General features: G+C 57.6%; 7 protein-coding genes across 17 annotated transcripts; 2 read left to right on the forward strand and 5 right to left on the reverse strand.

Moving 5' to 3' along the window:
* Positions 1-214: 214 nt before the first annotated feature.
* VANGL2 (VANGL planar cell polarity protein 2) lies at positions 215-15,610 on the forward strand. Of its 2 annotated transcripts, XM_075040878.1 has the most exons (10): positions 2,188-3,059; positions 5,490-5,599; positions 7,006-7,201; positions 8,961-9,228; positions 9,325-9,445; positions 11,097-11,704; positions 12,126-12,262; positions 12,451-12,586; positions 12,944-13,175; positions 13,484-15,610. In XM_075040878.1, exons 4-10 carry the CDS (start codon positions 9,158-9,160, stop codon positions 13,742-13,744), a joined length of 1,566 nt encoding a protein of 521 aa, XP_074896979.1. In that variant the 5' UTR covers positions 2,188-3,059; positions 5,490-5,599; positions 7,006-7,201; positions 8,961-9,157; the 3' UTR covers positions 13,745-15,610. The 2 variants fall into 2 exon arrangements, with proteins under 2 accessions (XP_074896977.1, XP_074896979.1); XM_075040876.1 differs by lacking the exons at positions 2,188-3,059; positions 5,490-5,599 and adding an exon at positions 215-351.
* Positions 15,611-17,343: 1,733 nt separating this feature from the next.
* LOC142036381 (uncharacterized) lies at positions 17,344-20,402 on the reverse strand. 2 transcript variants are annotated; one of them, XM_075039509.1, is made up of 7 exons: positions 20,301-20,402; positions 19,140-19,346; positions 18,884-18,985; positions 18,305-18,343; positions 18,138-18,199; positions 17,882-17,965; positions 17,344-17,743 (listed from the first exon to the last, which is right to left on the reverse strand). In XM_075039509.1, the coding sequence occupies exons 1-7, from the start codon at positions 20,359-20,361 to the stop codon at positions 17,684-17,686; spliced, it is 615 nt and encodes a 204-aa protein (XP_074895610.1). In that variant the 5' UTR covers positions 20,362-20,402; the 3' UTR covers positions 17,344-17,683. The 2 variants fall into 2 exon arrangements, with proteins under 2 accessions (XP_074895610.1, XP_074895611.1); XM_075039510.1 differs by lacking the exon at positions 18,884-18,985.
* Positions 20,403-23,675: 3,273 nt separating this feature from the next.
* Positions 23,676-26,535, reverse strand: LOC142037016 (SLAM family member 5-like; the record flags this gene model as incomplete). The annotated part of the gene is made up of 5 exons (XM_075040881.1): positions 23,676-24,097; positions 24,507-24,551; positions 24,746-24,844; positions 25,714-26,007; positions 26,100-26,535. Coding segments are annotated over 5 exons (1,224 nt in total), but the record flags the coding sequence as incomplete, so codon positions are not given.
* A 2,377-nt stretch (positions 26,536-28,912) lies between these two features.
* On the reverse strand, positions 28,913-37,837 carry LOC142037015 (signaling lymphocytic activation molecule-like). Of its 2 annotated transcripts, none has more exons than XM_075040879.1 (7): positions 37,742-37,837; positions 34,509-34,835; positions 33,872-34,153; positions 32,712-32,822; positions 31,969-32,054; positions 31,183-31,353; positions 28,913-31,057 (listed from the first exon to the last, which is right to left on the reverse strand). In XM_075040879.1, the coding sequence occupies exons 1-7, from the start codon at positions 37,791-37,793 to the stop codon at positions 31,001-31,003; spliced, it is 1,086 nt and encodes a 361-aa protein (XP_074896980.1). In that variant the 5' UTR covers positions 37,794-37,837; the 3' UTR covers positions 28,913-31,000. The 2 variants fall into 2 exon arrangements, with proteins under 2 accessions (XP_074896980.1, XP_074896981.1); XM_075040880.1 differs by having other exon boundaries at positions 29,366-31,057; positions 31,183-31,350; positions 37,742-37,836.
* A 2,664-nt stretch (positions 37,838-40,501) lies between these two features.
* LOC142036382 (CD48 antigen-like) lies at positions 40,502-43,034 on the reverse strand. Of its 7 annotated transcripts, none has more exons than XM_075039513.1 (4): positions 42,770-43,034; positions 41,922-42,236; positions 41,578-41,841; positions 40,502-41,290 (listed from the first exon to the last, which is right to left on the reverse strand). In XM_075039513.1, exons 1-4 carry the CDS (start codon positions 43,002-43,004, stop codon positions 41,196-41,198), a joined length of 909 nt encoding a protein of 302 aa, XP_074895614.1. In that variant the 5' UTR covers positions 43,005-43,034; the 3' UTR covers positions 40,502-41,195. The 7 variants fall into 7 exon arrangements, with proteins under 7 accessions (XP_074895614.1, XP_074895616.1, XP_074895613.1 ...); XM_075039515.1 differs by having other exon boundaries at positions 40,502-41,151; positions 41,922-42,239; XM_075039512.1 differs by having other exon boundaries at positions 41,922-42,239.
* Positions 43,035-45,133: 2,099 nt separating this feature from the next.
* LOC142036383 (natural killer cell receptor 2B4-like) lies at positions 45,134-50,684 on the reverse strand. The gene is made up of 9 exons (XM_075039519.1): positions 50,525-50,684; positions 47,940-48,260; positions 47,587-47,868; positions 46,888-47,010; positions 46,313-46,377; positions 46,120-46,185; positions 45,896-45,961; positions 45,702-45,758; positions 45,134-45,599 (listed from the first exon to the last, which is right to left on the reverse strand). Exons 1-9 carry the CDS (start codon positions 50,607-50,609, stop codon positions 45,522-45,524), a joined length of 1,143 nt encoding a protein of 380 aa, XP_074895620.1. The 5' UTR covers positions 50,610-50,684; the 3' UTR covers positions 45,134-45,521.
* Positions 50,685-50,808: 124 nt separating this feature from the next.
* LOC142036384 (natural killer cell receptor 2B4-like) lies at positions 50,809-53,462 on the forward strand. Of its 2 annotated transcripts, none has more exons than XM_075039522.1 (5): positions 50,809-50,826; positions 51,274-51,333; positions 52,177-52,497; positions 52,570-52,851; positions 53,167-53,462. In XM_075039522.1, exons 2-5 carry the CDS (start codon positions 51,276-51,278, stop codon positions 53,313-53,315), a joined length of 810 nt encoding a protein of 269 aa, XP_074895623.1. In that variant the 5' UTR covers positions 50,809-50,826; positions 51,274-51,275; the 3' UTR covers positions 53,316-53,462. The 2 variants fall into 2 exon arrangements, with proteins under 2 accessions (XP_074895623.1, XP_074895621.1); XM_075039520.1 differs by lacking the exon at positions 50,809-50,826 and adding an exon at positions 51,983-52,078 and having other exon boundaries at positions 50,922-51,333.
* The last annotated feature ends 5,691 nt before the right edge of the window (positions 53,463-59,153 follow it).

The following is a 59,153-nucleotide window of genomic DNA, read 5'->3' on the forward strand; positions in this document are numbered from 1 at the left end:
TCCCCCCCCCCCCCCCCCCCAAGACAATGGCCCCGGAGGGGCGCCGGGAGCGCGGAACGGAGACAATGGGCGGGAGCGGGGGGAGCGGCCGGGAACAGCGGCGGCGCGGGCGGGAGCTGCCGGTCCGGGGTGCGGCGGACCGGGGCCGGGGCCGGGGCCGGGGCCGTGACCGGGGCCGGGCAGACGGCGTAGCGGAGTTGGGGGCGGGGGGGAGCCCGCTCCGCTGGGATTCGGGATTTCCTCCGCCTCCTCCTCCTCCTCTTCCTCCTCCTTCGCCGCCGCAGCAGCAGCAGCAGCCCCGGGATTTCGGTGCGGGGAGGGGGGGACGCGCACAAAGGTGCGGCGGCGATGGTAAGTGCGTGAAGGGGGGGGGGAACGGGGGGAAATGGGGTGCGGGGCAGCTCCGCTGCAGCGCGGGGGGGGGGGGCGGGTGGAACGGGGCCGAGTGAGCCGCGCTGCGGGGACCGGGGCCGGGGCCGGGGCCGGGCTCGGGCTCGACGCGTCCCTCCAGGAAGGGCCTGGGAAGCCGGGGACTTTCCTGGGCCGGCAGCCAGGCGGGGAGCGGCTGCTCGGCGAGCCCCGCTCCCGGGGGTGCCCCGCAGCGTGGCAGGGGGAGATGCGGGGCTGCCAGGGGTTTGGTTTTTTTTTTTTCTTCCTTCCCCCCCCCCCCCCAGCCCTTGAAGCAGGGGCCGGGGTGGGGAGGTGCTGAGGATGCACCCCGGGGATGGGCCCTGCTCCCAGGGTGCTGCTTATTCCCTTTTTGCAGGGCTCCGCCGGCCCTGGGAAACCTCCCCGGTGGGCGATGCAGCGGGGGCTGCGTCCCCCCCAGTTGCACGCAGCCTGGCACCGGTGCTTGTGGCTTTCCATTCTGCAGCGGGCATGCTTATACTGGAGTTTACTGACCAAGCTGCCCTGCTGCGGTCAACCACCCCTTGGCCTCCGAGCCCTTTGTGCCCAGCATGGCAGGCTTCCTCCCCGCCTGCAATCCCTGCGAGCAATAGTTGACCGCAGCAGCAGCTGGGGGACAAGGGTGGGCACCTACGGGGTGTCCACCCCGCTACCTGCCCTGCGCCAAGGCTGGGTGACTGCTCTGAGGACAGGGAAGCGAAAACGGCCGATGTTCCTGCCAGATCTGTGGGACCTGTGAGGCAGGGTCTGCCCGCTTCACCTGTCCCTGCCAGCACGCTCACCTGCTTCTGGGAGAGACCCGGCCGGATTCTGATCCGGTTTATCTTGGTCCCGTCCTGGCGCAGCACCCTGAGCCAACAGGGAGTTCCCTCCATGCTACGCCGGGTGCGAGCTCAGACATCGGCCCTGCTGCTGTGTCTGGGGTGAGAGGCTTTATTTCCTTGGGAGAGGGCGTAGAGTCTGTTTCCCCCCCAGGCCTTGGTATAATAACCGAGGTGGAGGTTAAAAAAAAAAAAGAAGAATTAAATATTATCTTCGCGGAGCCTCTGGGGATGGCTGTTGCTTAATCACAGCAATTCGGGATTGTGTTGGGACTGAGCTGGGCTCCGAGGCAGCCTGAGTCAGATGCGATCTCTGTGCAGCCGGGGCTTCTCCTGTGTATTTACACTGTCTTTGTGCTGGGGGGGGGCGTAGCTCAGGATGAGACCGGCTGATTTAATTAACAGATGACTTCATTGGAGCCAGCGATGGCTCCTTGACCAGCTGTTGGACCGGGGGGTGGTTGTTTTAGGGTTGCAGGTTGCCAGGTCCCATGGGCAGCCCCCATCCTGAAGGCACGGCACCGAGGATGGGCATGGGGCTGGGGGCACTGACTGTCCATCCCCGTGCTCCTTCTGGGCTCCCTTGAGCCATTTGAATGATTAGATGTGGTTTCTCATTTTCATCAGCTCGCAGACAATGGGGCCAGGGGGAAGGCAAGGAGCCCATCTCCCCTGTATCGGTCAGGACTGAATCAACCCCAGGTTTTTAGTCCGAGTTAATTTTATATTTTGGCTCTGTTTTCTGAGGGCCGGAGTGGCTGGCAGATGCTTTATGGCTTTATTGTCCAGCCGGGATGCTTGGGAGAGGGCCTCGGAGAAAACCACGGGGTTTCGCTGCCCTTCCCTGGCTAGCCCCATGCAAGTGCCAGCAATGAAGCAGTGAGTGCTCGGACCTGTGGGCATTGTGGCACCGGGGCTGCCAGGGCAGCAGGACTAGCTGCCAAAATCCCCCACGCAAAGGATTTTTTTGCCTTGTACCCTCCAAAGGCATTTGCTGCCTTGGGCTGAGCGCGGCCCCACCTTGAGCACTGTGGTCAGTGGGTGAATGCGGTCACCTTGCTCCTTGCCTGGACCCAGACGGATCCCATCTCTACGCTGTTTTTCCAGGCTCCGAGACGCAGATAATACTGTCGTCTGCCCACTGCAGCCTGGCAGGATTTAGTAGGGTTAAGTATTAGGCACCCAGAGCCTATGGAACAGAGCTATAATCGATCTAAAAGCGCAGTTGTTTATGCTGCAGGTGTCCCTTTGGGGTAGGAACTGGCCTTTTGGGTTGTAGCCTTGGGGACAGAGTTTCCGACAACGCTTTTGGAGAACGCGCTGAAATGAAAGTAACAGCCCGAACCATGAGCGCAGATCCCTCCACCTCCTCAGCTTGCCCTGTCCAAGCATCCTGCGGCACCGCTCGGATGCTCATGCCCACCGGAGAAGCAGCCTGGGACTCTGGCATTTGCATCCTCCAGTGCCCCAGGGTGACTGTAGGTTTGTCACTTCATGCCAGCATCCCACCCGGAGGTGCCACTGGCATGGCTGGAGGGGTGGTGGAACAGGAGGGGACCGGGAGATGTGATTTGGGCAGCAGGAGGAAGATCTGGAAGCCGCAGCACCTTGCCGCAGGACTGGCCATGTCCTGGGCATAACGATGCCATCCCACCTCCACTTGGACCTGGCACTGGAAACCATGAGGATAAAGCAGCCGCTCATCTTCCTGGGGAGCCCCGAGTGCTCCCCATGAGCTCGGGCTGAGGCAGACAGGGGCTGCGAGGACGCAGGGTGCAGGCTGAGCCCCTCCGCCAGGCGCCGAGCCCTGGGAAGGGAGAGATGGAGCAGGTAAGCAGCCAGTGGGCGTCTGGAAGCGCAGCTGGGTGTAGGGCTGCAGTTAGGATCCCTTGGTGCCGGCAGGGCAGGTTTTGCAATGCAAATACCTTTCTTTTTGCATCGAGCCCCGTTCTCACGCAAATCCCTGGGTTTTGTACATTTTTTTATTTCCTCTGGTTCTAGATCTTGGTGCGGTCATTTTTACCTGCGCGGAGGCAGGTAGTGCATCTCCACCGCCCGATGCGGCTGCCACCTCCATTGCTCCCAGACACGCAACGGGATTGAAATGCTGGGTGAAAGGCTGGGCTTTGTCCCATAGTCGCACAGTGGGACTTCCCCGCTGGAGGAAACTTGGTGGGGACCAAGCGCTTGAGGGACTGGACGTTCCTGTGGATATTGTAACAATCCCGAGTGATAGTAATTAAAGCTGGCAGTTTGGAAGGGATATTAAACCTTCTGCATCCAAGCTGACGCTGAGCAATTTGAGAGCAGAATGAGACCCCATGGGGGAGTTGGATTAAGCCACTCGGGCTTCCCATGGGCCTTTCCCGCGTCCCTCTGAAGCGCCCGGTTGTGCCAACGGACCAAAGAGCTGGAAGTTTGCAGATTCCTCCCAGCAGCGGCATCTCCCAGGGCTGGGGCTGGAGTGGCAGCAGCAGCGGGGGGCCCGGGGCGGCCGCTTTCCCAGCCTGACACAGGGGGACTCGGCTGCGGAAAGGAGCGGAGCAGCCTCCGGGTTGAGGGATGTGCCATGAGCTCATTGTGAAGCCTCAGCTCCGCCAGGCGAGAGGAGCTGTGGGGCTGGATACAACCCGGGGAGAAGGGAAGGAAAATTGTTGGTGTTTGTGCTTCTGGAAGGGGGTGCAGTCAGGGGGAGGGCAGCAAATTGCCTTGGCGGCCTCTCCCCGGCTCCTCGGTAGGTGATGCACAGCCAGTGCTTGGGGCTTGAATAGACATGGTGGTAGGGGATCTGCTTTGACTCCCCAGCTCCTGCCTGGGGAGCCCATCTCTCCCTCCCATCCAAGCAGAAGCACCCCTGGGGTTTTTCCCTCGCCGCGCACCCACCTTCTGCTCTTTCTGGGTCACCCATGGATGCCCAGCTCTTGGTGCCGGCAGCCTATTTGGTGCCGGCAGCCTATTTGGTGCATATGTGAAATATGGCCACCGCTCCATTCCCCCCTCCACCGCCTCCCGCTTCCCCGGCAGCGCGGGGCTCGAGGGGCCGGTGGCTGGTGGGGGAGCGTGGTGGTTGCCAGCCAGGGAAGGCATCTATTGTGTGGAGGCAGCAAGGCGTGTTTGCGTAGCCAAGCAAGCAAATGTGCCGGGCACTTGGCTCGGCAGACCCATGTGCTGGGGCCGGGATGTGCCTCCCATTCCCAGACTGGTTTCGGAGGTGTGCCAGCAGCATACCCACCGTGGGCATCGCTACTCCAGGGGTTCCACGAGCCAACCTCCCTGGTGTCGGTGTGGTGAGGGAAGACAGCCCAAAAATTATGGTGTGAGGCAGGCCTGAGGCTTGTATTAGGTTTTCTGCCTGTCCATAAACAGCTATGGACTCCGGCTTGCTGTGTGCCTCAGTTTCCCCATCTCTGTCATGGGCAGAGCCATGCTTCCAGCCCTCCCAGGTTTATTGGGAGGATAAACAGCAGTGGAGTCATGTGCCGGGAATCCAGGACCCCAGGGTCCACCTGGCTCGCTCTGTGACTCAGTTTCCCAGTCACCGCAATGCTTGTTGGGTCAAGCAGGAAAACACCTGCCCAGATGTGGCTGATGGTTCCTTCTGCTCCTGCTTGGCCCCAGCAGTGGGAAGCTAGTGATCATTGGTGTGCAAAGGGCTGCGTTCACACCCCTCTCATAGCCACATTAGAGCATCCTGACTTAATGCTGGTATTATTTAATTGATCTGGATTTGCAGATGCTGGAAAAAGAGCACTGCTGGCAAAAATTGGTGAGCTCTGGCGTGGGAGCAGGTGGATGCTCGCCGATCCACTCCAGTGCGAAGGCAACCAGTTTGGTCCCAACCCTCTTGGCCAGGACAGAAGTTGTTCAGCCGCCGATTTCTCCCTCTGCCCTTCGCTCAAAGTGGGTTTTGCTCCAGCAAATGTCATGCCTGGCTCTCGCGAGGTCTTGGCGCTGAATAAAGCTGGGAGAGAGCCACGCGGTGTGGGTTTGTGCTACCTGGTCCGAGGGGCATGCTGCCTCACCAGGGATGGGAGGAGAGGATTTCCCTCTTAGGATTTGCCCTGCAGCTGTTTGAAATAGGAAAGCTTTTTCATCTAGAAATGCTTGGATCTATGTTTTTTTGAGCATTTGAATGCAAAAGATAGTTTGTGTTTGAGGTTCATGCACTCAAAGGCAGGAGAGACAGCGGCAGCGGCTTTTCTGACTGCCCCGAAGCCCCAGCCGAGCTCTCTCTGCTTTGAACCCTGTGATGTGCTCCAGCATCATCCCGAGAAGCCATCCAGTCTGGACTTGAAGATGTCAAGAGATGGCAAATCCTCTCCTCCCCTGGGGAGTTTGTTCTGATGGTTAATCACCTGGCTATTAAAAATGTGAGTTTTCGTCCTTGTTTGCATGTGTCTGGCTCTCGCTCCCAGCCCTTGGCGGTCGCTCTGTGTCTCCACGGCCTCAGTAAGGCGAAGCCACTTATCCTCCTGGAGACGAGGCATCCATTTCCAGCCTCTCCACCTGAGCACCTTGTGCTGCTGAACCGGCTTTCCCCACTCTGCCAGGCAAACCATCCAAAAAAAAAAAAAAAAAAAAAAAAATCCCTCTCTTCCCCACTGGAGTGGCCAAGTTGCTCCGCTGGCACTGGAGCGGCTGCGGGACAGGAGGACAAGGAGCTCCCGGCTCCAGTGACCTGCAGGATGGCTGCTTGATTTACAAATTAACCTTGCAAAACCATTGGGTTGGAGGTTATTCCACCCACCAGCCTTTGCTGGGGAGAATGTTCAGCTGTTTTGGTACAGGCAAGACAGAGGGTCCTCGTCGGCCAGAGCTGAGCCCTGGTCCGGATGTGGAGGTCGCCCGTGGTTCATCTGTGGATCGTGCCAGAGCAAACCGTCCCGTGCCACTGCTCTGCTCTGGGAAAGCACCCCAAAACCTGCCCGTAACCTCTGCCCCTTCACCAGCTTGTGATTGAAGGGCTGGGCTCGCTGCAGCCCTCTGCAGCCATTCCCGTGGCTTGTTGCTCGCTCCCCTTGGAAATGCGTGCCTTGTTCTCCCTCTGAATGGATCGACCTTCATCTCCCAGCTCTGGTTTTGCTTTTGGGAACTGGATGGCCCCGGGGTCCCCACACCACCGGTGCAGCCGTAGAGACCCCCTGACCCAGGGGTGGACTTGAAGTGTGGCTGCTGACCACGGGATTGTGGTGGCCGAGGAGCATTAAATCCACAGGCTGGTGCCTTGAATGACTGAGATGCATTGGAAAACCCCATCTTGATTTTGGCTGATAAATCGGCTTCACCTCTCCAGGAGTGCCTGGCTCTGGCTGGAGTGGGGAGGCATGGGAGCAGTGCTCAGCCTGGCTTGGGACACTTCAGGGAGGGTCGCATCCAGCAGCAGACAGCCGCGTGGTGCCGGCGTATGCACCGGGGTGCCCGTGTGGCATGGAGGTGATGCCTGGGCAGGTTTTGGGCTGTAGTGGTGTCTGGGGGGTTTTCCAGCCCACCCTCATTTTCCTCCCCTGCCCATCGGGTGCTCACCGGGGGTCAAGGTGAAGCAAGGACCTCTCATGGGGCGGATGCCCCCGGAGGGAACCGGAGTGGGTGACCTGCAGGACAAGGAATTTGGCTGACGGTGCCCAGTGTGGCGCGCTGCGGCTGTCCCCCAAACACGTGGCTGGGTGGCTGCCACGGCACACGCGTGGTCCCGGTCCCCGGGGAGGGGATGCCGCGAAGCAGCCCTGTGCGGCAGGGATGCCTGGCTCCTGATTTCCTTCTTTCTTGCTTCCCCCAGCTTGACAGCGGACCCCCAGCACGGCCACCTGTCCTGTGAGCGGTCCCCCCCATGCGCAGCCCCCCTCCGGTGCCCGCCAGCTGGATGCCGTCCCCGCCGGAGGCTGAAGATGCCCCAAGTGCCTCGGTGACCACCGGGACGGGGGACAGCACCCGCCTGCAGCCGCCTCGCCTCAACTTCCCACACCGCCCTGCCGGTGAGTCCCTGGGGGTCTGTCCCCTGCCCCAGTATCAACCTCCTAATGGTGTTAATGGGACCAGACTGGGGACAAGCCAGTCCTCAGCCCCCCTGCGCCGAGGCCCCGGCATTGTTCCCAGCAGAAACCCGATCCCTGCCTGCAAACAAAGCCCAGAAGAGGGGGGGCTGGCAGGGGCTGGGGGGGTGCACAGGGGGGTCCTTTCTCTCCCAGTCCCTTCCCCTTCCCCCATCGCTCGCTGGGGATGCCGGGACGAGTTCCCGGTCCTGTTGCCATCTCCTAGACAACCGGCGTGGGGGGGGCTTTTGTTTCCATAGTGATAAATGTGTGAGCATCCAGCATCTGGGACAAAAGGATCACCACCCCTCCCTCCCTTTTTGCCTCCTCGACCCCATCTCCCCCTCTTTGAGGCCTTGGAAAAGAGGCCAAAAGACATTTGGGTTTTATTTGGTCGAAATGGCATTTCCGTGGTAACCCAGCATGGGCTTACCCCCAAACACAGCTGCCGTGACCCCCCCCAGCATGCGGTACTGCCTGGGAAGCGGGGTTTGGGGCTCTGGGGGATGCCTAATGCCCGCAGCCCCCCAGCACCCTTAGGGTGAGGGCAGGAGGATTTGGCAGGACCCCTCTGATGGGCTCCGGCATCCCCTGACATGGGTCAGGCAGCCCAGTGTCTGCGATGGTTCCCATCTGTGTCCGGGTCCCCTCCCCGGTGGGATCACAGACCCAGGCAAGCCAGCACCGAACCTGCTTCAGGGCTGTAAGCGTCTTGGGAGTCCCCAAAACCAGCCAGGTGACCCAGACTGGCACCCTGGGAGACCACTGACAGAGACCCCGGCTCCTACCAGCATCCTGTGAGCCTTTGCCCGAGGTCCTGGTGCCCGGCTGGGATCTCAACAAGGTGTTCTTCTTCCCAACCCAGCAAAGATCCGACACCATAAGTAGGTGTAGGTGGGAATCATGTGCGTGTGTATATATTTATATATGTGTGCATCTACAAATGGCTGTAATGGGAGTTTGGGGTTGGCTAATAACGACATGGCAGCCGTGAGTCAGCGCACGGGGCGATGGTATCTGCTCCAAGCCAGCCTTGCGATGGTGGACCGGTCTTTGGATGCTGTCGGGGTGGCCCAGGCCAGTGGTCCCATCCTCAGAGCCACCGCGGTGGCATCTGGCAGTCTGGGAGCCCCCCGATTCCCCCGGTCCCAGCAATCCTGAGCTCTCCCTGGCTCAGGCTGCTGCTGCAAGGGGAGCTGGAGCCGGTGCAAAGGGATGCTCCTCAAGAAACCGGGACTCCCGCGCCTATCTCCTGGGTGTAAGATCCCAGCTCCACACTGGGAAACGTGTCCAGGCAGAGCCCCGCACTGCAAGATGGGCCTGAAACATTGCCTGCACCCAATTATTCATTCCTTTTTTTTTTTTTTTTTTTTTTGGCCCCCACCCTAGGCACTCAAAGTAACTATCGTGGTATTAATTAAAGTGTAAATCACCCAAAACAGAAGCTAATCATGCAGTATCATTAATAAAGGGGAAGGTGACCATCCTGGACCCAGCTTGGGCATGGGATAAAATAGAAAATGCCCCAAAGTGATCCAAATTCCCTTTCTCTGCTGAAGTCTCGTCCCCATTTGCCACCAGGGCTGGAGCTGCAGTGGTGCAGGGACGGTGGGCGAGGGGATCCTCACCGGTGGCCAGGACCCCCAGGGTATTGCTAGGATGCTGGTGTGCCACCGCTGACCCTTCCCCTTCGCCTCCGCAGGCGGGCAAGCTGTTTTCTCCTGAGACGAGCCCAACCAAGTGATCAAAATAGAGTCCCTCAAGGTGACGGTCGACTTCTTGAAGGTGCCCCTGGGCCTGAAGAAGCCCCCTCTGAAGGAGGCCCTGGCCACTGTCCCAGGGCCGGGGAGACCCAAGCCCCTCGGCGTGGAGCGGCACAAGCCACGGCACTCTGACACCATGGACAATGAGTCACAATACTCGGGATATTCCTACAAGTCCGGGCATTCCCGCAGCTCCCGCAAGCACAGGTGAGGGGTCAGTGCCTGCCTGGGGAGGGATCCCCTGGCCCCAATGGGCGCTGCCACCCAGGTGCACCCACCCCACTCCCTTTTTTTGCCTTCCAGGGATCGGCGGGACCGGCATCGCTCGAAAAGCCGGGACGGGAGCCGCGGGGACAAGTCGGTGACCATCCAAGCACCAGGCGAGCCCTTGTTGGACAATGAGTCGACCCGGGGGGATGAGAGGGTGAGTTGGGCAGGGGGAGGAATAGGGTTGGCATCTCTGCCCCATCGTGGGGATGCTGCTGAGGGTGGGAGCCGCTGGCGGGGCACGGGGGCTCCCGGCATGCCTGGTGCTCCCCAGCAGAGCGGTTGAGCCGGTTGGGCTGGCCCTTGGCTGGCGGACGGGCTTCTGTGAGTGCTGTAGCAGCGCCAGCAGGGAGGGCAGACAGGCGGCATGGGTGCAAATGAAAGGGGACCGGCTGTTGCGGCACCCTGGGGAAGCAGCTGGGTTGGGCACAGGCTGCCCAAGGGTGGAAAACACCCTGGAGATCCACTCCCTGGGGATCCACTCCCTAGGGATTAGCTTCAGCTCCTCGCTCGGCGAGATCCTCCTGCAGGCGATGCTGGCTCGGCCATGCCAAGGCATAATAATCCCAGCCCGGCTCCCAGCAGGATCACACCGGCGAGCGGGTTGGTGCAGAGGAGGGTCCCACGCTGCATCCCCCAACTGGACACCCCAGTCCCCTGGTCCCATGGGGGTCCCACGCCACAAGCGGCAGTGGGGGCAGAGCTGCTGTGCCCCCCACACTGGGTGCCGGCACTCCTCCGGCTGCCGCAGAGCCTGGTCCCTGGCTTTAATCATCTCACAGCCACCTACGCAGGCGGCTCCAGCTCTTTTCATCTTCCCCCACCAAGAAGTCAGTGCCGGCAGAGGCCGGGGTTTGCGGTGGCCGGGATGCCGGCGGCTGAGCCTGCCCAGTCCAGCTGTGGCCAGAGCAAGCCGATGGCAGCGTGGGTTCACCTGGGGATGGGCTGGGACATGGACTGGTCCTCCCAGACCCTCCTCTGCTTCCCATCCCTCTGGAAAGCCCCAGGCTGTGGCTTTATTTTGTTGTTTGGAATGAAATTGCTGGCTTTCCTGCAGAAATTCGGGGGGGGGGGGGAATAAGATACGATAAAACCCCAAGTTTCGGGGATGCCAAAGTGCAGTAAAACAGAATGCGCGAGTCTGAGTGAGAGGACAGACAGATGGACAGACCCGTGGCTGCGCCAAGGTGGTGTTTTCAGCACCTGCAGCGCAACACCTTCTCCCTCCACTAAAACCCCATGTTTTATCTGGGAAAGAATCAAATGGGGACAGGTCATTTCTGCACCCCTCTGGCTGGAGGAGGGGTCTTTTTGGAGGCAATGGGAATCCCGTCCGGTGCAGTGAGCTGCCAGATTGCCAGACACTTTGTCCTGCCTGGTGCAGTGCTGGAGGAGGCAGCACCCACCCGCTCGGCAGCAGCGAGGGTGTGTTGGGATAGCAGCTGGGCATGTTCCTTCTGGCCCCGCTAATGAGGGGGTTTGCCTGGAAGCAGGATGCTTCCCACTACCAAAGCTGCTCTCGCCAGTACCGGAGAGGTGAAGCACGGCACAGAGCTGCCGACGGGGGTTTCCTAGAAGGTCCCAGCCAAATGGCTGCATTCCCCTACCCCAGGCTGAGGTTTCCACTGTCTAAATGGGGGTGATGGCACCAGGCAGCGCACCGGGCTTTGAGGTTTGGTGGATGGGAGATGCTGGAGTTGGGTTGGGGTGGGGGTCCAGTGCAGCTGGCAGCCCCCTGGGGTGCTGGGGACAGGGAAGGGGGGACACGGAGCCATCCCCTGCATAACCCTCCCATCCACCCTTCCCAGGATGACAACTGGGGCGAGACCACCACGGTGGTGACGGGGACGTCGGAGCACAGCATCTCGCACGATGACATCACCCGCATCACCAAGGACATGGAGGACAGCGCCCACCTGGACTGCTCCCGGCACCTGGGCGTCTCGCTGGCCGGGGCGCTGGCACTGCTTGCCTTCCTCACACCCCTCGCCTTCATGCTCCTACCCCAGCTGCTGTGGCGGGAGGAGCTGGAGCCCTGTGGGACACCCTGCGAGGGGCTCTTCATCTCCGTGGCCTTCAAACTCCTCATCCTCCTGCTGGGCAGCTGGGCTCTCTTCTTCCGTCGCCCCAAAGCCTTCTTCCCTCGCATCTTCGTCTTCCGAGCGTTGCTCATGGTGCTTGTCTTCCTCCTCGTCGTCTCCTACTGGCTTTTCTACGGTGTACGGATCCTGGACTCGCGGGACCGCAACTACCAGGGGGTGGTGCAGTACGCCGTCTCGCTGGTGGATGCCTTGCTCTTCGTGCACTACCTGGCCGTGGTGCTGCTGGAGCTGCGCCAGCTCCAGCCCCAGTTCACCCTCAAAGCCGTCCGCTCTGCTGACGGAGCCAGTCGTTTCTACAACGTTGGCCATCTCAGGTATGGGGGTGCCGGAGGGGGTTGCTGCCACAGTGGGTTACCCTCTTTGTGTGTGTGCATGAGGTGTGCGTGTCCGCTGATTGCTCCTGGGTGTTTGTGCAGTCCCGTGTGTGCATTCCCATGCACCTGTACATGTGTGCACGTGCATTGGTGCATGTGCAGGTGCACAAGTGTACTCACGAGTGGTTGTGCTCACGCCGCTGCCCTCCACGGCACCCCAGCATCAACCGGCTGGAGGAGCTGCAAGCATGCCCCGGAGCGGATACAGCCCCGCTCCATCCACGGGATGAGATGTCCCCACAGTGCCACACGCTGTCCGTCCCTCCCTCCTTGTCCTGCCCCGGCTGTGTGTGCCTCCCACCCTCGGCATGGTGCTAACTGGCTCTCTGTGCCCCCCATGCCTGGCTGTGTCTCCCTGCAGCATCCAGCGAGCAGCCGTGTGGATCCTGGAGAACTATTACCACGATTTCCCGGTCTACAATCCTGCCCTCCTCAACCTGCCAAAATCCGTCCTGTCCAAGAAAATGTCCGGGTTTAAAGTCTATTCCCTCGGCGAGGGTGAGCTCCCCTTCCCCTGGCTTCTCCTCTCGTTTTCTCTCCTCCTTCCCTTTCCCATCCCTGTGTTTTCCTCTCTGGAGGCTCCTCTTGGCTCCAGAGAGCCTGGAGTGGGATCGCTGCAGCCTGACTGTGGGGCAGGGGGAGTGTGGGGCACCAACCCCTCTCTAACTTCACCCTTTTCCCTGCAGAAAACACAACGAACAACTCCACGGGCCAGTCCCGGGCTGTCATTGCGGCAGCTGCCCGGAGGCGTGACAACAGCCACAACGAGTATTACTATGAGGAGGCAGAGCACGAGCGCAGGGTGCGGAAACGCCGAGCCAGGTACGGGGCCAGTGGTGGGGACCGGGCTGCATGCCGCATTGGGTACCCCACTGCTGTGTGTCCCATGGGGTCCCCATCCCAGGACCCCCCGTGAGGACCTGGGCAGTGCTGGCAGGAGGGAGTGGGTGCTCCTGGGGTCACCTCCAGCCCCCCAAGACGAGGTTTCCCTGCTCTTAGGGAAGCGAATCCCAAGCCCAGCTATTGTGCGGCACAGCCAGATCTCCCCCAAAACTGTTTTGGGGTAGAAGCTGGGTTCCTGCCAGCAGCAAGTGGCTCCCCCCGCAACCCCAGGGGATCTCCTGCCCGTGGCCGGACTCTGCCCTCTTGCAGCCACATCCATGGCTTTCCTCCCAACAGGCTGGTGGTGGCGGTGGAAGAAGCCTTTACCCACATCAAGCGGTTGCAGGAGGAAGACCAGAAGAACCCACGGGAGATCATGGACCCACGGGAGGCGGCTCAGGCCATCTTTGCCTCCATGGCCCGGGCCATGCAGAAGTACCTGCGCACCACGAAGCAGCAGCCCTACCACACCATGGAGAGCATCCTGCAGCACCTTGAGTTCTGCATCACCCATGACATGACGCCCAAGGTGCGTGGAGGAGGGGCATGGCGAGGTGGGATGGGTCCACGGGTTTGCCCAAAGGCTTGGTCCAGATCATGAGGACTTGGGGGGGGGGTCCCCCACCTTTTGAGAGCATCCCCCTGGGAGGACAAGGGATTGGGGGATACAGCCAGAAAAGTGGGTGTAACCCCAAGGGAGCAACACACAGTGATGGGAACCAGCTCCGCGGGGATGTTTTTCCTGCAGGACCTGCTGAGCAGCTTGAGGCTGCAAAAAAAAAATAATAGGCTGAGCCATGGGAAGGTGACGTTCACATGTCTTTTCCCTCCTCCAAGGCATTCCTTGAGCGGTACCTGATGGCCGGGCCCACCATCCAGTACCACAAGGACCGCTGGCTGGCCAAGCAGTGGACGCTGGTCAGTGAGGAGCCGGTGACGAATGGCCTGAAAGATGGGGTGGTCTTTGTGCTGAAGCGCCAAGACTTCAGCCTCGTGGTGAGCACCAAGAAGATCCCTTTCTTCAAGCTCTCAGAGGAGTTCGTGGACCCCAAGTCACACAAGTTCGTCATGAGGCTGCAGTCGGAGACCTCCGTGTGAGCTGAAGAGGGATGGAGAGGGGTCGGGGGTGACACCCTCTCCGCACCCCTCTGTCTCATCCTCGCCATCTCCAACGGGGCTCAGGGAGGCCACGGCTCGAGGGCAGAACTGCGGCGGGCACTAGGAAGCAGCACCCATGCCCGACTCCATCACCTACCTGTGAGCACTCGCCCTCAGCCTCGGCTTGGCCCCCGTTGGGGTGGGCTGAGCCCCTTCCTCTTCCTCCTCCTCCTCCCTCCCGAAACCCAGGTCCTTGTAGCAATCCCCCAGAAGGCGCAGCTGGCGGAGGACAGTGGCACAGCCAGGAAGGAGACAGTGTTTCGGTGCCATAACTCAAGGGCTAATTCTACATGTTCTTCACCAGCGTCTTCAAGAACCATCAGGTCCCCAGGTCCTTCTGCGCTTGCGCGTTTTCTACCTGGCAACTGTCCTGGCTCTGGCCTTAAACTACTGCCCGGCATCTGGGGCTGGTTTTTAATCCTAGAGATTTGTGGGGGGAGTATTTTGCAAACACCTCCGCGATCCGTGGCTGCTATGAAAACCTCCCCCGGCATCCAAGACACCAGAGTGGCGATGCTCCTGGCTGTAGGAATGTCCTCCTCGCCTCTCTGCTGATGGTTTCTGTGCTCAGCTCTTAACAAAAGCAAGTGAAAATCTGGTTTTTAAGAGAAGCAGAAGTTTTTTATATGGTTTCCCTGCTCCCGAGGTGACCCATGTCCCTGGTCCCAACAGCATCTCCATGGGGCTTCCCCACGCCAGTTGGAGCTGTGGCCATGGGTTGCAGGCCCAGCAGCTTGAAATGTCTCTCAGGGTCCAATCCTGGCCCCGGAGCCAGCGGGGTGAATGAAACGAGGGGTTCCTGATGAGGGTGATGAAGGCTCGTGGCTCAGTGAGGTCCTTCACGTCCCATGGTGGCAGGTGGCCTGTGGTGGTCCCACAAGCAGGGGCTGGGGCTGGCTCGCCATCAGGGACACAAAACCTTTTGCCTTCCCTTGGTTTTGTTAAGGTCGCAAATACCTCATGGATTTTTTTTTTTTTTTTTCCCCCCCTCTGGATCCCATCATTCGGCCATGCCATCCCGGGTCGGGGGGCTTGTGTGGTCCCGGCGGGGTGGTTGTGGCTGGTTTGGTCATGGGAGCTGCCAAATTTCATCCCAGGGAGGCGTGAGGTTGGATTTGATTTTGGTTTATTTTCTCCTAAGCACTAAAAGGGGTGTGATTTCAGGGCGGGGGCAATGATGCCGCTTGGGCTGTGGCACGCTGGCCACATGTGCCACCCCAGAGGGGCTGGAGGCTTCCCCAGTAAGTACCAGTAGCAAAATTAAGATGCTGGAGGGGTTCCATGGGGTCTGTCTCCATCCAGGCACCGCACTGCTCGGGGCTGGCTTTCCCGATTTCCAGGAAATCGCCATGTTTGGGGAGATTCTAACCCCTCCCTGCTGCTCCCCTCGTCTTCCAGCTTCTTGAGGCTGAAGGACCTGGGTTTCACCCCCCTGGTCCTCCCAGCTCCATCAGTGCGGCCGCTGCTGGGAGCCTGTTTTGGGGTGTTTTACTGGAAAAGAGACTTCAGTGAGCGCGAGCAGATGGGTCGGCCGGGGAGGGGGGATTTTCCACTTGGAGTTTAAGAAGAATAAACCCTTTTTCATTTGTTTTTGGTTTTGGTTTGGTTTTTCTTTTTCCACAGAGCCGAGACCTTGTGCATGCGTGTAGAAAATTGTAAAATGTAAAATTGTTTTTTAATATATAAAAAGCTTGTTTTTACAGTTTGCAGTGGATCAAAGCATTACGGCAGTGGTAGGAAGTTTTGTTGGTTGTTTTGGGGTTTGTTTTTTTCATAGAGCAACTAAAATTGTACAAATTTTTTTTTTATAAAATAAACCCATTTTGACTTTTTTTTTTTTCCTCCTTCATCTTCCTGCACCCAGTGCTTTGGGGTGAGGCAGCAGTTTTAGGTCCCAGCTCTGCTCCTGCCCGGTCTGGGCAGCTCAGAGATGCTGCAGTGGCAGGATGTGGCCTCAAGGGAGCACTCGGAGAGAAACACGTCCTGCCCTTGGAGGATCCTCGGTGCAGGACAAGGGCTTGGGGTTGGTGGGGGGCCATGGATTTAGGGTCTATAGGGCCAAGGGGGTGGGGTTTGAGGGGCCAAAGGTTTGAGTTTTATGGGGTCAAGGAGTTGGGGTTGATGGGGTCCAAGGGTTTAGAGTTTTGAGGGGTCCGAGGATTTGGGGCCTGTGGGGCCAAGAGTTTAGGCTTTATGGAGCCAAGGGTTTGGGATCTGTGAGGTCAGGGGGTTGGCGTCTATGGGGCCAAGGATTTGGAATTTATGGGGCAAACAGCTTGGAGTCTAATGGGGCCAAGGGTTCGTGAGTTGTGGGGCCAAGGATTTAGAGTTTGAGGGGTCCAAGGATTTGGCGTTTGTAGGGCCAAGGATTTGGGCTTTATGGAGCCAAGGGTTTGGGATCTGTGAGGTCAGGGCATTGGGGTTTATAGGGCCAAGGATTTGGGCTTTATGGAGCCAAGGGTTTGGGATCTGTGAGGTCAGGGCGTTGGGGTTTATAGGGCCAAGGATTTGGAATTTATGGGGGCCAAGGGGTTTGGGGGACCAAGGGATTTGGGGTTTATGGGGGTGAAGGGCTTGGGATGAGCAGAGGGGAGCAGGGGCTGCTGCTCTACCTCCCCCGAGTGCAGATGGGAGAAATGCCCAAACCCTCCCTGGCGCAGGGAGGGAGGGGGGGGGCAAGACCCAACCCCTTTGCTGGGGGGAACGAGTCCCCCCCATGCACAGCTCCCTGGGGCAGGGGCTGCTCCCAGCCTGCAGAGCCTCCACCTGCCCCGGGGCTGCTGCCTCCTGCAATCCCCTCACTGTGACAATCGAGGTGGCGGATGTTTGGGCTCCTGCGCACCCTCTCCAGCACCCACCTGCACACATCCCCCCCAGCCGCCCCTGGGCCCCTGCACCCCTGCTTGTGGGGGGGTCCCTCATGCAGCAATGGCACCACTGATTCACTGGGACCCAGCGTCAGCGTTTCCTTTGGCTTTCACACCTTTGCTCCCCTCATCTCAGCCCTGGGCCGCCCCCACACACACGCTGTGCCCCGCTCCCTGCAGGAGGATGTTTGCTGTGGGTGGGGGGAGCAGAGCGAGGGGAAACTGAGGCAGGTCAGTGCAACTGCAGCACTGTGCCCAGCACAAGGGACACAAGCCGGGGGGGGGGGGGTGCTACCCCCCCTGCCAGGCTGTGCTGGGGCTCATGGACCCCCCCAGCTCTTCATTTCCCTGGGGACATTCTTGCTTCTCCAAGGGTATGTTACCCACAGGGGCATTGGGGCTCCATGGGGTGTTTATTTCCCGCCCTATCTTTGCCCTGTGATGAGTTCAACAGTCATCTGACAAGCTGCTGGCCCCAGGGTGGGGAGGGCGGGTTATTTCAGTCCTGTGTGGTTTTTTTTCCTTTCCGTGACTAACGGAGGCAACACAAAAAAACTCCTTCCCCCAGCCATCTCGGAGGGGGCTGGCTGCCAGCCGCCTCTGATCTGTTCCCAGACATGGGGGAAAAAGTGACGGCTGGGCTGGGCAGGGGGGGCTGCCTGTCCCAGCAGAGAAAGTCCAGGGGTTTTGGGGTGAAATCCTGCTTTATTGGCTCGGCCATGCCCGGCACAGACACCCGGAGCCTCTGTCCTTGCACGTGGGGCACAGCAATAACGGCACACACACGGCCACATCCCACGTGGTTCCCTGTCCCACGCGGGTCCCGGTTCCCACCAGGATTTGGGCACATGCTCGAGCATCCGTAGGAAGGGCTGAGGAGGCACATGATGCTTGTAGCACCCCGGTCACCGCGTGGCCTCCGGCTGGGAACATCATCCTGGCTTAGTCCCCTCGGGGGTGGCCTCGTGATCCCTGGGGGTGTCTGGAAGCCACTGGGATCCCCTGGGTGCCCTCAGACAGCACCAGGCTCCCCGGAGCAGCAGGGACCACCAGCGACTGTGGGTGTATCAGGCTGGGAAAGAAGCAAAATCAGGTGCTGGGGGGGCTACAAACCCTCCCCAGGGACCTGCGTGGGCTGGAGGGACTGGGACTCAGCTAGCAGCACACCCCCCTGCCAGGCACTGGGGTTCAGTGCATTGGGGTGAAATACCTGGGGTGGTGGTGGCGGTGGGGGATCCGGCTCACAGAAGGTGGTTTCAGTGTGCTCTGGGGGTTTCTCTGGCCCCTTCTCCTCCTGCAAGAGAGGCAGTGGCTGCTTGAGGAGCTTCACCACGTCAGTTGCGGTGGATGGGGAAACTGATGCACGGGCTGGGGCTTGCCCAAAGCCATGCAGGGGCTGGAAAACAGCTCTCAGCCCTCCCAGCTCACGTGTTGCCAGCAAGAAGATCCCCATCAGCTGGGCTCACCTGGGAAGTAGGGATTATTGGGGTGGTGTCCTGGATAGGGAGATGGTCCAGGGCTCCCAAATCTGCAATGCAACGAGCTTGGACGTGAATCACAGCACTGAGACCAGGTCAGCGATGGTATAACAAGATGCCCCGGCCTCACGGGGCTCAGGCTGACCACGTCTTACCTGAAGAGTCACTAGCGGGGGTGGCTTGGTCCTGGGTCCCTGCGGGCCAGGGCAGACACAGGCGTTAAAACAGTGAGGCCGAACGGGCTTTGCAAAAAGCTGAGCAAGACCCTCCTGGGAAGAGGGCAGCAGTGGGGGATGAGCTGGTGAGCTTTGGGTTTTGATTTCCAGGAGGAAAAAACCCTTGAGCTTCAAGTTTGTGTTAAAGCAGGGAAGGAGAAGCTGTGGGGAGAGATGGCGGAGCTGGCACAGAGAGATGCAAAATCGGGCAGAAAAGGGAATTATGGGTTAAACTTCTGGACTGTTAAAGCCAGATCTGAGCAAGGGGCAACACTCACCATAGGGCTAAGCTGTGGCCAAAGGGGTTTCTGGCTGGTGCGAGGGCCTGATCCTGTCCCCCACCCCAGCACGAAGCCAGACCCCCTCCCTTACCGAGTTGTACCAGAATAACTGACTTTTTGCAGCACTTCTCAATGCTTTGAGGATGTGGGCTGCAAGATGGTTGTCACCCTTTCCTGCTAACCCAGCATGCAACTGAGTGAAGGGGGGAGATGCTGGTACCCCAGTGGGGGAGCTCACCTTCCCCCTTGGTCTGCCGGTATGTGAAGAAGAGCACGAGCAGAGCAACCACCACAAAAATGGCTGGGGACCAGTACCTGATGGGAACAGCCGATGTATTTTCTACAGGAAGAGAGAGGAGATGTGGGCATGCTGCCCGCAAAGGTGGCTGGGGGCAGTGCCAGGCACTGGGGGGGCCTCTGGGGGGGGTGCAGGACCCTCCAAGGATGGTGGCACATCCCCAAGTCACATCTCTTCCTTTCTCTGTGGGACTCACGGGTTTTGTTCCCCATGGCGCCTGCTCTTGTCGGCATGGAGGTAGTGATGGTGTCTGCGGTCCAAGGAGGCATTGGGGTGGCCGTTGGCCACCTTGTCAGCTTGTCCACATCCTCAGCGGATGTGGTGGGTTCTCCCACGTGCTCCAGGATGTCATCACGCTGCGTGGTGCTTTGGTGCCCTGGCTCCTCTTTTTTGAGGATGAGAGCTGGGAACAAGTGTCATTAATTCACGTTAATGGCTCCCCAAACCAGAACCGCCCCCGAGGATCAGGAACGCAGCTGCAGAGCTGGGAGCTGTACCCGCCCCACCATGGTCCTGCACCAGCAGCTCAGCCTGCACTGCAGCACCGTAGCTTAGGGAAAGGCAAGGCAGGAGCAAGAAACAGCTAACCCACGTCCCTCTGGCCTCAGGTGACTTGGGATGGAGGTGTGGGGCTGGGGGGCCATCGCCTGAGCGGGTGAGCGGATGCCAGCAAAGCAGCAAGTGCTGCCGTCCCACATCCTGTCAGGGCGGCGAGCAGCCGGGTTCACACGCTTCTGCTGCTCGACTCCGCCAAGACAAACCCCCGCTAATGAAGAAGGTGCTAAATGGCAGCTGTGCCGCGGTGGATGCTGGAGACACCAAGCCGAAGTCCTGTTGGAAGTCATGCACGGCCACATGCTGCTGAGCAGCCTCACGTTGACACAGCCCCCATGGAGCTGCCGGCAGTTGGGCAATTGGTAGCGGTGCCAGCACGGATGGGTGCTCTGCGGTGGCAAAACAGGCTCCCCAGGCAAACCAGCCCATGGCCGCTACGGTCCTGGCCGTGAAAGGGGCTGGGTGGTCAGAGACCATCCCTGCTGCTTGGCCAGCAAAGGGCTGGGCAGGTGTGAGGAAACCCAGGGTGTAGGTTTGTGGCACAGCCCGGCGCTGGCACAGCCCAGGAAACCCCAGCCCTTCCCCTGCACACAAGCCAGACCCAAGCCAAGCAATAAAGCAGTCAACCTGAGCCTTACCCCCATGAAACAGCCAGGCAAGCATCCTGCCTTGCTGCAAAAGGTCCCCTGGGAAGGCATTGGGGCCCGCTGCCTTCACACCACCTCTTCTTCCTCCTCCTCCCTCCTGCCCCAGAGACGGGGGGAGCCCCCAGACCCCACTCTGCCACCCCAACCCCACTCACCAGCTCCACAGCAGAGCACTGCGATGCAGAGCCACCCCGTCCTGATGCCTCTTGGCTTCATCCTCCTCTGCCCCACCAAGCCTTCCACCGCCGCTCCCTCTCTTGCAATGTCTTCCTTCCCCTTTCTGCCCAGCCAACAGCTTCCTGCGAGCTCAAAGGTGTTGGCACTGAAATAGGGTGATTAATGGCCAGAAACCGTGCTGGGGGTCATTTCTGGGGCTGTTCCCAGGGTTAAGGAATGGAGCCCCGTCAGCTGTCGGCGTGGGCGAAGGAGGAGGTGATGCTCCAGCGCTGCCCTGGCTCCCTTCAGGCCAGTCCCTGGTGCCATCACTGCTGTTTTAAGCCCTGTCCAGGCTGGGGATAGGAGTTACAAGGACAGATTTGGTGCCACATAGACAAATCCCTTGGTAAAATGCATGACCCACCGAGGTATATATTTTTAATTGATCGGCATGGATTTGACGAACTCAAAAACAAGCATGTCATATACTGTGAAAATGCAGAGAACAAACAAATTACTCCACAAGCTTGTCAATAATGGACTGTTTTCACCCAAAATAATATGCAGACAGAAACTGAGCTCGGATGCGTCTTGCATTTTTATTCCAGCAGCTCCTAGAAGGCTCTCCTGTGCCAGGCACTTCAAAGAAATCTCCGGTTTCATCCCTGAATAATTTACTATCAGCACAGACAAGACAAAGAGCAGGGGGGAGCAGCACACACGGGAAGAGGCTTCCCAGCGTGGGCAGCATCTGTCTGTCCGGCGGCACTGGAAAATTGATGCCAATGTGCGCGTTTCACTCAGCTGCTGGTTCTGGGTGGGTTTGGGGAGCAAGAAGGGTGGGGACATGCCCTGTGCCCTGCTCACTGGGCACCCAGTTCCCTGTAAGTCCCAGCTCAGGGTGAACCCACGCAGACCCTGCTGCAGGACACACATTCCTGTGGGATGCAGCCGCTACCATGCCATGCAGCATCCCTGCATCACTTGGGGCTTGGAGAGCTGCTCTCCTCCCTAAAGCTCCGCTGGGAAGTTGCCTAACTCCACAGACACAACACTTCACATAAAAATATTTCATCCAAGAATAAAAACCTCATATACAAACACATCAAAGGAATGGAGCAGAACAGCATCAGCCACGTTCCTTGTCTTGTTTTCCCCCAGGCCCGGACCACCTCATGCTCCTGGACCTCGGCACAGCCCTGCAGCGTCTCAGGGGACTGCAAGCAGCTCACTGGCAGCATAAAGTGATGCTGAGCATGGTGCTGGGGTGCTGCAAGGTTTGGAAGGTCCCCGGCAGGCACTGGGGAAACAGCCGGCACCGAAACTGCAGCAGCCTGGATGTGTTCGCCGTAGCAAAGGCACACGTGTTTCTATATTCAGCTTTCTACCAAGTGTTATTTTTGCTTTCTCTTGGTTTGGCAACCAAAGGAAGCAGCCAAGTATTTGCCAAGTTTAAAAGTATAGCAAAAAAAAAAAGGGGGCTTTAAGAGGCTCCTCAAATCTTCCTGTCCTCTTGTCCTGAGGCTCTGAACCGCCAGGTGCTGCAGGACAAATCCCAGGAGCATCAGCTCATGTCCTTGCACTGGGAGGACTGGACTCGCAGCCCCAGTTTTGGTCCATGTTCCTTGGTCTCATCAGAGAGGGCAGAAAAAGAAGCCCAAACCCCACGCAGATGCCAAAACATGGGCAGAGTTCCTGTGCCAGACAAGCCTGCAATCGGAGGCAGCAGTGATGGGGAGGGAAGGGGAGGATGCTGCAGCCCCCATGGGCCAGGGCTGGGCAGAGAGGACCACCACGGTCAGAGCAGGCTCATGGGTGCACCGGAGGGAGCCATCGGGGCTGCGTCACAGGGTCTGTCTAGCTGACCGACGAGTAGATACTTTTCTCATCCTGCTCCTGGCACCCCGCCATACCGTTGCCCATCTTCTCATCATCCGTCTGCAACTGCAAAGAGACAAAAGCTTTGCTTGGCCTCGTGGGAGCTGATCCCTCCATTGGTGAGAGAGAGGGGACCCACGGGCTTGGCTTGAAGCTCTAGACCCTGAGAAAGCCCAGGGAAGACCCATCTGTCTGTGCCCCTTGCTCCAGGGAGCACATCTCTCACCCTGGGGTCTTGCCCATCTCCTTGCTCTGCACTGGAACCCCTGCAGGGGACATGGCCATGAGCCTGGATGGTGAAATAAATGGTTCTGAAGGTCTCCTCGCTGGCATTCGGCATCTTCTTTGGGTCATCTTGCTGTGCCTTAGAGAAATTCTGCAGGTGCACCTGGGGAAAAGGTTTTAAAAAGTATTTCGAGAGTTCGGAGCTGGCAAAGGGATTTCAAAGCCCGGGTGAGCCAGGGACAGAGGCCCTGGTCATGCACTGGGAAGTGCAGGCAGGTGGCTGTGGCCGTCCTGGCTGCTCTTGGGCCAGCCCCAGCACTGGCATGTCCCCCTTCAAGTTCCCAGGAGGAACTAACAGACAAAGCCAGGGGTTGTCCAGCTACCGTCCTTCCATCCCATCCCCACCACGTGGCCCCCAGGCCGTCCCCGTCCTGTGCAGGGACCCCCCAGCTGCGCAGCCCACTCCAGCCACATACTGGAGGACAGCAATGAGCCTGCGTGGACTCACCTGCTGTGAAGGGCCGACTTGGGCGTACACCGTCATGTCCTCTGCTCTGGCCTCTGCAAGGAGAAAAAAGTGGAAGTTCAGCAAGGGAGTGGGTTGCTGCAGCTGGGAAGGGGCTGTAATGGATCTCCCTGCTTGACCCATGGTGCTGCTGGGATGCTCCTCGCCGAGGGCTGGAGGGAATCTCGGCTTAAAGTGTGCCAGGCTCAGGCAAAAGCTTAGCCGTGCAGGAGCTGCAGCACCCAGCAGCCCCTTGGAGCTGATGGAGGTGTTTGCTGTGGGTCTGGGTGGAGGTGAGCATTGCTTCTCATCCCACTGACCCTCCTGCCCCAGCCACTGCGGGAGCGGGGAGCTTGCTTCCAGTTCAAAGGACAGCAGTCGAAGGGACTTGCCAGTGAAAATCAGCGCTTTTTTTATTTAAATACAAGATCCCAGGCTGCTTTTGGAGGGTGATATGCATTTGTCTCTCCTTCATATGTTGCCACCATTGCAGCAATTGTTAGTGTCGTCTTGTTCTTTGGCTCATCAAACAGAGGTGGGGAGAGAGGATTTAAATCCTTCATAATCCCTGTTTTGATTCAAAATGTCAGTGCCTCCCATTTGAAGCGCTGCTGCCAGCCCCACAGAGGAACAGCCATGCAGGCTTCAGCCCATGCAGAGAGGAGCGCTTCGGGGAGAGGTTTTGCCCATGGTTCCTGAGGAATGAGCTGGATCCAAATTATGGGCTGGGAGGAGCCCGTGGTCCTGGTGCTGGGTGCACCCCGATGTCCCCCTTGGACACATGCAAATGCAAAATACAAGGCAGGAACTCCCCCATTTGTGTCAGCTTTATTTCAGCTTACAGAAACAACAAAACACACACATAAAAAAAAAGAAAAAAGTCAGCAAGATCTTTGCTGGGCAATGGCTCAGAAGTAGCAGTGATGGGCATGGCACGTCCCATCACAAAACAGCCCTGAATGTCAGGGAGAGGAGATGAGAACTGGTCCAGTGGTCTCTTCTTCCACCAGGTCTCTTGGTTGGACTTATATCCTGAACCCCTGAGTCTAGCAGAGCTGATCCCAAAGCAACATGAAGGGCACACTTCAGTCCCTGCAGCCGCCGTTGTGGGAAACCAGGCAACGGCTGTTTCAGGCAGCAATTTCAGGCAGCAGTTGCAGGCAGTGGTTGCTTGAGTTGCATGTGGTGCTGCAGGGGAGCTGTTTCTGGTCATGGGGCACACGACCCCTCATTGCTTGTCTCTGACCCCCAGTTGTCTCTTGCCAGCTTTTCCCCAAAATCCTTCTCGCTTTGGTGATCTCACGGCTGTGCTCCCAGCTCCTTCTTGGTGGGCTGGCAGGAATTTTTCCAGCAAGAGACTGGGGGAGAGCACGGCTTTAGCCACTGCGATATCACCTGGGCTCATCCCCTTTCACTCGCCTTTGTGGGTGCAGGGTGGGGGCACAGGGAGGTATCGGGGTCCTGCGAGCTGGGGTATGCTGTGGTACTAAGCCACGGTGGTGGATGATTTCCCTCCTGATCTTAAATGCTACTAGGCTATTCCCACCAGGGAAAAGGGGAAGGGAGGGCAGTGCCTGGGGGAGCCCCAAAGTCCTACCTGTGTTCATAGCCTCGGCTGCAGGCAAATGGAAGATCCTCCAGCCTGGGGGAGAAGCAACACAAAGCTCCTGTCAGCAGCAGCAACAAAAGCAAACCCCATGCAGCATCTTCAGACCTGGCTGCTGCAGCCCCTCCTGGGTGCCTGGGCACTGGGGCTGGGTGCATCCTCCCCTCTCAGGTCCTATCTCCTGCTTGCCAGGTCTGCAGGGACGGTTACCCACAGGGGAAGCAGCTCACCTTTGAATTTACAGTAGATTACAAAGATAACCACTGCTAAAAGCGCTCCGGCTCCAGTCACCAATGCAGCCATGATTCCAGCCTGCCTGGAGTAGGTGCCTTGAAAGAGAAGAAGGTCCGGTAACAACATCCCCAAAATACATCTGTCTCTTTCTGCCATCAGAGAGGGGGGAAATAGGCACGTCTCTGCTTCAACACCCCGCTGAGCCCTTCCCTGCTTCGCAGGGAGCCTTATTTCACAATGACGTGGTCCAAGACAGAAAAGAGGCGACACGCTGCATGAGGACAAGTGGCTTTGCAAACAGAGCAGCAGCTGGGAGACTCCTGCCCCAGCCCCTCCATGGCCACGGCTGCCCCTGCCGATGCCCCTTTGCCCTCCAGGGACTTCATAGGTGGGTTTTTGAGGGGAGGAACCCCACGTGGGCTGGGGACAGCAGCTGCACGCAGAGTCACACTCACACCTCCAGCCCATCCTTGGCTCTGCCTCTCCGTTGCATGAACTGATTTAATGTTCCCACCCCAAGCCAGGACTTTTTGGGGGACAGCCCCCCTCTCCCCAAATTCCCCAGGTGACAAAGCACATGGATGCTAAGGGCACAGCCCAGAAAGCCTGAATATCCCCCCGTGAGCTGTTTTGGGAGAAGATGGACTGTGCTGGCCTCAGGCTCCCCATCTCTCCCCTCCCCAGGCGTGGGGGTCCAGCGTGGCCGGATGCTGTTAGCTGGCTTGGGCACACTCAGACATTTAGGAGTGAGGCCAGACACGGACACGCAGTTTGGCATCCCACCAGTGGTGGGAGGGTGGTTTGTGTTTTCTGGTGGCACAAGCAACACAGCGAGGGGAGAGAACAGGGAGAGAGGTAAATGCCTCTGCCAGGGGTCTGCGTTTCTCACTTTGCCCACCAAGGCACAGCTCAGGGGAAAGCTAGAGCCACCAGGAGCAGGATATGGCCCATCCCTGCCACCTACCATGCATATTTCCATGGCTGTTACCTGCACAGAGGGCAGAAGGCGAGATGATGGTGACATTGCGGCTGCTGACAGGGTTTTGTGCCGTGCATGTGAGCGGGATGAGTGGCTCGTCCAGGGATGACTCCTCCAACAGCAGTGTGGGCCCCTCCTGCCATGACAAGCCCCCAGTGCTCCAGCTGTAGGAGATGTTGCCGGAGCCAGAGCCCAACGCGGTGCAGTGCAGGGTGTAGAGGCAGCCACCAGCCGAGCAGTTCTGCGCCACACAGGTCACCGTCAGCACTGCCAGCTCCCCTGTGGGAAGCGGGGGGCTGTCAGGAAATCCCCGATCCCCCCATTTAGTACAAAGCATTGGGAAAAAAAAGCCAACACTAAAAGGCACTTACTGTACACATGTAGGGTGAAGGTGGCTTTTACCCCCAAGGTCTTTGCGGTGTAGGTACCAGCGTCTTCCATCCTCAGCTGGGAGATGGTGAGCGCGCTGCCGTTCTTGGGGAAGGCCAAGCGCGGCTTGTAGTTGTCATCAAAAAACGTGGCTTCAGGAGGATCGCCGAATTTCACGGTCACTATGACATCGTTGTGAAAGCTCCAGGCTGTGGCTTCTTTATCCAGGTTCTTGAGGTGGAAGGTGACAGACCTGCCTACGGCCCCAATCACCTCTGCCCCATCGCTGGTGCATGCTGGAGAGAGAAGCCAGGCTGAAGTTGGTGTGCCCAGGGAGAAGATGCACAGCAAGCTTGGGGGCTGGCTGGTGGAGAAGGCAGGAGCGCTTGGGGAAGGGTCCTTGGCCAAAAAGAAGAGCCTCAGCTGAAAAGAAGATCCTCACCCTGCTGCAATCACACAGCATGATGCCATGGACAGGCTGATCTATACGGGCCAGAGCCCCCTGTGCTATCGCGCACACAGTACCTCTGTTCAGCTGCGGGTAAAGTCATAGAATGGTTTGGGTTGGAAGGCACCTTTAAAGGTCACCTAGTCTGACCCCCTCCGCCATAAGCAGCGACATCTCCCATTTGATCAGGTTGCTCAGAGCCCCATCCAAACCAACCTCAAATGTCTCCAGTGATGGGGCATCGACCACTTCTCTGAGGCCAGTGCCTCACCACCCGCAGTGTAAAACATTTCTTCCTGACATCTCCCCTCTTTTAGTTTAAAACCATCACCCCTTGTCCTATCGCTACAGGCCCTACTAAAAAGTCTGTCCCCATCTTTCTTATAAGTATTGAAAGGCCACAGTGAGGTCTCCCCGGAGCCTTCTCTTCTCCCAGCTCTCTCAGCCTCTCTCCATAGCAGAGGTGTTCCAGCCCTTGGATCATTTTTGTGGCCCTCCTCTGGACCCGCTCCAACAGGTCTGTGCCTTTCCTGTGCTGAGGATCCCAGAGCTGGACACAGTACTGCAAGTGGGGTCTCACCAGAGTGGAGCAGAGGGGCAGAATCTCCTCCCTCGACCTGCCGGCTACACTTATCTCTATGCACCCCAGGAGATAATTGGTTTTCTGGGGTGCAGGCACGCATTGCTGGCTTACCTAAACTCTCTGGGGCATCCCTGGGGACAAGGATGCATGCTGGATCACTGACACTGGATATGGAGAGCACTGAGGAACCACTCCATTGTGGGGTGATTGCAGGAATTAGGGGATTCCTTTTTATTTTAAATAAACTAATTGCCTCTGAGGCTCTGGGCTGAGGAGGACCTGTGCTTTCACATGCTCCAAGGGCTCGTGAAGCGAGCAGCACCAGGTTCCCCTGCAGCTACAGGACGCCCACACTGCTTCCCGCGTGCAAAGGGGGTGCAAGGGACAGACCCTTGAGGTGCAAAATGAAAGTGCAAGGAGGAGTTTGCAACGGCTCAGAAAGGTCAGGCAGGTTCCCCTTCATCACCGGTCCAAAAGGCTAAGCTCACCTACATGGGCAGGCAAGAAAACAGATAACCTCTTCCCCAAATGTGCAGCTGCTTCTTCCCTCTTCTGAGGAAGAAGACGACATTTCCCTTATTTTGAGGATGGGTCTACTTCCCATTTTAAAAATCAGTGCTGCCCAGTCTGGACTGGGGACAGAACTTTTCTCCCCAGTTCCTGGAAGGGAAATTGATCCTGGCTTAGCCAGGCAGCCAGACCCCGAGTTTGTCACCTCTCCCCAGGGCTCTGCATTTCTGCTCACCACTGCCTGACCCCATGGGGATGCCTCCAGGACATTGGGAGCAGGCATCTCTTGACTGCATGGAAGGAAGAGCTGGTCGGGGAGGATAAACTTGCAGAAGGAAATTCAGCTAAAACAGCAGATGAGGACTCATCCGGTGGTAAAGCCCTCCTTGAGACTGCAGGGAGGGGGCCAGGGAAGAGCCAGCGTCTGCTCATTTCCCTCTTGCCTAAAAAAAGGCAGAAAGTGTCTCCTGTTCCAAACAGCCCTAAATACCCCACAATGTTCCCCACAGGAACATAGAAAACTCAGAGACGACACGGTGGGGACAGACCCTGAACAAGGAGCAGAACGGTAAATTTGGTGGCTGATGCACATCTGGCATCAGCTGGACAGAGGCTGGGCTGGAGCTGAGACCTGATGCATTCCCTCATTAGCAGAAAGGGACCACACGAGAGCAAGAGGCCAGCACCGGGTTGCGCTGGGCGTCTTTCACCCTGGTTTCCCCGACATTCTTGGGATGAACTCCATCCCCGCAGAGCTGCACCTGCACTTGGCACCGCTGGTCCCACACATGCCAACCCTGTCCCTGCTCTCCCAGGAGTCCCTAAAACCACCCCAAGCCCCCTGTGGGCTCCTTCCCTTCCACCACCAAGGGAAAAGGAGCACCTTGTACTTACTTGCTTGGTGGAGGAGGAGGGCAAGCAGCAGGCACCAAAACACATCCATTGCCTCACGGCGCACAGAGAGGGGCTCACCGTACACAGCATCTACTACAGATCATGCATGATAGCAAGAGGAAGACGTACGCAGCTGCACCCACACAGCTTCCCCTCTGATCACCAGTGACATCAGGCAGTGACGTGTCTGGTACAAAGGCATATGACAAGAAGGAAAATCCCACATGCATAATGAAATCTTGAGCTGAAGAACTCCATTTTGAAGGAAAGACGAGTGTGGCAGCTGGGACAAAGAGAATCATCATGGCCACATGTGACAAGTGTCCCAGCTCTTCTATGGGAACCAGCTCTAAGAGAGGGGTGTCGTGGAGACCATCGCAGGTGAGTGCCCAGGAGCACGCTGGTGCCCATGGACCGATATCACCAAGGGCATCCTTCATAAGGGATGCTGAGATCCAAACTCTCCCATGCCCTCAAACTCCATCCCCCCTAGACAGGACAGCTGAATGACAACTGCAGGGAAACCAGCCACTTCCCTAATTCAGATTATTCTGGGAAGTAGCATGACACCGGTGTCATACTGAAATTCAGGTGGGGGAAGCGTGCTGGACAAGCTGGGGGATGTCAGGCTTTAAAATAACCCTGGTTCCCCTACCCCAGCGAGGAAGTGGGGGCTGCTGTTGCCCTTCAGTGCTGTGGCAGGGCCTGCCTCCCCCTCTCAGCCAGAAATTCAGCTTTAAATAGTCCACTTGGAAGATCCTGAACTCCTAAAAGCAGCTTGTGTTTCACAACACCCTGGCAGGGGGGCTGAGATGAGAGGCACAAAGAGACACTCTGAGGAATGAGCTACCCCATAACCCCCCTTTGCCACCTCCAACCATCACCTGGGAGATGGGGGGGGTGTCTGTGGCATTGTGTCTCAGTGCTCCTCTGCAATGGCAATATTAGTGGGTTTATTTGAACTTTTCCCCATATTGAGCATCTGATGACCCCTCGGAGCCATGGGGTGGGCTGCAATGAGTGCACGCATGCCCGGCCTGCGTGTTGCAGGGTCAGGCACCTTCCCCATTATTCTGCAAGGACCAACACAGGTAGCACTGGGCTCCATCCTGCACAAGTGCCAGGTGCAGAATTTGGGGCTTTTGCACCATTTTAGAGGCAGAAGGGCAATTGTGACCTTGCCCTTCCCTGGACCCCCCAAGTTCCTTGGGGAAGCGGTTGCTTTGCAGGCAGACTTTTCCAAGGAAGCCACTCAGCTGGTTTTCTGTTGCAATGAAAGAAGGAAGCTGGGGAGGTGCAAAAACACTGATTTCTCTTCCCCCTAAAGCCTGATGCAGCATATGACACACTCCTCCAGCAAACCTTTCCAAAACACTTTACTATAAATTTATTTTCCTTTCCCTTAGCAGCGGCACACAAGATCAGACTTACTGTATGAGCTGAGTTATGTTCGGATTATAAAATAGCTCAGACTCAGGGGGGAGCTGGAAAGATTTTACAGCCTTGGTCCCTCATCCAGGCCATCTCCAGCATCCCCACACCAGATATTTCTGAAGGGAGGTCGGGAGCTGCTGCAGGCAGGGGGTGGCCAAGGCACAGGCAGGGGCTGCCTCCCCCTCTCAGCCAGAAATTCAGCTTTAAATAGTCCACTTGGAAGATCCTCGCCTGTTCCCATAGTCATCAGTGGAAAAGGATGGGGATGGAAAAGCACAGTGGGACGCAGCTGCTTCCCCAAGCACGGGCATGGGCTGCCAGTGTCCCCAGTGCAGGAGGCAGCCGGGGCTGGGCAGGCACCAGGCAGGGCTCAACTCCAAGGGCACTGTAAAACTTTCTTTAGTGCTTGGACCATAACCCAGGCATTTTGTAACCAGTTGCTGAGCAGAGGTCAAAAAACAAAGCTCATTTCTGATTTTTTCTCCACTGCCATTGAACCCACATCCCTGCACATCACCAGCGTCGCTGGCTGCCAGGAGCTGGGGGCTCCCTCTAGCGAAGCCGGGCGCCACAGGATGAGGCCATGGGGTGAAAACCCATGGGGCTGGGATGAGATTGGGATGCAAACCTGCTCTGGCCATGCTTCCCAGTGCTGTCTCACCATGCTGACAAGGCTGACCCTTCCCCTCTGAGGCACCGATTCTCTCTCCCTCGCATATGCCCAGCTGCAGGGTTGTATCCAGAGCCCCTTGACCCTCTCCTGGTGCTTCAGCATCTTGCCGGTCACGCTTAGCCACAGCCTGGGGAGATTTCTTGCCTGGCTTCAACCCTGCTCTTTGCTCCACTGTCCTTCACCTCCGCGGCCATCGTTGCAGCCCCAGCTTGGCTGCAGTGGGGGGTCAGCGTGTGCCAGAGTGTTTTGCCCCGATTCCCTAGGGACAAGCGGAGTATCCTCCAGTCGGGAATGTGGATGTCAGTGCCCGGCGAGCAGATGCGGAGGCTGGGCTTGGCTGCTGCCCACTGCCTGGAGAGGCTCAGGCCATGGGCATCATCACGCTGGCGTAAACTGTCATGGGCTCCTTGTCGGGGCTCTGCAGCAAGGATCAGGGAAGCAAAGGGGTCAGCGAGGTGCCTGAGCTGAGGAGGGGAGGCTGTGGGTTGCCCCGTGGTGATGCCCAGCCAGGGTGAGGACCTGGTGGGGGGCAGCCACCCTTACCTGCGAGAGGGATGGGTAGCCCTGTGGGGCAGGTGGCTCTGCCAGCTGGCTGTGGGGGGGTCGTGGGGCTTTGCCAGGGGCTGGGGCTGTGTCCGTGGGCAGGCCGGTGGCTGCAGCGTAGATGGTGGTGCAGGAGGGGTGCTCGGTGGCAGGGACCCCTTTCTGCTTCTGCTTGGAGAGTGAAGGATGAGCAGCGGTAGGCAGCTTGCCACAGGGGCCCTTCCCTCCCTCCACCCTGCATGGACCCACTGTTTCCTCCTCAGTTTGCGCTGAGCAGGACTCGGGGAGGGGGGAAAACCACACAGTCTGGCCCCAAAGCCACCCTGGGCTGCTGGGGGCTGGGGAAGTTGCAGCACCCAACCTTATTCCTAGCAATTCCTAAATTAAAGGTGACTGGGCTGACTCCTGGAATGGCAGGAAGGGGTGACCCCAGGGAGCCCGTGGCCACCCCAGTGTCCCTCCCCACCCCAACCACAATTTCACCCTCTCCCTCGCCAGCCACAGGGCTGTGTTGACACCCAGTGGTCAAAGCCCATCACAGAGGGTGCCGCAGACCAGCCAGGAGGCACCCAGCAATGACCCAGAGCTTTGGGTGCTGCTGCTGCCCAAAGCCAAGCTGCCGCTGTCCGAGACCCCCACCCAAGAAACCCTGGCAGGGTCATGCCCGCGCTCCCCACCGGCTGCAGCATTCGGGGTCCTATTACTAAAAGAGCATTTCCATCTCTAAAGGAGCATTTTTCCACCCAGGTGCTGAGGCCGGCTGGGGTCATGCTGGTCATGGCTCACCTCCACCCGCTGCACTTGGGAGTAGATGGTGTGCACTGCATTGTCCTCAGCGAGTGGCAAGTGCGCCTGCTCCTGCTCCTGGCTGGCTGCGGGGGGATAAGCAAGTCACCGAGATGCAAGGGGAGCAGGGACTGGGGGGGACCCCAGCGCTTTGCAAGCCACATCCTGCTCCTGTGCTCCAAGGCACAGCAAGGGTGAGCCCATGCTGGATTCGTCCCCAGCACGGTGCCCGCTGGCTGGACCCAGCTGCACCCATACTGCTGTAGCTGCCCGGGCGCAGTTGGAGGATTTCTGGCTGCCACAGGTCAGTTTTGCAAATCTGTCATTTCACAGGGAATGGGAAGGGGGAGCACGGCCCGGCTGAGGCACTCATAGAGATAAGGCGCTCTCTAATTTGGGCTGGGATCATTCAATTCCCCTTGAGACCGTGCAATATGAGCTTAGAAGCCCACCATCCAGGTAGAGTGTTGGATATCATGTGCAGGTTCATTTCTCTTTTTTTTTTTTTCCCTTTTTTTTTTTTTTTTTAAGCTCGTTTCCTTCCTGCCTTTTACTCTGTGCTTCAAGAGAAACAGGTTTCGCTCATCCCAAGGGCCAGGGTACTCGGTAGACAAGGTGCCCACAGGAATCAACCCCTTGGTCAATCTGCTAGCGCTGGCTGGGGGCAGCTTCTGTCCCCCCACAAGGCTCACCCCACTCATGGACCACCAACTGCCCCAGCACCCCTCCCTTGTGGCACTTACCGATTGGCGTGGCCAAATAGGCAGTCACAAACACCCCAGTGAGGACCATCACTGCAGCGATGGGCACCGCCACCATCAGCACAAGATGCTCTGTCCTCAGCTCGGCACTGCCTGGTATGGGGGACAGAGAGAGGAGGGGGTCAGCCACTGGCCCTGGGGCCCAGGGTCACCTAGAGCTCAGCAGAACAGGCTGCTAAAATCTTTCTTCATCTCATCACCCAATTTTGGGCTGATGATTTCTGTAGAACAGGAAACAAGGGGCAGGAAGTTCTTCTCTTGAGCAAGGCTCTCTTTAATCGCCTCCAGATAGCAACAGTCAGCAAAAAGCCAGACAAAACCCTCAAAACGTCGCTGGTGGCTTTACGGAGGCCTGTGGGGAGGCAGCCCCTTTGTATAATGCCCTTGCATCGCAGGTGTGTGAGAAGGCGGCCCTCGGACGGAGCTCTGCAGCTCCAGCTGCCAGCTGGGCTCCCATCACCAGGAGGCACCCAGGGTGGCCCCGCTCCTGGACTACTAACGGTGACACCATGCAGGGGTGTCCCACAGTGCAAGGGGTTTTGGGGCAAGGCGGGTTAAGAAACAAGCCCGAAACCCTCCTGCAGCATCTCATTTCAGCACCTCCTTTTCCTAAGCAAAAGTCCTGACCTTTTTTCCCGTGGGGATGTTTTCTCAGCACAGGTCACTGAGAGAGCCCCAGCAGAGGTGTGACTTCACCTCTGGGTCCCCAGGGAAAGGGGCAGCCACCGTGCTTCCCAGCCCCGCGAAAGTCCCCATGTCACAAGGGAGTGCTAGAAAATCCCAGTGAGACAGAGCATGACTTTTGCCCTGAGAGCCTCTGAAGGGGAAGTTGTCACCAAGGTTTTTATCCTCCCCAAATCACCCAGCGTATGAGTCTCATGCATTTAAAATGAGCCTCAAGCACTGGGGCACAGCGAGTGCAGTGGCCTGGCTGACCGGGGAGGCAGGTGGGACCTGCAGCTCCGCGACCGGCATTTACAGGAAGGACTCGGCAACCCCGGGCAGGTGACACAGCAGCCACTTTTCTTGCAAAAGGCTCCTTTGAGGCTGCCTAAAGCAGCATGAAAAAGAAGTCCCCTGCAAAGCAAGAGCAGGACTAGGAGGCTGGAGAGAGCCACATCGGCAACTGGGGACTTACTTACCCCCTTGCTCATAGCTGCACTCGGAGAAGTTGAAGGCAACAACCCGGCTGCTGACTGGGTTGCTGGCCGTGCAGGTGCAGGGGATGCTTGTGTTCTGCAGGGGGTAGGAGAGGTGCAGGAGGCTGCCATTGCGGGAGCAGAGCCCCAGGGTGCTGGTGTCCCAGCTGCCCCAGCTGTAGGAGACTTTGTCCCCTTGCTCCGCCGTGCAGTTGAGGGTGACAGTGCAGCTGCCATTGGCCAGCACCCAGCTGAGGATCTGGATGCTGGGATCAGACACCGGCTCTGGAGAGAGGGAGGGAGGGAAGGGGTAAAAGTTTGTGTCTGTGAAAGGATGCAAACGTTGCCTTGGCCCCTGCCTGGGAAATCCTGCTGGTCTCTCCTAAATCACTGGGAGGTGGAGAGGAACTGGTCTGGCCCCAGAACCACTGCAAACAGCATTAGGGAGGGACATGGTCTGTACGTACCCAAAGGCTCCTGAGGGTACCCAGATGGGGCTGAAAGACTCACTGCAGCACCTTGACATCAGGGTGGGCATCTCCCACACCTCCGTGACCACCACCCACCTCCCAGACCTGCTCCCAGCACCACGAGAGGCTGGGAGCACCCAGGACTGTCCTCCCAAAGCAGCGTGTCTCACCATACACCTCCAGCTGTATCTGCCAGACTTTCTCCTCCGGCCCCTTGCTGACTATGTACTCGTAGAGCTGCGCGTCCTGCCGCTTGGTGTTCAGGATCTCCAGGGAGAAGTCCGACTTGTGGAAGCGAGTTCGTCCCTGCATGTAGTTGGTGTAGTTGCCATCTGAGTACTTGAGCAGGACAAGCTTCCTCTGTGGGTCCTCTGTGTCCCGCTTCCAGACGGCTGCCCCAAAGCGCAGGGTGAGGTTCTGGAGTTCAGGGGGGATCTGCAATATTGTCGCCTTCCCTAGGGTGCCCAGCACAGTCTCCCTCGCTCCGCGGCCCATGCCTGGCAGGAGACCAGAGAGAAGGGCTGAGACAGGCAGGGAGGCAGAGGACGGCTCAGAACGACCATGTCCCCCACCCCCCGCCCCCCGTCCCGGCTCTGCTGGAGGAGGGCGGATGCCCGCAGAGCTGCGGTAACCAGCAATGGCTTTGGACCCACCCTGGTAATCCACAGATTGGGGACAGCTTGGGTTGCGTGAGACAAATGGGTCAAAAATTGAACAGATTATCGAACCACATTTTCAAGCTCTGGATTATCCACCACATCTTGCACCAGTGATTGCCGGCAGGTGGGAACATGAGTTGCGCTGTAAATCAGGGTTCAGTACAAGCTCTGCCCCCTGCCCACTTCACAGGACCATCCTCAGAACCAAAGGAGCAACCCCCAGCCCTTGGCCCCACATCCTTGACCCTGAAGGATGCGGGTTGAGGGCTTGGCTCAGGAGCCGGAGGGGAAGCGTTGCCTTCCTCTGCTCCTCTCCTGGAGCAAGGCGAGTCTTTGTCTGCATCAGCCTCAGCATTCTCCTGCATCAGGCATCACTGTGCGCGATGGCCAAATCCTGGTTTAAGGCTCTGGACTTTCTGTTGGCACAACAGCAGCTGGTCAGAACAGTGAAACATCACCCCATGGAGCGTGGTTGCCTCAAGCAGGGGAAGGCGCTTGTGGTCCCAGTCTGGTGGGGATGCTGGTCCTGGGAGAAGGGTGCTGGCTGTGGTGGGACCAGCCTGGAGAAGTCCCAGTGCCACCAGGGCAGTCCAGAGGGAAGCAATGCTCAGTGGTTCTTGGCCAAAGCCTCCAGTTGGGTGCATGTCATGGCACCCACCTCCCTCAAGCACCTCAGCGCCAGAAACCTTCAGCGGGATTTTTCTTGTAGAAATTGCAAGAATTTGGAGGTGGGCTTAGGTGTAAATCCCAGGTTGTCCTTCTTCTGGTCGAGGTGGTCCCAGGTGCATTTCTTGATGGCCACAGAAAAGTGCTCTTAAGAAGAGTGCAAGCATCTCCCACGTGTCCTGAAGCATCTGAATCACCCGGATTTCCTGGAGGGCATGCAGGAGGATCTTCTCCCCCAAACCCTTTCCTGTCTTTTGCTGCAAGGCAGTGATTACGCACACCCCTGAGCAAACAAGTTTGTTTGCATAGGAAACAGCATGGGGAGAAGTGCCAGCTCACCGTTGCTGCCAGTCACCCTGAACATGGAAGGGACCCCACCATGTCACCCCCACATTTCCTATCGACTTCTTTCCATTGGGGTGAGGCTTTGCCCCAGAGTAGAAAAGAAAAGAGGAGGAGCTACCCCAGAAGAACAGGTCTAGAAAGGCCCAGATAAGCCCAGTATCTGCCTCTCCTGTGGCACATATGGTTCCAGTAAAAACTACAAAGCAAACACTCTCCCTGCCGCCATCCCAAGTGAGTGGCATCACTTATTTTTGGCCCTTCCATGGCATGAAACACAGTAGTTTCTGAGCTGTCCCTGTGGACTGCATCTCCCCAGCACTCAAGCAGCCATGCGGACATGGTCGTCATCCCCCAGAAGCCCCACGGTCTGTCTGACCCAGTACCTCATACATTTTTTGCTGATACGTTTACTGTAAAGCCCAGCATGCAGACGGATGGTGTATTTTCTCAGCAACATGTGTTTTTGACACACAGCAGTTAGGCTCCTCATTAATTACCAAATGGAAAAGCCCTTTTTACATCACATTAGAAAAACCCTCTACCCCAGAGAGAAGCATCTCCTTTCCGGGGAAGACAACTTGTCTGAAGCAAGACTGCAGGAGGAGGGATGTAAAGAGGTCCGAAACCGTCTGCACTGAAGCCCAAATGGAGGAAGGTAAGCGATTCGCACTGGCACAGCGCTAGGTCCAGAGCAGCCCTCGCGTCAGGTATTGGGTTCATGGGACTTTCAGTGTGCTGGCTAGGCAGAAAACCCCGGGGGGATTTTAAAGGCAGGTATTCTAGTAACAGTGAGCCAGCAGAGCTGAGGAGAAGCCCCCGCTCTGCCAAGGTTGCTGGTTTTCTGGCCAAGCCCTTCATTTGGTGACCCGTAATTACACAGATGCAGTGGCAGAGGGCTGATGGGGCTGCAAGGACACACAGCATCCCCAGGGAAGGGGAATGGATATCAGGCTGGGACCAAGAAGAGCGTCAGGATTAGTCACAGCTCCCTTTGCTCTGCTCTGTTCGGGGGCCCCAACTCACCCGAGTGCTTTTGCGCAGGCTCACTACCACTGAAACCGATTTTGCAACATCCTCCCGTAACTGCCGACGGGCTGGGAGGAGAGGACCCAGGAGCCCTGGTGTGTCTGGGTGGTCCTCACTCCCTGACCAGCTGGTCTGGGGGGAATTTTGACTTGTCTGGGACACCATCATCCCTAGGACACCATCCACAGCCAGCCAGGGCTCTTTGGGCACCCAGAAAACAACCATTGCCCACTGCCAGTCCCTTTCCACTTGGCTTATACACATTTTATTGCTTGAGTACCATCTCCCAGCCCACTGGCACCTCTTGATCTGAGACACTTGGTATCACAGAGTGAGACAATCCACCAAGGACCTTCATCTCAAGTATCTCAATTCACATTTGGTACTAAATTATTTGCTCAGTGCTATTAATACCCCATTAAAACACACAGTAGAGTGCTTCACTATTGCAGCTGTACTTTGTCCATCACCACCTTTGTTCATCATCTTTCATTCTCTCCTCCCTCAGCCTGACTAGTAGGAGCATATTAGGGATGCACCACACATCCAGCTTGGAGTTGCGAGCCATTTATCTTTTATATGCATATTTATACTCAATCTGCCCGTCCGCCTGGCACACAGCTCATGATTTCTAAAGGTCTTAATATCTGACAAAAATCCCCAAACAATCCAACCCAAGTATTGCACGGAGAGGAAAATATACATACCCCAAACACGGCCAAGAGAGATCAGCAGCCAGAGACACACACTGCAGCCCATGCCTTGGTTCACGGAGCCTCTGCTGCAGTGGAGTTAATATCTACTGCCGGGCTCATTATAAGGACAGGTGTACTCAAATCAGAGACGATGCCTTGGGCCATGTGTTTCCTGTTTTTGGCTGAATAACTCTTCTCTTTTTTTTTTTTCTTCAGTGGAAAGTATTCAAAGCACTAAGCCGTGCTGCTGAACGCTTCACCAGAGTCAGCCCAAGAGACCTGCAGAAGGAAGCAGAGCATCGATTTATAGTTTGTGCCAGAACTGCATCATCCTGCCACAGGTCCTTAACCCAACGGCAAAAGAGGAAACGACCAGCAAGTTAATCATTTCACATACGGTTACAGCTTCCCGGGGCTGTACAGACCCTTCAAACCCTGCTACCACAGCAGGGGCAGGCAGCCGCTCCCCCCACGTGGCATCATCTCAACCGCTGCTGTTCAATCCCAGTGCTGTGGGGCTGGTACCCAGCACGAAGCTCATCCAGAGAGACAGTGTGCACTTGTGCTCACAGCCACAATGCCCACCAGTGCAGGAAAACCCCAAATATTCTGGGATAAACCCATACCCCTACTTTGGGCTGCATGGGATCTACAGCGAGGAGGAGTATGGGTGGTCTTCAAAAACTCACCGAGGAAAAGCCCAATCCTTGTTCTCAGGCTGAGTGCTCAGGGAGGTGATCTGGACTTCAATTTGCCATCGTTCAACGCCATAGTGAGTGCTCAGGGATGGGAACAGTCACCCGTCCTGCTGGTGTCCCCCTCCGGGTGGTCATGGAGAGGGGACTGCACCCTCCCACACTTGACGGAGAGCTGGGGATGGGGAGCACAGGGAAAACACCGCTCGCTTGTTCCACTGCTGAAAAGGGGTGAGAAAAGCTTGGTTGTTTTTCTGGTTTTAGTGGAATGAATTATTCACCTCTGTCGGTGCTCAGCCCGCGCAACTTTAAAATAGGAGAATGGTTTTTTCCTATTGCTTTCTTCAAGTTTTCATTGCTTTCTTTGGCTTTGAGAAAAGAGCAGAGGCAACAGCACAAAGCAGGAATTCCTCCACTGTTTTAAACCAAATTTGAGTGCCACAAGGAAATAAAGGGTGATCTTACAGCCCACCGCTTTTCAGTGGAGACAAGCTCCAAGAGTTTTGTTGCCAATAAATTATTTCTGAAGATAAAAACCCTAAAACCACCCCAGCATCCTGCTAGGCTGCTCCTTTCCTGCTCAGAAAGCATCTAGCTGAGAAAAGAAAAGAAAAAAAACCCAAACAAACAAACAAAAAAAACCACCAAGCCATTTCCCAATAATCAGCAGTTTGCTGAAGGGAAGGGCTCTGCAGAGGCCTGAAAAAGAAAGGATGAGTAAGAGCAGTACGAAGGGACTCAGCTCCTTTTCTTGCCATGCGCACACAAGGAGCTTCGACTCAGCTGAAACATGGCGGTGGTTCCTACCAGAGGCAGCCGGCTCCCAGACCGAATGCTTGGCCAGATGGTAGAGGGCCAAAGACATCGCCTTGGGGTATTTTGCAGAGCAGCAAGCTTCCCTGGCACAAATCCCACCTGAAAAGTTGGTGGTCAGGACAGGGGTCTCCAGTGGATGGGCTCCTTCAGCTCAGCCCCCCAGGTAGGGCAGCAGAATGGTCCCCAACCTTCCCCTTGCCACGGACAGGCGCCCCGCACTTGGGTACAGGCTGTGCCGGCATGGAGAAGACTGTTGATGGCAATCTGGTCCAGGAAAACTATAAAATGCCAGTATCACCCGTGGGGCCCTACCACAGCAGCATGCCCCAGGCTGGGCTGGCACCAGCCAGGAGATATGGGAAAAATTATTTAATAAGCAAAACTGTCAAGGAAAAAAACCCTTCCAGGAAGCACCTGGGGGCACAAAAAACATACAGGCAGTCACAGAAAAAAACTCCTTTAACTGAAAATAATGATCCTAAATGCCTTTACTTTCCCCAACAGCTCAGGCTGAAGTCTCCTGGCTAGAAAGATGACTGAGCCACAGCACCAGGCTCTGTATTTATTCATCACAGGAGGTTTTATGATGATGCTGTTGCTCAGTGGTCATCTTGGATTTTGTCAGAGGCAGAAAAGCCCCAAACCTCCATATGGGAATGGACCAAGACCGAAGCAAATATTTTCAAGGGGGGAGATTTCTGCAAAAATATACATTGGTGCTAAAACCATCAGCCACATGGCAGGAATAACCCCGAGCTGCTCATTAGACCCAGGAGCTGGAATGACTTGTGCTCGTTATTGATTTTTCAAATGAGCCAGCAAGGTCCCTGTTGACCCTTTGATGAATCTGCCCTTAGGAGTCTTTGCTTAAAGACGGCACTGGAAAGTGATGCTTCTTGGGTTTTCCAGAGGGTAGAGCCCGGTTCTCCCTTTTCTTGGGCTGGTTTGCTGGAGCTGGCAAGAGCAGCAGCATCCCAGGGCTGCGGTGGCCCTGAGACATGTCCCCGTCCCTCCTTGCATGTTGAGGGACCGTCTCCACCGCTCACAAGACACATCCTCCCACACCAGTGGGCCTGTGTCCCACCATTCAGAGCCAGTTCCTCCCATGGGGAACAACTGTGGAAGGGCTTCTGTCCCCAGCATGGTTGTTGGGGAGGGAAAGTGTGTCCCTCCATCATCTCCCCAGTCCCTGAGCACCCTCTATGACCAACCCCAGCCCAGAGGAGAACACAGAACAGGCACCTAAAAAGGTGGTGTTTAAGGTTAAAATTAATTTAATGTATACCCAGACACATTTCTGAAGGCAGAGGCCATACTTGCCCTGCTGAATACTCCCTTGCAGAGAAAGCCACCTTAGCTCTGCCCCCTCAAGATGGTCTGGTGCTCCAGACCTGGAGGTCAAGCAGCACCCAGTTGCATCCATGCCGGTGTCACTGGTTTCAGGATAAACACGTCATGTACTGTCCTGCACCGTCACACTGCTCATCAGCACCATAAAGGGTATCATCAACAGCAGGCAATGGCCAAGGATCCCTCCAAGTCCATGGGCATCCCTGGGAAAGGCTCAGATTGGGTCTCCCCACAGATCTCAGGGCTGGGGAGAGGAGGATTTCCAAGAAGTTAACCATGAACTTAACGATTTAGATTGCCAAGGTTCTTGAAACACCATTGCAACAGTGTTCATCCTGGTTTTGTTCAGATCTGGAGAACATGACCTCTGATTGAAGCAAAGTAGAAAAGGTGAGGAGGGAAAGTGAAGCATGGAACTACCCTGAAGGCAGCGGCAGAGAGGCCAGAGCCTGGGCTGGTGGGAAGCAGGTGGGTGCTGGTGTAACAGACACTGGTTATAATGGTTCCCTTGAGCAACCGTATCATTCTGCATCCAGCCAGTTTAGGGACCTCATCCAGGCACTGGGGGTGATGAGATGAGGAGACATGTCAACCGCAGAGCATCCTTAAGCCAGACTGAGGAGGAAGAAGAGGGGGAGGAGGTGTCCCAGGACCACCAGCATGCTGGTGGTGGTACAGGCTGCAGCAGCGGAGGACTCACCTGGAGGCAAAGAGAGACCTGGGACATGGAGAGGGCTGTGGGCTGTCCAGCCCTGGCAGGGGACCCCACCTGACCCCCTCCCCAGCTGGGCTCCTGCCACCCACCAGCCCACGGTGCAGGGGGAAAAGGCACCCACCACTCCTGACCCATGGGCCACCTTCAGCCTTGCAGGGACTCGCTGTCCTCAGGGTCATCACCACTGCTCTGGGGACCCTCCAAAGCCAAGGCCACCTTGCAGCCCATCCCACCCGAGTTTTGCCATTTCATGTGTGCACTGCAGGCGGTACCTGTCCAGGAACAAGGGTGCCTGTAGGTCAGTGAGGCATTGTTGGAGGAGACAGGGTTGCTGACTTTGCAGGTGTAGGTTTCTATCAAGGGGTCAAAGGAGACATGCTGCTCAGAGGCACCCACATCCTCCAGTGGGAACTTGGTGGGGGGGATCCACTCGTAGGTCACCCCTTCAAGCCCCACTGAGCACTCCAGGGTGGCTTTGCACCATGTCGAGTCACCGTTGATCACTTTGGCGTTCACAGTGGGCTTCGGGACCAGCTCTGCAAGAGGCAGTGGGATGTCACAGCCACCCTGTCCCCCCATGGGGTGCTAGGACAACCCTCCCATTCTCCCAGCTCACCGTACACTGTCAGAAGGATGTTTTCAATGTACTCCTTGCCCACCTCATCCTCCAGGTACACCTGGTACATGCTGCTGTCATTTTTCTGCAGGCAGCTGATTTTTAGGGTGTTGTTGGGGAAGAGCTCCAGGCGTCCCTTGTAGGAGCTGTTGGTATACCAGACCTTCCCCTTGCTGTCCCGGCTGGCGATCTTCACCGAGTTGTTGCGCCGCCAGTGGATTTGATGATAGGAGGTCTGGGTTTGCAGTCTGGGGCTGAGATATGCCACCCTATCAACAGCCCCTACCACCTCCAATGCACCGTGTTGTGCCCAGGCTGCTGAGAAAGCAGAAACCGGTACTGCTTGGCCAGCCAGACACAGCCCACTCTTCCCTGGGACTCATCCCCAGGGACCTCCATTCCTCCCAGACACGTGTAAAATGCAAATAACCCATTTGCTCAATAATTCCTAACAACTTTGCGCTCTCTTGGCCCTGGAGGCATGTGGCATGAACAAGCCCTACAGCTGGCAGTGGAATTTCCACCTCCCCACCCTGAGCATGCAAGCACCCAGATGCCCCAGTGTTGGGGTTTTTTTTCCCATCTTTGCTTTCATTTCTGGGCTCCTTTCACCGCTCCAGGCTCACCCAGAGCAGCCCCTCAACCCTCAGCTTGGTGGTGGTGACGCCAGGGGCTCCCGCAGGAAGGGAGCCGGTGGGTCACACCTTGGGCACAGTGCTGGAATGGGAAAAGCCAGGGGAGAGAGCGGGGATGGGGAGGGTTTACCTGCAGGCACATCCCCAAGGTCCCCCACCATCCCTAAAGCCATGTCCCCCCCAACCCAGCACCCTCACCCCCAGAGAACCCACCACCATACTTTGCATGATGAAGAAGAGGAAGAGGAACGCCCTTGTAAGCCCCATCGCCATCTTCTCTCTGCGTCCGCACCCAAACCCCAGAGTGGAAATCCTCCTCACCGGGCAGCTGCTCACCGAAGACCCCCCGAGTCTGCAGCCTCTTGCCACCATCCCTAAACCCGGGGCCAGGAGTGGGGCTCTGCAGGAAGGGGGCTGGCTGTGCAGCCACGCAGCTGGGACGTGACATGAACCCACCACACTTCCTCCACCACTTCCGTGGTTTGGGGGAGGTTTGTGACGCCGTCCAGTGGGCGGCCAGCGAGAACAGGCACTGCACCCCTGAGCTTCCCTGAGGAAACCACGCACAGCACCCCATGGACCCCTGAGCCTCCTTGGGGACACCACGCACTGCACCCCATGGATCCCTGACGCCCCCACCACCCATCAGAGTCGCCCCACTATCCTGACAGTAAATGAAAAGCAGACGCCAAGGGGCACATCTCCCCTTTACAGCTGCTGTAACCAACCCACAGGGTTCCCATTTGTCCACCTGCAAACCCAGGTCTGTCTCCTCACCAAGGTCTGGCCCCTGGACGTGCCATTGAGCAGCCCCAGCTTGAGTGGGGACCACTGGCACCAGCCTTCAGGGTGTCCCCGTGATGCCGGTTTGCAGGTGGGAAGGAGATGGGAGGGATGACTTGCTGACGCTAAAGCACGTGCCACAGCCCAGTATGCTGGCCTCCGACCAGGGCAGATGCTTAAAATGATTTTAATTACAGCCTGGATTCCTTTCTGAAAGACATTTCAGGGCCTTTGTTTGGCACCGGCCGAGGGATATGCGGGGCAGCAAAGCCAGCACAGCCCCCACGTCGGGGGCAAACAGCTGCCAGCATCTTCCCACGCACCACCCCAGCCACGAGCGAGGACTACAGGGGCCGACCCCGGCCGTGAACAAAGGGCGACAGCAGCACCCGCTGAGCCCTGACCCAGTTTAATTTCAGCCCTGAGCGGTCCCCGTCCATCGGAGAGGAGATCCGATGTCAGCACAGGGAGACGTTAGTATGAGCACACCAGCAGGCACGCAATGATGCTATGGCCGGATCACTGGCACCGAGTCAGTGGCACTGCAGTGCCGAGCACCCACCGGCTTGTCCCCACGCCTGATTACACCATGCTGATAGAAACGAATGGAGATGGGAAAGCAAACTTCCCTGGCAGGGAGCAAAGTGCTGCCTCAGCGCTTGCAGCAAGTGCTGCAAATTATCTCCAATATGCAAAAGCAGGTCATTAGCATAAATTACAGCCCGTGATGGAGCGTGGCTTCAGCAGGAGCCCTACGTGTTGATGGATGCGGCAGCCCCCAGGCTCTGTGCTGTCGCCTTCAGGTGTTTCTGCTCCGTCAGGAGCATGGGGACCAGATGTTTTGGGCTGCAAAGGGGCTGAGATGTGGCTCCTGCTTTAGCCCCTGCTCCCAGGCAGCAGCCACAGCCCAGCAAGGACGGCCACCACATCCCCAGCGCCTGCGCTAAAGGATTTCCATCCCCTCCATCATGCCTGAACTTTTCCCACTGAGTTCAGCCGGCCACAGGCCCCGCTGCCGCCTGCCACATGCAGAGGGGAATGCCCTTACAGTGCAAGAAGTATTCGACTCACACCTGCACATCGTGAAAAGCAGAGCATAGGGCTTGGGATGGTGTAAACCAGCCCAGCTCTGGTGGCAGTGCCAGCATGCTGAGACTGAGTCCCCATCCATGCCAGCCCAGCCCCCTAAATTCCCTTGTTGTGGCAGCCAGACACCCCCTCCCTCCCTGTGCCAGCCTCCTAATGCAGTTCCGGTTAATGATCCCAATTAATGCTTGTTTCACAGGGAGCAGCCACAAAGCTATTTTGATCCAGGGACTCAGGCAGGAGAGGAGCGTTGTGGAGCCACCATTGCTCCCCATGCTCCCATCAAAGTGCCACGTTTCATTTTCATCCCAAAGAAAAGCCCTTGATCTTGCCTTTGGGAAGATCTTTGAAGGCAGAGCCCTTCTTTCTCCACCTCCTCCTCCCGTGGCCACTCGTGCTGTAGGAGCATGGGATAACTTAGGTGGGAAGGGACATGGCAGCGTCTCTGGTCTCAGCTCACCATGGGGCATCTGGGGCCGTGCCCAGCCCAGCCAATGCAGGCAGGGACCATCCTGCCCAGGGCCACCTCTCCCCTACCCGACACGTGTAGCTGAAATTCTGCAAAGTGCATCTCTGCATGAGATTCTGATCAATTCAGAGGGTCCCGAGTCACAAACAAGGCAATTCCCACTTCCTCCCTGTGCCCGAGGTACACTTCGGGCTATAAATAGCCAATTAAGCTAATTAAACAAGCACCATAATGCCTCATACAGTTCAGCTTATATTAGCGCCTAAAAATAAATTCCCAAGGTCCATCAAACCTGTCAAGACCTATAAAAACCCACAAGATCACACACTGGCACTAAACACATACACATCACACATGTCCGCTTTCCCCACGACCCCGCCTGTCCAATTTCACATCCATCTCCTCCAAAGACAGGTTTCCATCACCAAGTCTTTCCTCCTTCCCTCACAGGAAAGCCTCCAAGGCACAGCTGGGGTTTGCATCCTTGCAAAAACCCGCGTCTGACCATTCCCATTCCAAGCAAGCCCCCGGCTTTCCTGGTTGGGGTCCTGGTGGGTGCTGGAGGTCTCTGCGTGATCCAGAAGAGTCCTGTAGGGAAGGGAAGGTCTTGCTGAGGCAGCTGGGGCACTAGGAATGGTGGTGGCCAGCAGGAGCCAGGGGCGATGTCTGCAACGGCGGACACCAGCTTCTAGAATCCCCCGTAGCCTGCAAGGAAACGGGTGAGGTTTAGCACGCCACAGCCCCAAAAAGCTGATGAGCTTTGGAGATACCCAGGTCTTGTCTTCCCACTGGTCTGGTGCCCGTTACCTCTATATAGGCAGTGGAAACCAAAGCTGGGTTCAGCCTCTTCTTCTGGAAAGACGACTGTGGAGCAGAGCAAGAACCTGCTGTTAGGCAACACACGAGCAGGACAGTGAACCCAGCACCCGGTTGATGAACCGAGAGGACCTGGGTTTCTGTGCTGCTGCAGAGGGGCTGGGGTCACAGTAGGGCAACTTCACCTTCATGGTGGGCTGAACCGTGGAGTAGATGGTGTAGTTTTGGGGCTCCTGAGGGTGGCTGGGTCCCTGCCAGGGAAAAACGGTCAAGATGCGCAAAGAAAAACAAATTTTGGGCAAAAGGGGTCATCTTGACAGCTGCTATAGATGCAACCACCACAGGGGCTGCACAGCCAAGCCCACAAGGCAGCTCCAGTCCCCCCTCACCAGCACAGGACTGACCCTACCTGCATTTTGGTGCAGATGACAGCGTAGATGGTGTTTCCTCCCGCAGCGGCCTCACTGGTCCCATTCTGGGGGAGAAAGCAACCCCAGACTGGTTAAAGGATGCAACCTGGTGTGACAGACATTTTCAAACAGAGGTTCCATCCCTCCAGACAGTGTGGGGAAGGGATGCCCAGGGACGCCCCCAGCACTTACAGGGTTTCGGCCGGTTTGGGCTTTGCCCACCTCCTCGTAGACAGTCAGCATCTGTTCAACTTGTCCTGGGCGAGTTTGAAGGGTCAGTTTAAGACAGCTGACATGTTAGAGCCCCCAGACTGGGGGGGTTCAGCCCTCAAGCAAAGCAGAGGGAGAAAGAGGTCCCTTGGCAACTGAGAGGTTTTACTTCGTAGGCACCTGGCAGGGGCTGGGGAGGGATGGGCCAACTCAGAATAAAATGAATATCCAAACCCAAACAGTCCTCTAGACCCCATGGGACAAGGCCTCCAGGTTTGGGCACCAATGCTTGGGCTGCTGGGGTGCTTCATCTAGCTCATCAACCTGGACCACCCTGCATCAGCAGGGATGGGCAAAGACTTCATGCCCTCTGCAGCACCTGTGCAGCAGTGCCCGGTGGCTTACCAGGCACCAGCCCCAGGACAGAAGGAGAACCCCAGGGCCAGCACAGAGAGCGTTAGGAGTGTCACAGCAGTCAGGAGGAGAGCAGGGGCTGCAAAGCCAAAAGCCCATGGCTGCCCATCCCGCCCGCTACCGCACCAACCCCAGGGACAAACCTGCTGGGGGGTCCTTTGCTCGCTTCCTCCACCGGTAGCAGGTGACAATGAGGGTTATGGAGATGGCCAGTGCCAGCCCCAGGGACACAGCTGCTGCCCACCATGGAATGATGCTGGAATGCCCTGGGGAGGAAGGAAAGGAGAAGGGGACATCTTTGATGCAGGGCAGAGCCTTGAGCCATTTCTAAACACAGTCTCCATCACAGCTCACAGATCACAGCACAAGGGGAAGAGACCTGGCCAGGAAACCTCAGCCCTGGTTCTTTCCCAGGAGAGGAAGCTGGCCACATTTTGGCGTCAGTGTGACAGCCTCCACAGTTTCACTGGCCCAGGCAGGGAGATGAAGGGCCCCAAGAGAGGACTGGAAGCAGTGCGGCTTGCACGCCCCCTAAATCCTGCTTTTGCAGAGCTGAGGACAAATCACCTGGCTAATTACCCCTGGGCACCGAGGCTGGGTTGGATGCCAGGTTGGATGCACAGGCTCAGAGCACTTGCAGGATCGATCCTGCCACATCCCCACCGCTGCCAGCTACGGTTCACAGCCACGCAGCACCTTCCACGCTAGCTGCGCGCTGCACCGCGGCCCCAGCCCGTGGCTACATCTCCCGCTTACTCATCCCAAACAGATTTAAGTCCCAAATCTCATTTTGGAGCTGGAGGGGCAGAACCCCCCCAGCCCCCAACATTTGTCCCACAAACCTGAGGCCGCAGCTTGGCAGGAAGCTACCGTGATGTTGGTGCTGTCTGCGCTCCAGCTCACCGGGTTGCTCACGTTGCAGCGGCAGACGGTGGGGAGCGAATCCTCATGGACCTGCAGGTGCAGCCAGGGCTGGTGCTCCAGGACTCCCTGGGGATCCCCACTGCAGGACCAGCTGTAGGAGACGTTGTCAGCACCAGACACAGTGCAGACCAGTGAGAGGTTGCACCAGCCTTGTTTCCAGCCCAGGACGTCTGTCTCCAGGTGCAGCGAGTGGACAGGCTCTACGGGGACAGAGCTGGTGAGAGGGGACGGGGGGACAGGCTGACGGGGTGATGGGGACCTGGCTACTCACCCCACACTGACACATGGAAGCACCGCCTAGTAAAGGTGCCTGATGTGTCCTCAAATTCTGCCACATAGACCCCACTGTCTGCCGTGCTAACCGGGTGGATCTGCAGGGAGAAGGTCTCCCGCTGGAAAACAGCTCTCCCCAAAAAAGTACTGTTGAAGAATAGTTCAGCTTTATTCTTCTCAACTGTCAGGATTTGCTGGTGGTATCCTGCATCCCGTTTCACTTTCCATGTGAACTTTGTCCATCCCTGCGGGGGTTTCTCCGGCTGCAGGTGCAGCGCTCCGTTGGCAGACACGGCTTGTTCCCAGCACTCCAGGGGTCCTAAAGCAGAAAGGGATGAGCGAGGGCTCGCAGCCCTGGGAAATGCTCCATGGCTGGGGAGGAGGCACAGCTGCTGGAGCCCACCTGTGCCCCCAGCACGGCCCCTCCTGCTCCTCAGGGGTGAGCTCAGCCTGATTCTCCACCAACATCCCCAAGATGGTGGTACCCTTCGCTCTGCACCAGCCCAGGTTGGTTTTGTGTCTGTCTGCAGCCGCTGCTCTAGCCATGCATTGCAGATGCTCACGCAATAGCCTCTGCCCTGCCCTGAGCAGGGATGGTTGCAGACCCTCTAATCATAGCATCTGGTTGCTTGTTTGTGCCTCAGCTCCTTCCTTGCCCATCCAGCCTGGGGAACAGCAGGAATTTTGCCTGCTGGACCTTTTTTCTTGCGTTTCTGTGCTTGCCTCCCTCTTTTCAGTGCAGCCCCGGATGTCAAGGGCTCTGGCAGAGGCAAGATAAAAAAGCCCCTAAAACAAACGAACACCCACGGCTGCCGGGGCCAAGTGTGCACACAGCCTCATGGCTTTCTCACGGCTGCGTGCGGTCTGAGCAGCGCTGGGAGCTGCCTCAGCCGTGGGTAGACTTTGTCCAGTACAGCCCCACACAACCACCTGTCTTGCAGCCCTCAGCAAAGCCCGGCTTGCACAACCATCAAGGCAAGCATCAGCCTCCAGAGCTTGGCTTAGCCCACCCAGCCCACAGCCCCCGGCAAGGTTTTGTCTCCATGCAAGCAGTCCAAACACCAAGCCGTGCTTGGAGGACATCTCTGGAGCCACCAGCTTTGCTATCTCCTGGCACGGCCAAGAGACCCCAAGCAGCTCCAGCTTAAACCTTATCTTTGCAAAGCTGCAGGCATGAGGATTCCTCCCCTCACCAGACCCTGGGGTGTAGAGGAGACATCCCCATACTCAACAGATCTGGGAATACAATCAGCCAGAGGAAGCAAAGGCAGAAACATCCTCCCCTGGAGAAATGAAGGCGCAGGCTCTATTTATCAGTTCCCACCCCTGATGGCTCACACCTGGGACCTGCAGCTCATTACAAAGGGGGCCCTTCCCACCACCCCAGGTACTAAACAGCCTGCAAGAAATAGGGGTTATTGCTTATTACTGCTCTGCAGGCATCTAAAACTGCAAGAAAGATGTAAGGGCACCTTAATGGCCTCATCCTAGGCTCCTGGAGCTGCCCTGGAGGGAGGGTGCTAGGGCAGTGGGTGTGCAGAGTCAGAGAACAAATGATGCAAAAACACACCTGCAGCCTGGAGGTGTGATTGTAACCTACTGCCTACAGCTGGCATGAGTGCTGGGGTCAGGCCGGTGCAGCACGCCATGGGTAAACCACGCCAGCACCTGCAGGGAGGTTTTGCACCTCAGCTGAGCCTGTGCCTGCTGTGGGCTTTACTGCTTTAAGCAAGCAACACCCCATCTTGTGCACCCACCCCTGAGTAGCGAGTGACCCCCCAGCCCTGCACCATCAGGGTGGGCAATGGGGTTGGGAGATGCATCTTAGGGTGCTGAGAGAGGGAAGGTGGAGGTGATACTTGCCTGCTCTCCCCATGAACAGGGAAGGGTGGCACAATGGCGGATACAGACATGCAGCCAGGAGATGCTCCAGGCATCACACTGGCCCCCAAAATTGAGCGTTTGTCTGTTCCCCTCATGCAGGAGTTGCTGGTTTTAGGAAGAAGACCCTCAGCCACCACCAGCTCCACTGAAATCGTGGGGGAAAGGTGCCGTGTTTGTCCAGTGGAGAGACCTGGCCTTGAAAAGCTGCATTTCTGGGTGCAGGAAAGGTCAGGGCTGACCACAGGGTGTGGGCTCAGCTCTGCCAGGGAAGTGACTTCTTTCAAGCAAACCCTGCATGCTGCAGGCAGCAATGCTGCCTGTGAAGGGGAATCGGCACTGCCTGAAAGCTGTCCTGGTTCTACCTGCTCTGGGCAGGACTGGACACAGACAACTGAAGAAAAGCCAAACAAACCCCAACCCAGCCCCACTCCATCTCCCCAGGGACCCCGAGCCTGGCTCACTGCCTGTGATCCCGCAGCCCTCCCTGGACCGAGTCCCTGTGGATGCCTTCACACCAGCAGCACAGTCAGCCTCTCTCCAGCACCCAGCTCCCCGGGGCAGGCAGCGGCAACACCTTCCCATCCATGCATCCCTCCTGCCCTGCCTGCGAACGCTGCCAGCACTCAGGCAGCGAGCCCCTATCCTCCCAGTGAGCCCCCATCCTCCCAGCGAGCCCAGCACCGCGTTCCCCTTCCTCACCTTGGCCGCTGGCCGCAGCCAGCAGCACCAGGCAGAGCAGCACCGATGGTGCCAGTGGGCACCAGGGATCCCGATGCCTGTGCATCTTCAAATGGCACCCGAGCGAGCTGCCTTGCAGCCAGAGAGGTGCAAAACCCCTCGGAGCTGGCGACTGTCCAGCAGCAACTTCCTCTCCCGCCTGCGGTTCCTTTGCACCCTCCGCCTCTATGTGTTATCCTCCATGCTGCTACTCTTGACCCCGCTGTCACACCCGCCCCCCAGCCCAACCCTCCCCCGTGGTGGACGCCAGCGTGGATGCCAGGGTACCCCGAGCCTCCGTGGGGCAGAACACAGTGGGGAAGGATGGGCTGCTGGCTGCCCCGGCAAATTCAGCTACAGGGCTGGGCGGCTGCAAACCTCAGAGGAAACTAATTTTAATTACCCAAGGGGGTGGGGGCAGGTTTTAGGCGTTTTGCTTTCCTTTTGCAGCTTGACTTTGGAGCTGCATGGCAGCACTTTGTAATGTGCGGACATGTCCAGCACCCTGACGGCAGGCCAGGGACAGCCCTGAGCAGCAGGATTCGGCCCATCGGGTAGCAGTGGTTAGCCCAAAAACCCTGTGTCCTGTGGTCAGGGAGTTGGGGAGCAGTGCAGCCCAGCCGGGGGGGCTCCCAGGAGATGTGGGGGGCAGCGGATGCAGAGTGGGGGCTGATCCTCCCCCTGTGCCTGCCCTGATCTCCAACCCTGATTCCCACCTTTCCCTGGCACAGCAATGGAGCATGTCATCCTTCTCTTCTACATCTCCCTCTTCTTCCTCTGCCAAGCCAAAGGTAAGCATGGGTGGGTGGCCCCCAACTCTGCCACGGGAGCTGCAATGAGTTGTGTCCAGCCTCTGTGCCAGGCATCCACGTGGGGTTGGTATGTTCCTTGGGAAACTGCTTTTAAAACCATGCCCAGGGTCAGTGCTTGGCTGTGGGTTGGTTTTTGTTTTTTTTTCCTTGTGCAAACTAGCAAGCAAACAGCTTGTCATGGGATCAGAGTAGTCTCTCAGGTTGGCAGGTGAGGAAAAAAAAAAACCACAAACCGAAGCCAAAAGCAAAAGGCTCTTTTTGAGCGTCAGAAAACCTCAGCACTACAGGTATCGCTTAAATTGGGCCATTGAGAAGGAATTTTTATGAAAAATTGTCCATTTTTTTAAGAAAAGGCTGCGCGTCTAGGAAAAAATGCTCTGCTCGTGAGGATTTGACTTGCTGTAGGAGGCACAGGGGAGGGCAGTGAGGGAGAGCTTTGTCAGTACTTCCCCCGTCTTTGGAAAATGGAATCCCCTTTATGTTAGCCTTAGATAACAAATACATATTGGGAGAAAATAACCCCCACATGCACTGTTTGGAGTTGCTGTTTCTTACCAACCAAAGGTAAGTGGAGGCGGAGGATGAGAGAGAAGGAGGAACTGAAAACAGCTTGCCAAACTGTGCTCAGCCGCTCCAGGGGCAACCAAGGGATGGCTGAAGGCGCACAATGCCGGAGGCTTTGAGCCCCAGATCCCCAGGGACGGACAGAGCCGGGCTGTGCCAGGTGTGGGACTCCACCGTGGTGGCGGTGACCATGCCCCCTCCCCAGCCATGGAGCATCTCCCAGGGCTGCGAGCCCTCGCTCATCCCTTTCTGCTTTAGGACCCCTGGAGTGCTGGGAACAAGCCGTGTCTGCCAACGGAGCGCTGCACCTGCAGCCGGAGAAACCCCCGCAGGGATGGACAAAGTTCACATGGAAAGTGAAACGGGATGCAGGATACCACCAGCGAATCCTGACAGTTGAGAAGAATAAAGCTGAACTATTCTTCAACAGTACTTTTTTGGGGAGAGCTGTCTTCCAGCGGGAGACCTTCTCCCTGCAGATCCGCCCGGTTAGCATGGCAGACAGTGGGGTCTATGTGGCAGACTTTGAGGACACATCAGGCACCTTTACTAGGCGGTGCTTCCATGTGTCAGTGTGGGGTGAGTAGCCAGGTCCCCATCACCCCGTCAGCCTGTCCCCCCTGTCCCCTCTCACCAGCTCTGTCCCCGTAGAGCCCGTCCACTCGCTGCAGCTGGAGACACGCGTCCTGGGCTGGAAACAAGGCTGGTGCAACCTCTCACTGGTCTGCACTGTGTCTGGTGCTGACAACGTCTCCTACAGCTGGTCCTGCAGTGGGGATCCCCAGGGAGTCCTGGAGCACCAGCCCTGGCTGCACCTGCAGGTCCATGAGGATTCGCTCCCCACCGTCTGCCGCTGCAACGTGAGCAACCCGGTGAGCTGGAGCGCAGACAGCACCAACATCACGGTAGCTTCCTGCCAAGCTGCGGCCTCAGGTTTGTGGGACAAATGTTGGGGGCTTGGGGGGTTTCTGCCCCTCCAGCTCCAAAATGAGATTTGGGACTTAAATCCGTTTGGGATGAGTAAGCGGGAGATGTAGCCACGGGCTGGGGCCGCGGTGCAGCGCGCAGCTAGCGTGGAAGGTGCTGCGTGGCTGTGAACCGTAGCTGGCAGCGGTGGGGATGTGGCAGGATCGATCCCGCAAGTGCTCTGAGCCTGTGCATCCAACCTGGCATCCAACCCAGCCTCAGTGCCCCCCGGGGAGGGCAGGGGATGTCCCCCCCATCCCCAGTTTCTGTCTCTATTTGCAGGTGTTGCCTTGTCCTACAGCACAGTGAAAATGCTCCTCTGGCTGCTGCTGCTGGGCAGCCTGGTCGCAGCCGTGGCCATCACACACGTCCTCGTCTGGCAGCGGGGACCCCCTTCCCACTGTGCTCCCGGCTCTTCGGGTACTGGGTAGGACCCCTCAAAGGGGGAGCCTGCAAAGCAGCCACCGGCCCCCCCCCAGCTTTGTGCATCACATCGGGCCTCAAAACTCCCCAACAAATGAGCTGCTTTTAACCACAGAGAGCTGTTAACCTGCATGAGCATGGATTAAAGAAAAATCTGCTGCTTTTTTTTCCCCCCACTATTCTGTATTTTGGATTCGTGAACAAGTTCTGGGCTGTTCTGTGGAGAGGACAGATCAAATTGGCTGCAGGGGTTTTCACCCCAAAAGATGAGGCTCCCCTCCAACAGCCCAGGGCAAAGCTTCCCCCCGCCCCAGAAGAGACCGCAGGGGTGGTGTTCTCCCTCCGGTTTTGAGCAAACAGGGACACAGTCCCCTCCCTGGCGTCCTGCCAGACTCCTCGCTCTGGGATGGAGCCGTCCTGATGGGATCGGGATGCGGGGACTGAGGAGCATTACCCCACCCCAGCCTTGCGTTAACTCTCCTTCCCATCCTTTAACGAAGCAGCTCGGCGTGTCACCCACTCATCGCCGGAGGTTTATTCCCTCTCCCAAATATCTTTACTCCAGATCTGACGCGTTTAGATAAACTGCGGATGGAGCGCCTTGTGGAAGGAGTATCATGTTATCTGGGCACAGCAGCAGCTTGTTTGTCCCTTATCTAGCCCTGGCCAACAGATACCACCTCGTTAAATCGCTGGTAGATGTTAATGAGCTTGTCCTGAGAGTGGTTTTGCTAGGATCCAGCAGCACTCTCGGCTTTTCCTTGGGATATCAGGGATGCCCAAGCCCAGCACAGCCCTGCTGAGGCCAGGCTTCCCCAATGTCTGCACCATCCCCTGCCCAGCAGCATCATTCGGGGCCAGTGGGTTGCAGGCAGCCGCAGTGCCGCTGGAAGAGAGCAAGAGGCGCCGGGGCCAGCGGCCCCTAATCCGATCACCCCGGCGTCTGCTTCTGCCCTCTGATCCGCGCCACTAATCACCTTATGGTAAGCTCATTGCCTCTGCAGTGGCCCTGAGCCATTCTCCGGTTCCAATGCCGGGTTGGATGCCGGCAGGGAAACCGTGGCTGGGAACTGGGTGATGCATGGGATGAGTTGGGGAGCAGGGGTCCCCGCTGCAAAACAGCCACCCCGAGAAGGGGCTGTTGGCTGGTTCTGCTGGGAACTGGGCAAACAGGTGGGAAAAGGGCAGATTCCCAGCAAAAGTCTTGGGAAAAGGCTGTGACACGGGGATCAGAGAGAGATGGGATCAGCTTAGCCTCTCCAGCAGCTGGAGAGGGTTCCTGCAAGCCTGAAACCCACCAGCATGTCCACCCAAGGATGCACAAGCCAATGGGTCCCAGCTTCATCACCCGGCAGTGACCACAGTGCAATGGCTTCAACTCTGCCGGTGGGGGAAACTGAGGTACAGCCTGACCCCACAAGCCCAGTCAGAGACGGGGCTTTCCCTCCCCGTGCAGTGCCCCGGCGGTGACGTGGGACACGCTGGCTCCCACGGCCCCTTCCTCCCCCTTGCAGGCAGAGGAGCAAAAAAACTAATTAAGGCTACAAAGGGAAAAGCAGCGTTTTGCAAGGTTGAAAACCTCCGCTCCAGCGAAGGGGCTGAGCCGATTAATTAGAGCTTTTGTCTGCGGCTCCATTCAACATGTAGGGAACAATTTACATCAAGGGGACCTTCCTTGCGCTGGAAGAGCTTTGCCCAGGGAGCGCGAGAGGGGGGAAAAAAAGGGGGAAGGGAATGAAAGGGGAACATTTACCATCTTTCACAGACCACGTTGAGGAGGAAGGGAAGATGCTGCATACTTGAAGCACCGCATTGCAGAGGGTGTTTTTATTCAGCGCATCATCCGCGGTTTCTCATTCCCCTTCCAGCTAAATTTGGCCCAGGAGATGCGCAGGCGAGGAGGGCGGCGGAGGGCTGGGGGGGGGGGGTCTGCACAGGCAGAGCTGCTCGCGTGGTGGCGACGGCTCGGGGATGCGTGGCTGCTTTCCTGGTGCCAGCATCCCTCCGGTGTTCAGGAACGCAGCCGGTGCGGCCAAAGCAGCTGCAGGATGGGAGCAGGAAGTGGGCGGCCATCCTGTATGAAGCTTATACACGGATGCCACTGTCGGGGTCCCCATGGGGACCCCCCTAGCCCCCACACATACACTTCCAGACAGGCAGGTTTTAAATGCTTTTTCTGTTTTAATGGGCCTGCAGCCCATCCCCGCAGCGTTCCACCTGCGCTCCGCTTCTAAACCACGGAGGGAGGAAAAGCCACTTTTTTTTTTTTTTTTTTTTTTTTTTTTTTTAAACCAAAATACTCTCTCCCAGGCCCGAGTGTGGCTCTGCCCGAGAGGTGGCAGCATGCGACCGCGCTCGGTGGCAGCCAGGCTGGGCTTGTCCCTGGGGGGCCTAGGCCTGGCCCTGGGCGGGGGTCCCTGAGCCCCCACCCCCACCCCCAGCATCCATCCCGCAGGAGCTGAGCCCTGGTTCCGTACGCTGATCCCAAATCACTTGGGAAAGCGATAACTGGGTGGAAACCTTCGCTTTTTGAGTGGGACAGGGATGGAGGATGGGACTGCATCCAGGGGAAAGCAGCTTTCCACCCAGAGCATTTTATAGAGCACCTGAGCATCCCCCAGCCCCAGCTAAAATTCACCTGTCCTGGGGGGCAGCCCCTGCTGGTTCCAGTGGGAAAAGGGCTGGGATGCGCAGGGGAAGGACCCCAGCCCCAGCTCTGCCTGTGCCCCACCAGACCGGTCACACCCAGCAAGCAGGATCTTAAACCTCTGCCTCCCCTCTGCCTCTGGTCCCATCACCTCTGTCGGGTTATTCATCATCCGCACAAGACAGTGGTGAAGTGGGAGCAGCCCCTTGCTCTCCTGCCTGTCCCGGGACAGAGTCAGGCCCTGGTACCTCCTGGCAAACACCAGCTGCCACCGCGTCCTCCGTGAAGCCCGTCCCACCCACCAAGTCACCGCTTCCCTCGCCCCACAAAAACCCATGTCCTTCCTGGTAGCAAGCCTTGTGCAATCCGTCTCTGCCAGCGTTGTCATCAGCCCCGGGGGGGTTCCTTGCCCTGTGAGGGGGCTCAGCCCCATGTGTTGGGGGCCACAGCATCTGCTCAGGCCCCCCCAGCCAGCCCCACGCAAGGAGGGGACATGGTCGGAGCCAGGGTCACACTTCTTTGCTGCATGCTGCTAGCGGCAGATGGGGGTAAGGATGCTCCTGGAGCCGGGGTGGGCAGTTTGCCGCAGGCAGGGCTGGGATGCTGGGGCAGGTGGGCTGGAGCACCCTGGGATGCTTTCAGGGTTTTGGGGTGCTGTTTTTTGGGGTGGAGGGGTAGAGACCACCCTTGCCCTTACAATCGCCACTGCTGTGGTCATGTCCCCCCCCCAACCGTCTCGTGGCACCTGGTGCCTTGCAGGTCTGTGTCTCTGTTGCGATATCAAGCTGCTGAAGGGGCTGAAGGGACAGTCCCTGTCCTTCCCGGCCCTGCACCCCTTCTTTGCGGATATCACGCGGGTCAGCTGGAGGTCCCAGGGGACCCACGTCACTGAGGCCAAGCCCCAGGAGAAGAGGTTCACCGTCGACTACATGCCCAGGTTCCGTGGCCAGCAGTTCATCCACCCCACCAAACTGTCACTGAAGATCAGACCACTGAAGCTGGGGGACAACAGAAAGTACGAGGTGGTCATGGACACCTTGTCTGACCCCACCAAACCAAAGACCTTTTCCTACTCATTGAGGGTTCATGGTAAGTCCAAGGATGGAGGGACCAAGGTTGTAGGGACCAGGCTTGGGTTCAGTCCACCCTGGGCATGTCCCCATGGGGGTGGGCTCCCACTGTGTAAGGCCCCCAGCCCTGAGACCACCCATCCCATGACATCTCCCCCTTGACCAGGCAGAGGAGTCCAGGATGAGCATGGTCAGTGGCGAAATTCCCCTTCCTCTTTCAGTGCCTGCACTCATCCGCTGCACCCGCTGCACCCACTGCACCAAGCCCCGGTGACACCCAGACCCCCCCCAAGGTGGGGGTTGGTCCGTGGTCCCCAAAACAGCCACTGGCCCCACGGCTCATGCCGTGCCCTGTGCCCATAGGTGGCTTGCCCATGACACCAACTGGGACCAGTGACACGGGAGGACAGAGCAGGAGCACTGTGGGACCTAGGGGAGTGACCGAGCCTGATGCAGGAGATACCAGGACACAGGGCACAAGTCGGGGGCAGCCCCCAGGTGGAGCGGTGGGCCAGGGGCATGCAGGGTGCAGGACTACTACTGTGTGGTGAAGGGGTATCTCATGGCCACCGTCTTCGGGCTACTGCTGATGCTGGTGGCCACTGTTCACATCGTGACCAGGGACAAAGGCACCTAGCTGGGGGATGAGGTCTCAGTGGGGCCGAGAGTGGGGTCTGAGCCCCTCAGCATCACTGCTCCGCAGGGATCGTCCCCATGGCAGCGATGAGCCCATATTCGGGGCTCCGGGTGCAGTGGCTCCCCTGCCTCCATTTCCCCAGCCAGGGAAAGCCAAGATTGCTCTAATAAGGGCCCCTCAAGAATGTGAAGTGAAACCCAGTTTCCTCATTTGTTGCACAAGCAGCTGCCCCCAAATGCGGCAATGCCTACTCCTTCCAGAGGCCAGCGCAGCCCACAGGGTGCCCGGCAGCTCCCCGGCACCTGGCAGGACCAAAACACATCCTGGTGCAGCCCCTGCACTGAGCGTGCAGCAGCGTCGGGTCTCAGCACACCTGATGCAGGGACACCTCTGTTACTGGGACATCATCGGTTTCATATTTACAGCCCCGAATCCAGTGCGAGATAATAATTCAGCATTTCATAAAACCTTCTATAGTTTATAATAAGTGAATTATTTACTGGTGACCCTGACTAAATGCTGCGTGGCATAAATTATTGAGTGGCAGATCTGTCAAAAAGTTCTCATAAATAAGTTATCTGGTGCCGTCTTAATGTTCCCAGTAAATTACTCATTCAATCTCCCGTCTAAATGCTCTCCTGGGGAAATTACTCGCGCCTGCTGATTTATGAATTAGGCCTGGGCAAATAAGGACGATTAGGAAGGAGAGCCCTGCCAGGACACCCGAGGGTCTTGCTTCACCATGACGTTTCATCCTGAGTGCATCCCTGGTGCTGCCCCATCCCAACAGCCACTGGCTGGATACCAGGCAGGACAGATCCTGGTCTGCCCTATGCACTGGTCCCAGAGGGACTGTCCCCACCCCGGGGTGCTCAGCACCCTCCTTTCAGCTACAGGCACCAGCCAGGCAGCCATCCAGGGTCAAGCACTGATCCCGGGGTCCAACAGTGATCCCAGAGTCAGGCAGCAATCCCAGGCTCAAGCAGGAATGCCAGGGTCCCGCAGCAATCCCAAGGTCAAGCAGCAATCCCGTGGTCCTGCAGTGATCCCAGGGTCGGGCAGTGATCCCAGGGTCAAGCAGGAATCCTGGGGTCAGGCAGCGATCCCGGGGTCAGGCAGCGATCCCGTGGTCCCGCAGTGATCCCAGGGTCGGACAGTGATCCCGGGGTCGGGCAGCGATCCCGGGGTCGGGCAGCGATCCCAGGGTCAGGCAGCGATCCCAGAGTCAGGCAGCGATCCCCGGGGTCCCGCAGTGATCCCCGGGGTCCCACACTGATCCCAGGGACAGGCAGCGATCCCAGGGTCAGGCAGTGATCCCAGCGGTGGGCAGCTTCCTGCAGCAATGCCTGAGGAAGCAGCACCCACTCCCAGCCCTGCTCCGCTATTCCCCATTGCAGGAGGGAGTCAGTGGGGCTCCCCCAAATCCGCAAGAGTTCCCCCCAGCACCCCAGTCACCTCAAGCAACCCCGCGGCAGCCCTGGGCTCGTTACCT

This window comes from Buteo buteo, chromosome 11 (assembly GCF_964188355.1).
Source record: "Buteo buteo chromosome 11, bButBut1.hap1.1, whole genome shotgun sequence".
In the NCBI taxonomy this organism is placed as follows: Eukaryota; Metazoa; Chordata; class Aves; order Accipitriformes; family Accipitridae; genus Buteo; species Buteo buteo.

Excerpts from the sequence above, each read along its gene's own strand:
- VANGL2 (XM_075040876.1), top strand. The coding sequence starts at position 9,158 with ATGGACAATGAGTCACAATACTCGGGATATTCCTACAAGTCCGGGCAT. Across the intron at positions 9,229-9,324 it reads CGCAGCTCCCGCAAGCACAG|GGATCGGCGGGACCGGCATC; the intron begins GTGAGGGGTCAG and ends TTTGCCTTCCAG. Across the intron at positions 11,705-12,125 it reads TACAACGTTGGCCATCTCAG|CATCCAGCGAGCAGCCGTGT; the intron begins GTATGGGGGTGC and ends GTCTCCCTGCAG.
- LOC142036381 (XM_075039509.1), bottom strand. The coding sequence starts at position 20,361 with ATGAAGCCAAGAGGCATCAGGACGGGGTGGCTCTGCATCGCAGTGCTC. Across the intron at positions 17,966-18,137 it reads CAATAATCCCTACTTCCCAG|GAGGAGAAGGGGCCAGAGAA; the intron begins GTGAGCCCAGCT and ends CCTCTCTTGCAG. Across the intron at positions 17,744-17,881 it reads CACCGCCACCACCACCCCAG|CCTGATACACCCACAGTCGC; the intron begins GTATTTCACCCC and ends CTTCTTTCCCAG.
- LOC142037015 (XM_075040879.1), bottom strand. The coding sequence starts at position 37,793 with ATGGGCTGCAGTGTGTGTCTCTGGCTGCTGATCTCTCTTGGCCGTGTT. Across the intron at positions 32,823-33,871 it reads GTGCAGCTATGAGCAAGGGG|GCAGTGCCGAGCTGAGGACA; the intron begins GTAAGTAAGTCC and ends CCCCCATACCAG. Across the intron at positions 31,354-31,968 it reads CCCAAGTGCAGCGGGTGGAG|CAGAAGCAGAAAGGGGTCCC; the intron begins GTGAGCCATGAC and ends TCACTCTCCAAG.
- LOC142036382 (XM_075039512.1), bottom strand. The coding sequence starts at position 43,004 with ATGTCACGTCCCAGCTGCGTGGCTGCACAGCCAGCCCCCTTCCTGCAG. Across the intron at positions 42,240-42,769 it reads TCATCATGCAAAGTATGGTG|CAGCCTGGGCACAACACGGT; the intron begins GTGGGTTCTCTG and ends CTGCTTTCTCAG. Across the intron at positions 41,291-41,577 it reads GCACCCTTGTTCCTGGACAG|GTGAGTCCTCCGCTGCTGCA; the intron begins GTACCGCCTGCA and ends CTTTGCCTCCAG.
- LOC142036383 (XM_075039519.1), bottom strand. The coding sequence starts at position 50,609 with ATGCACAGGCATCGGGATCCCTGGTGCCCACTGGCACCATCGGTGCTG. Across the intron at positions 48,261-50,524 it reads GGCTGCGGCCAGCGGCCAAG|GACCCCTGGAGTGCTGGGAA; the intron begins GTGAGGAAGGGG and ends TTTCTGCTTTAG. Across the intron at positions 45,962-46,119 it reads TCATCTGCACCAAAATGCAG|GGACCCAGCCACCCTCAGGA; the intron begins GTAGGGTCAGTC and ends TTTCCCTGGCAG.
- LOC142036384 (XM_075039520.1), top strand. The coding sequence starts at position 51,276 with ATGGAGCATGTCATCCTTCTCTTCTACATCTCCCTCTTCTTCCTCTGC. Across the intron at positions 52,498-52,569 it reads CTTCCATGTGTCAGTGTGGG|AGCCCGTCCACTCGCTGCAG; the intron begins GTGAGTAGCCAG and ends CTGTCCCCGTAG. Across the intron at positions 52,852-53,166 it reads CTGCCAAGCTGCGGCCTCAG|GTGTTGCCTTGTCCTACAGC; the intron begins GTTTGTGGGACA and ends CTCTATTTGCAG.